The sequence below is a fragment of the Brassica napus genome, unplaced genomic scaffold (assembly GCF_020379485.1).
Source record: "Brassica napus cultivar Da-Ae unplaced genomic scaffold, Da-Ae ScsIHWf_834;HRSCAF=1189, whole genome shotgun sequence".
Lineage (NCBI taxonomy): Eukaryota > Viridiplantae > Streptophyta > Magnoliopsida > Brassicales > Brassicaceae > Brassica > Brassica napus.
The window spans coordinates 4,748-60,229 of record NW_026016878.1 but is presented as its reverse complement, the minus strand read 5'-3'; the positions used below and the strand labels follow the sequence as shown (position 1 = coordinate 60,229).

Sequence of the window (55,482 nt, the reverse complement as noted above, 5' to 3'; positions counted from 1 at the left end):
TCTTCTCTGCTTATCTAATTTTATTTTTGGATCCTCTCTGATGTTCTGCTTGAATTGGGGTTTTCGTCTCTGCGGTGCATAGTTCATGGTGCAGAAATATCTATTATTTTGTGGAATAGCATCTGCAATACATAGATGTTTCATCGTATGTCTGTATCAGTATATCTCGTTGATATATGTCATGTCAAGTAGAATAGTATAAGGTTTACATTATTCCAGTTTACATGGAATCATGCTTTTACATCATATGTCTTTCCATTCGTTAGTCATTTTATTTGATTTGACTCATAATTTATTTCTATATTTAATATTACAGTGTGAACCGTCCTCACTCTTCGCCTCTCTTATTTTTCATTTTTCAGGTTTGGTTTGGAAAAATTAGACCTTCCAAGTAGGTTGTTTGAGACAGGCTTTGCTGTCAAGTGGATTTAGTTTTCTGAAGATTTGGGTTACCTATGATGGATTGAGTTTTATATTTTCCTAACTTAGGTTTAGTGTTTAATGTCAAGTGTTTAATTACCAGCCCTATTAGCTTTGTATTTCATGTTGCTCAAGAGGAATGTAAATACATGTCTCCAGTATTATGGCAGGTAGATTTAATTTCACAAAGATCTGGGTTCCCTATGTGTTGGGGTTTATATTTCTCTAACTTGGGTTTAGTGTTTACTATCAAGTTTTCTATTACCATCCCCATTAGCTTTGTATTTCATGTGGCTCATGAGGAATGTAAATACATGTCTCCAGTATTATGGCATGTGGATTTAATTTTCTGAAGATTTGGGTTGCCTATGGATTGGGTTTATATTTTCTTAACTTGGGTTTAGTGTTTACTGCTAAGTGTTCTATTACCATCCCTATTAGCTTTGTATTTCATGTTGCTCAATCTTGGCTCTAGTATGCACATAGTATCATTTTAAATAGTACATTGTATATAGTCTAGAAGTGTTCTCATAATCGTAATGGACGGTGCAAATATGTATGTAACTCTATAACACACATTTATAATCATTAACCTATATCATTAAAATGTGTGTATGGTTTACAAATCAGAAGTTAAGGTTTAGTATTCCCAGTTAGGGTTTAGTATTCCCTAAACAACTTTTGTAATATGAAGTAGAATATGTCGGCTATTCTGTATAGAATGGCTTTATTCGTTTTTATACTATACAGATGGAATGGAAAATACTGTTTTTCAGTTTAGTTTATGTTGGATTCAGGTTCAGGTTGGGTAAGAAGTACACACTTCGATGTCATCATAGAAGTTCAAAAATATTACCTTAAAATTATTTACTGTCAAAAATGTAAACTGTAAAAACATTTTCTCTTTCGTTCTTATTATTTTTTTTTGTATTTCAGTATGTGGTTCTCACACAACGCAAGACGTCACGTACTATCACTCGTAACTGGTTACCTGTTAAGGTAAGGGTCAAAACCGGATAGTTTGTGTATGAAATGTCTGACACTAAATAACGTCAAAATCAAGGTTACTTATTTAATTTAGTCTTGATTTATGGCTAGTACGCAAATTAACCCATGAAAAATCCTAGCATATTTATCATAATGTTATCTTTTCATGATAAAAACTATTAATATCCGATAATAATAATAATAATATCACAAAATATTTATAAGGAAAGACCGTAGCTTATTTCCTTCTTGATAATGTAATTTCTCATCACTTTCCTAAGCCCTAATCCTAAGCTAACTGAAAAAAAAGGAAAAACCATCCCCTATACATTAAAAGAGAAGTCACTTTAGTGATTTCTGATGACGTGTCGTTCATAGGTGAAGTTTCAAACAAATTATTATAATTTGATTGGTCGATTGTTTTTAATTTTTATTTATTTAAATTAGATCTAAAAATTTAAGGTAAGTCTAAAAACATTTAACATCACTTGCCATATAATCTAAAGAATATTACAAATAACAATTTATGGCAACTAAATCTCGAAATTATAGAAAGATTAATAATGTTATATTTTATTACTTTTAATATTTATAAACTATAAAATATAATGAACAAATTTTTATATAAGATAATTATAATAGTTTTATATTCTACTTGATGAATTGTTTTCGAATATAATTATATAATAACTATTTTAAATATTACAAAATCCAAACATGTTTATTAATATGATTTTTAAATTATTTATCGTTATTTACAGAATAAATTTATCAGAATTTTAAAATTATTTATATAATGTTATAAATTATTTATAAAAATATAAATCCTACTATATATTGATTGAGAAGTCACATAAGTGATTTTTTATTACGTGTTGATCATAAATGAACTCTTCAAATTGTTATAATTTGATTGACTGATGATTTTTAATTTTATTTATTATAATTATATCTAAAAGGAAAGGATAATTCAATTACCACTTTCCAAATAATCTACATAATATTAGAAATAATTATTTATGGTAACTAATTGTTGAAACTATGAAAGAGTAATAATGCGATCAATTTTTTTATTTATTTATAAATTACATAAAATAATACACAAAAGTGTTTATTTGAATTGATATAATGATTTTATATTCGTATAAAAAGAATTATATTTGTATATAAAGTATCATAATAACTACTAATGTCTAGTAATTCAATGCATGCTTTATAAATCATTTATAAAATTATAAATACATTTATAAAATTATAAATACATTTATAAAATTATAAATACATTTATAAAATTATAAATACATCTATAAAATTATAAATACATTTATAAAATTATAAATACATTTATAAAAATCAGACATTTTAAATTATTATAAGAGGTTCTAAGTCATTGATAGAAGCTTATACATTAATTTATAAAATGTATTTTAAAAATGTATCCTCCTATTACAATATTTTGAATTTTTTTCATTTTAATGGTAAAATTCCTCAACTATGTTTACTTAGTGTTGAAACCCCTAAACTAAATATTTACTGGTAGTAATAGGAATTATGACCTATCAGAGTTTAATTCATTAAATAAAATTAGTTTAGGGGGTTTTTCGTTAAATACTTAGTTTGGGCATTTTTGCCTAAAACAAACTTAGTTGGGGGGTTTTAACGTTAAAATTCCTTATTTTTTTCTTATTATCTATTATTTAAATCCTTATAGTGGGATTTGTTTTATCAAAAACCAGTTTCAATCAACTGACGAGATATATTCTTTCCTAATATCATGCATTTATTATTTAAATATATATATATATATAACAAGATTTGAGTTATCAAAATTATGTATATATTATAACCAGAATATTTTTAAAAATTTATTAGAAGATATTTTATCTCATGGCTGAATTAAAATTTATTAGAGGATATTATATCTCATTGTTTCTCTTGAAAACTAGGTCATTTAGAAACTTAAACTAATTTTCTATATAAATATCGCACCACCCACATTAGTTTCACGCATCTATCTCTTAAGTTTTCATATGTTTTTGATCGTTATAATTTAAATTCTACTTTTGTGATCTTGCGCAGGTGTATGATAATCAATAAGTAACTCATAGACTGGAACACCATTACTGGTAATTTTATTGGGGATTATTCTTCTCCGTTTATTTTTGTTCTCTTCCTCTCCATGTTGTATCTCTATCTATATTTTTGCATCAGTAGTCATTCAACTAACAAAAAGAGACGACCCTGTTTATCCAGGAACTGATCATCCCTTTCGAAAAAGGTAATTTTTTATTTTATAAAGTTAAATCACTTATCAAGAATATAATATAAGATATGTATGCTAATCAAGTGCAATTTATTTATTGTGCGTGATCTTCTTCGGTACGTCTGAGAGCCAAAGGTAATCTTAAAGCTTTTTAAAAACTTTGAAACTCATTGATGTTGTCCTATCAATTATATAATTTGTTATCTTTCAATATTTTTGTTAGAATTACCTCTTTTCTGACTCAAAGCTTAGAGAAGGAAACCGTAAATCATCTATGCTGTTACAATGAAACCAATGATAATAAATCTCAGGTAATTTAAATCTCTCTTTTATATTTCATGGCTGATTTTTTTATTGGGGTTATACGTGAAATATTGATTTTTTCTCAATTATATTTTTCTGATGTTTTAAGATTAGTGTTAAATGTGATCGTTTTCTAAACGTTCTAATGTATCCTTTGTTCATATGAACATAGTATATATATCAATATGTAACATCAAATCTTTTATATTAACTATATACATGTAACATAAGTACCCGCACATGCGTGCGGGCGATCCACCTAGTATCTCTATAACACACAAGTTCCTTCATTCCTTGCGCAACAAAAAAAAAAAAAACAAGTGTATTTTTTTTAAAATTGAAGTCATAAATAGGATACTTTTCAAATTATCCCTTTATTTTTCCATAAAGTGCAAGAAATCTTTTGTATTAATGAGAATTCATTCTCTAAAGTCATAATTATTTTTTTGTAACATAAAAAATAATCCATGCACTTTAAATCACAAAAACTTACATAAAGAAGAAAGATATTTGTTGACTTGTTCAACAATAAATTTGAAAATGATTTTTGGTAAAAAGAATTATTAATCTTTTAGACTCCAAGCCCATTTTCAAATCCCAAAACTCTAGTCTGGTCCATATATCTCCTTTTTCACTTTATATTCCAATGGGATATTTTATAAATGTTTCATTTTAAATTTTACATCCAATCCACTTTGGATCTTCATTTCTTATTCACAACCACTCTAATTTTGACATGTGATTACACTATTTCATAGTGATAGTGCTTTACGAACGTCCCGCATGGAAACATACCGGCAAATGGTCTAAAACCATTTCGTCAAAAACGAGTTCTAACAATCCTCCACATGAATAGAACTCAATCTAGACACATGACAACTCGATAGACTTGACATACTTGATTTCCTAGACAAAACTCAGAAGAATTTTTGAGAGTACAAGAAAAAAATCCACTGTATGAAAAGTTTGTAGCATTTTTCCAGCTTTGAACCAATCATTGTTAATAGTTATTAGACTTACTTGAAAAGGTGGTAAACATAATGTCTTGAACCCCTCAGACTTTTGACGTAAATCGAGATAATAGCTAAAACACATCTCATTTTCTCATACAACTAGGTTTTTTATTGGGTTTATTTTGGCCGTGAACATGCTTGATTAATTATGAGTGTACTTAGAGAATATAGCATTTTATTCATTCTCCAAAACGGTTTCATTTCACACTCACAAGATAATTTGCCATTAGCTTTTATTTTAAGAAGTATCATGTAATACTCCATAGTGCTACCTGATGAGCGGCCAATCATAACCTCGAATAGCTTCATATACACCTGCATCGTCGCAGGTCTACAACTTCTGACTAATCCTCCAAGCTGCAACAACTTTAGGCTTGCTCTCCTTCCCACTTGTAGGTATCGTTTTCTAGAGGAAACGTGCACTATCACTGTAGTATTTTCATTCCTGATTTAGCTAAGAAAGACACATTAAAAAAAAAAACAGTCATGTTACAAACCGAAAACCGAAAACCAAAAAACAAAACCAAAACCAAAACCAAACTGAATTCCAAATTGAACACCTTCCTCAAAACGATAAAAAGGCTTGTAAAAAGGCCTTTTTTTTTGTTGAATAATAATTTTACATTCTGAAAAGAAAAAGAAAAAAAAATAATAATATAATTTTTCAATATATTTATTTAGAGTCAGAAGGAAGCAAACGTGAAGTATACCGCAAAAACCCTAAAGAGCAGTCAAAGCCAGCGGCACCTTCTTCCTTTAGGAGATCAATGATACATATGTCGGACCTTCCTGAGGATTTGATAGAGGAGATACTCTCTCGCGTCCCAGCGGCATCTCTGAAACGGTTTCGAACTACTTGCAAACGATGGAACGCTTTATTGAAAGACCAGGGATTCACGGAGAAACACTTTCGTAAAGCTCCAAAGCAGTCTCAGGTTCTCTTCGGGTTTTTAGGTAGATTGAAGATTTGTTCGTTGAGAGTCAATGGATGCCCATCTATAGAGGTCATAGATGAGATCAGACTAACCGACCCTGTTTATATTTATAAACAATTCGTAATTTCTGAAGTCTTCCACTGCGACGGCTTATTATTATGCACTAACCAAAAAAAGACTGGACTAGTGGTTTGTAACCCTTGTACACGTCAAGCCAGGTGGATCAAACCCGGTAATCGTCACAAGATGACCGACACCTATACTCTTGGATCCTACCAAGACATCAAATCCAACAATATTAGCTACAAAATATTGAGATGCGATGAATATGAGGACAAGGCAAGATTCGAAATCTATGAGTTTGGATGTAATTCATGGAGGATTCTAGACGTCACTAATGACTACAACTTAACTAGGTTTTCGGACGCCGTGTCATGGAGGGGAAAGACGTATTGGGTTACTTGGGATAAAAAAGAGAGAACCATGGTGTTAGTCAGTTTTGATTATACACAAGAGAGATTTGGAGTACGTATGCGTCTTCCCTATTATAGATCTGGTATTTCGACTATTTCTCTATCAGTTGTTGGAGAAGAGAAACTTTCGGTGCTATTACTACCCTCAGATACGTTGAGTAGAGAGATATGGGTAACAAATAAGATTGATGAGTGGAACAAGGTCTTCACAATGGATAAATGGAAACGTGATTGGTTGGTAAATATCGTAAGTTTTTTGTTCGACGATGAGAAGAAAGTCTTCTTGTGTTGTGAGAGTTTATATATTCCAGACCTGTGCGTTGTTGGGGAGGAGGATGAGAAATTGAAAGAATCAGGGAGGGTATACGTTGTTGGGGAGGATAAGGAAGTAAAACAAGTGAATGGAGAAGCCATAGATGTTTTTTATGATTATGTTCCAAGTTTAGTTCAAATTCTGAAGTTGAGTCAAAAGAGAAAGAGGGGTGACTAAATAAGCTACATGCAGACATTTTCATTGTTTTTTATGCGTTTTTTAATTTGACTTGACCATGTCCTTTGATCAGTCGTTTTTAAAAATTTTATGTCATTCAGATGCCTTTAACAGTAAATATGAGAATATGTGATGTATAAATTATTAGACAAACCATTCAACAGAACAAATCTGTATTAGTAATTTATTACACCAACTTCTTCTTGAGAAGTCATTAACTCAAAACAACATAAACAGTCGATCTCCTTAGACTTAAAACTTCAACAACTCTTGAGTTAACTTTGGAGAAAGGTCCTTCAATGACATTATATTGGTAGCCGTTACTAGTCAGTAACTTCTCAAGGATAACACAAATCCCTAATTTCTCTACTCCGAGATATTTACATTCTTGTTATCCAGTAAATAATGTTTCTCTGTTCTCCTGTTGAATCTCCGTTTGATTTTATAATTTAAGAAAAAATATGTAATTATTAGTAACTCCTCGGATTTGGTGAATTGTCGTCGTTAGTTACGGTTTCGTCCATATATTTTTATTCAGAAATAATGGTAGAATCTAAGCATTTGATTCGATCTTGGTCTGATATTAGCGCCCAAGTTACTCCTCCTACTTGTGCAATTGACTCTCAAGAGTATGTTCTTCTTCTTATATAATCTTCTTTCTTCCAGTGTGTATTTATGAACAACTGTATATATATATGTGATAAATTAACAAGGTTGTGTTCGATTATTGATGTTTCATGTCTGGTCAAAGATGCAGAAGAATAAGTGGTCCTACCAGAAGATCAAATAAAGGAGGATGGACCCCAGAGCAGGTAGCTCAATTTTTTCATGTGGAATATTCTTTGTGTGATTGGTGAAAATCTTTCTTTCCATCATCTTATTTGTTATTTTTGTCAAGGACAAACTCTTGATGAATGGTGTGTGGAGGTACAAAGGAAAGAATTGGAAAAAGATAGGTAATTGATATTTTGATTTTGGTTTTGTCATCTCAAAAACTCTTGTACACCTATGACCTATCCAATATATATATATATAGGGGTTTTTGCAAAATTGACCTACAACTTAAAGTCAAACACAAAACTAACCTCCCTTTTTTTTGAAAATTCGTTTTGCCCTATTCACCCCACAAGTTCATATAATTTACGAAAATGCCATCAATTTTTTTTTTTTCGAAAATGACATTTTTACTCTCTCACCCTCATCATCTTCAAGTAATTACAATATTGCCATTGTCATCAATACCACAACCACCATGAACAACCAATTTGAAGCTCTTAATCCTTCCAAAATCGATTTACCCTTCTTCTTTTTCCATTCTTGTGAACTAAACACAACATATCTCTCACTTTCTCTCCACAATGAGCTAAAAAAAACCCAAGATTTTGATTCTAAATTTTTTATGGTTCATAGAGTCATAGAAGCTAACGATTCTGGGTGGGTGACTTTTGTTTGTGATTCTGTGTGCTTGGAGAAGCCTTATGTATGCTAAGGAACTTATCTCACCAATTTAAGGTATGACATCGAGTTTTTTTCCAGATCTGTTCGTCAGACGACTTACTTGGAAGTCGTCTGGCTGTAGACGACTTACCTGGAAGTCGTCTGGCTGTAGACGACTTACCTGGAAGTCGTCTGGTCAACGCAGAGGTTATTTTTGCAATTGACTTTGAAATCTGTAACCTGAGACGACTGAAAGTTAAGTCGTCTACTATTGTTTGGTTTCAAAAAAATTTCCAAAGAACCTAGACGACTTACATTTCAGTCGTCATAGGTTAGTTTTGCATTTGACTGGATAATTTCAGAAGTTTGACACAACCCAGACGACTTACATTTCAGTCGTCTGGCGAAAATTAAAATAATAATATTTTTTAAAAAGTAGACGACTTACAGTTAAGTCGTCATAGGTTAGTTTTGCAATTGAAAAAAAAATTTCAAGATTTAATTATACACAGACGACTTATAATTCAGTCGTCCACCAGACGACTTAATTGTAAGTCGTCCAGGATTTTTTTCCGAGATTCTGGTCAAACCTGGTAAATCTTGGACGACTTACATTTCAGTCGTCTCGTGGACGACTGAATTATAAGTCGTCTGTATATAATTAAATCTTGAAGTTTATTTTTTCAATTACAAAACTAACCTATGACGACTATTATTATTTTAATTTTCACTAGACGACTGAAATGTAAGTCGTCCAAAAAGTCAAACTTCTGAAATAATCCAGTCAAATGCAAAACTAACCTCTGACGACTGAAATGTAAGTCGTCTAGCTTTTTTGGAGTTTTTTTAACCAAACAATAGTAGACGACTTAACTTTCAGTCGTCCGAAATAACAGATTTCAAAGTCAATTGCAAAAATAACCTCTGCGTTGACCAGACGACGTATAGTTTAGTCGTCTAGACAACTTATATTGAAGTCGTCCGCGTCTTCTCCGGTAGTTTTTAAGTCTTCTATGTTAGTTTTTGAATAACTTGTATTTTTAAGAGTGATAAGTAACTTCAAGATATGTAAAACTCATATTTACAAAACATGTTCTCTCCCTTAGTTTTACTAAATTTGACTAAGTTTTTCAACGCAAACTTATAAAAAATATGATATGCTTTGACTAGTTACTATTGTTTGTTTTCATCTCTTAAGTATTATTGTTATAGACAATAATGATGACTATTGTTATGAGTTGGAAGAAGGGTTAAATGCTTCTTAAAATGTTGTATCAATATGAAGCTACCAACATTCTTGTTTATTAAGATGAGAAAAAGTCCATTGGAGTTTATTATTGCATATGAGAGATCCAAAGATAAGAAAAAGACTACTGAAGTCTATTATTTCATTGATTTGTAAATGTGTAAACACATTGTTAGCACATTTAATACATCTTGGAAAACATTATTACTGATTTTACAAAAAATTCACAACTAAAAGAGTAGACATACAATTCACAAAACATACCACAAACAAAACTATTATAGATCATTCCTCTACAAAGACAAGCTTGGATTCCACTTGAGTAGACAAGACCAGACGACTTTTAAGAAGTCCAAACGACTTCTAAAAAGTCCAGACGACTTCCAGGAAGTTCAGACGAATTTGTCAGAAGACTTTTAGGAAGTTCAGACGACTTCCAGACGACTTTACAGGAAGTCCAGACGACTTTTAGGAAGTTCAGACGACTTCCAAACGACTTCCAGACGACTTCCAGACGACTAACAGGTAAGTTGTCCCAGAAGACATCCAGATCTGAAAAACCTGCATATTAAATCCAGATCTGAAAAACCTGCATATTCAAAAACGTTCAAATGGCTTAAAAACAGAAAAAATGAGTGGAAGATTAGATAAATCTACCTTTACAGAACACACAAAAATACATATCTAAAAATAATAGATCTACCTTTAAATTAGTGGAAGATGAGTACCATCTAATTAAAAACCTCCAAAAAGATAGATTAGTAAGAAAGACATGAGACAAAATTGAAAAATTCATATAAAGTTTGGTGTTTTCAAGTCAAAGAGATTAGAGTGGGTTTGGAGAGTTTTAGTTTGGGAAAAAAGTAAGAACTTTATACAACAAGAAGTTACCAAATGAAGAAAAATCAAACATAAGAACTTACCAAAACGCTCAGAAAAATCCAGACGACTTCCTGGAAGTCCAGACGACTTTGTCAGAAGACTTCCAAGAAGTCCAGACGACTTCCAGACGACTAACAGGTAAGTCGTCCCAGAAGTCTTCCAGATCTGAAAAACCTGCATATCAAATCCAGATCTGAAAAACCTGCATATCCAAAAACGTTCAAATGACTTAAAAATAGAGAAAATGAGTGGAAGATTAGATAAATCTACATTTATAGAACACACAAAAATACATATCTAAAATTAATAGATCTACCTTTAAATTAGTGGAAGATGAGTACCATTTGATTAAAAACCTGCAAAAGAGATAGATTAGTAAGAAATACATGAGACAAAACTGAAAAATTCATATAAAGTTTGGTGTTTTCAAGTCAAAGAGATTAGAGAGAGGTTGGAGAGTTTTAGAATGATGAACATTACATTTTTGTTGCAGCCATTTGAGAGGAGGAGAGAGAATGTGTAAATTTTTCTTTATATAGGGAGACAAAAAATCCAATTAGGTTAAATATTTTTGACTCAGACGACTTCCTGGACGACTTACATTTCAGTCGTCTGGTGAAGAAATTAAAATAGACGACTTACATGTAAGTCGTCCAGAAGAGTTTAATATTTTAAGTGGGAAATTAAATATTTTTAGCGGGAAACTAAAATAGAAGACTTTTCAGACGACTTACAAGTAAGTCGTCTGGTTTAAATTATTTAAGCGGAAAAATAATTTTTAAAAAAAAATTTAGGCGGGAATATTTGGACGACTTACATGTAAGTCGTCTGTTTTAATTTCTTCACCAGACGACTGAAATGTAAGTCGTCCGAGTAAAATGATCCGGTTAGGTTAAAACGTACATTGGTAAAATTAAAGGTTCGGTACGATGTGGACGACTGAAATATACGTCGTCCGGATAAATTATTCAACAGACGACTGAAATATAAGTCGTCCACACGCTAAACATAACCCCTAAACTTAATTATCTAATTAAACACTTCATAAAACCAAATCAAACTTGAAAAGTGTTTACTATACACAGAAATAAACACATATAGGTGAAAACTAATTTTTGAAAAAAACATTTTAGTTTTTCAAAATCTAACCCTAACAATACATACAATACTACAACATATGTTTGCCAAACTCCTAAACCAAAATATTTCATGATTCACTACTTCCACTCATCTATCTTCAAAACAAATCAATTTTATCATATCTTAATTTATATCACTTAAAACTGTTTATAATTACTTGATTTTTATTTTTCACCCATCAAAATATTTTTTTACAAGATTTATAAATTATTTTTAAAATAAACTGGTACCAGACGACTTACACTTCAGTCGTCCAGACGACTTCCAACATCTCAGACGACTCAGACGATTTACTAGGGCTATATTCGTAAAAATGGCTTCTGTTTTTTTGTTTGGTCACAAGGGGCTGAGCTGTAATTTCACTAGGCTTTTAGGTTAGTTTTGCATTTGATTCAAGTTTGGGTATAGGTTTGGGATTAAAATTAAGTTGTGGGTTAGTTTTGGCAAAAACCCCATATATATATATGTTTGTATCTCTCTTGTCTTTTGGTTAATTAGCTGAGTGTGTTCCCGGGAGAAAAGACAAGAGGAAGACTGATGTCCAGTGTCAACACCGTTGGCTTAAAGTTCTTAATCCTAACCTCAACAAAGGACCTTGGAGAAAAGAGGTAATCAACTTTTCTTGATATCCTTTCATCCTACTAATTCCTTATTTTTTTTGCTGACGATCATATAAATTTCTCTTGTTATTTTTAGGAAGATGATCTCTTGAGTGAATTGGTTAATGTCTTTATTTAGAATGAGAAGCCTAAATGGTCCAAAATATCCAAGCAACTCCTTGGTCGCATTGGCAAGAAATGTCGTAAAAGGTATGTTTTTTTTCTTTTCACATTCAACTCCACGTTTACCCCCATAAAATTAAAGCTTACTATATATTTGCATGTTATATAGGTGGCATATATAATCATCTAAATCCGACTATCGAAAAGACTCCGTGGACTAGAGAAGAGGAACTGATTCTGGTTCAGGCACAAAGAGATCAAGGCAATAAGTGGGCCGAGATTGCTAAGCTCTTGCCTGGAAGGTTTGTCCTTAGAACTCAGATATATGATCAGCTTTGTCTGATTTTGATAGACAGTTGTGGATCTTGGCAATTTATTCGCTTTTTCTTGTAAAATATTGGTCATGAAAACTCACAGGACGGAGAACAATATCAAGAACCACTGGAATTGCTCACTTAAGAGGAGATCGGAACACCTTGATACTAGTAGCCCCTTGTCTGGTTATGGACCTTGTGGTTATGAATCTAGCTTTTTCAATCAAAGCAACATGATGGAAATCAAGAAAGCTGCCAAGATTCCTCAAAGGGATTCACTGGAATTAACTCTAGAGCCCATGAATTGGAGGAACACGTCTTCATCCATAAACTCTCTTAAAGGGGATGAAGAATCAAAAATCTCGTCATCACTAGAATCTGATTGGTTAAGACGCAATAGCAAGGTTGAAATAACAATAACACCTTCTGTAAACAAGAAGAAACTTACGAGATCTAGAAAAGAGAATGTTTGAAGCTTTTCATTTCTTATTTCATTTTTGCTTGAAGTTGTTTACATTGTAAAGACTCTTATTTATACTAAAGTATGAAACCCTAGTGTTTCCCTTAGCTGTCACATTGGTCTTCACTTCTTCATTGGATCCCTAACAGCTGGAAACGATTGTGCAACGCTACTGACTTCTTCATTCCGTACGTTGCAGGACCACTTGGTTTGTCTTTTTCCTTGCTTAGTGTTTTGGTGAATGTAGCCGTTGGCTGAGAGTGTATCTGAGTGGGCTTCGGTATTGTTTCTTGTGAGCCCATCTTGGTAAAGCTTGTCTCAGCCTTTAGAATGTTGAAGCCCACTTCTTCTTCTGTAACTGTTTCTTCTTGTCGCTCTGTTTCAGAAACAGAACATGGTGTTTCTGAAACTGTTTTCTCTTTCAGTCTCCAGACCATTTGCTTCTTTTCCTTACTGTCTACATGCCCCCTCAAACTTTGTGTGGGAGAAACGACCACACCAAGTTTGAATCTGAGTTCTTGATAGTTCTTTATCGGTAATGACTTTGTAAATATATCAGCCAGTTGATGAATTCCAGGTATGTGATGAACTATCAGCTTGCCTAGTGCCACTTTCTCACGGACAAAGTGAAAATCAACTTCGAAGTGCTTGGACTTTTTGTGCATTGCTGGCGTGGCTGAGAGATATACTGCTGACAAGTTATCACAAAACAATTCAGGAGATGAAAATTGCGGAATACCTATTTCTCCCATAATATTAGTGAGCCAGACTATTTCGGCTGCTGTGTCTGATAATGTTCTGTACTCTGCCTCTGTAGAGCTTCTTGACACAGACTGTTGCTTCTGAGCCGACCAAGATATCAAATTTGAGCCTAGGAAAGTACAGAATCCTCCAGTTGATCGCCTTGTATCAGGACATCCTCCCCAATCACTGTCACTGTAAGCCTTGACGTTGGAGTCTGATGAGGAGTCAAAGGAGATTCCGAGATTAGTGGTGCCTCTGAGGTATCTGAGTACTCGCTTGAGTAACAAGAAATCATTTTCAGTTGGAGCATGCATCTTTTGACAGATGTAGTTGACAGCAAACTGAAGGTCAGGCCTTGTTAATGTCAAGTATTGTAGTTTTCCGGCAAGACTTCTGAAGTAAGTAGGTTGTGGAAACAGCGGAGTAAGATCAGGCTCTCTGTGAAGTTGAACAGGGAGAGGAGTTGAGACCGGAGTGCATTCAGACATCCCAGATATGTGAAGCAAATCTTCTGCATATTTTTCTTGATTCAAGAACAGACCTTGAGAGTGAAACTGAGCTTGTAGTCCTAGAAAGTAGTGGAACTGTCCCAAGTCTTTCATCTTGAATTCCTTGTTCAGAGTCGCCAGAAGTTTCTTGATGAGTTCATTGTTGCTTCCAGTGAGAGCTATGTCATCCACGTATAGAAGGAGGAGCATTATGTCTTCATTTCTCCTGTAGATGAACAGAGATGGATCTCTTATACTGCAGACAAAACCAAACTCCAGCAAGAAATCACTGAACCTGTTGAACCAAGCTCTCGGAGCTTGTTTCAAACCATATATGGCCTTGTTTAGTTTGCACACATAGCCAGGTTTTTCCACATTTATGAATCCAGGAGGTTGATGCATATACACTGTTTCATTGAGATCACCGTAGAGGAAAGCGTGCTTGACATCCAGTTGTTTGATGTCCCATTTGTTCACAGTGGCCAGATGAAGAATGGCTCTGATTGTTGGTGACTTGACAACAGGGCTGTAGGTGTCTAGGTAGTCAATTCCCTCCTCTTAATCATACCCTTTTACTACTAGACGTGATCTGAGACACTTCACTGTGCCATCAGCATTTAGTTTAACTCTGAATATCCATCTGCATCCAAGAATGTGCATATCAGGTTGATACGGGACTAAAGTAAACGTGTCGGTCTCATCAAAGGAAACCATTTCCTCCGTCATTGCTTCAGTCCATCCTTGATGCTTGAGAGCTTCTGTGACGGTTCTTGGTGCAGTTGGAGTGGAGGTTACTGTGAAGAGAACGTAGCGGGGGTTTGGTTTTGTGATCCCAACTTTTGATCTAGTTATCATAGGATGTTGAGAGTGAGCAACTGTTGTTTCAGATGTGGAGGTTGACACAGGTGCTGTCTGAGACACTGATGCAGTCGCTTCTTGATTGGTTTCTTGAGTTCTAGGTTGAACTGTCGGATCAACACGCTGATTGTTAATGTTAGCTTGGTGTTGTATAGTAGTTCCAGACTCCAGAATAGTAGAAGGCAAGGTTGAGTTCTCTCCAGACCATTATCCAAACTGGTAGGCGGTAGAGTACCAAATTGTACTGTTGTGTTGTCTCCAGACCTTGCGTCTTGGTTCAGAGGTTGAGATGGCGTTGCCGAGTTGTGGATTTGTTGTTGTACTGCAGGCTCTGAGACTTTAGTTTCACCATTGGGAGCAGAGACTGATGCAGAGCTCATTCTTGGATGGTTCGGGATAGGAGTGACTCGTAGGTATGATTCTGTCATGGTCTGTGGAGGCGTTTCTGTTCTCTGAAAGCCATCTGAATCAGGAGTCTCTGGAGCAGCCTTGGGAGGTAAGTAACTTTGTTGCCAAGCATTCATCAGAGGTGTAGGGTTTTGTTGTTGAAGATGCGAGTAGATGGATGCAAATGGGAATATTTGTTCATCAAACAGAACATGTCTGTTGATGTAGACCTTCCCAGTTGGGGGATGTAAGCATCTGTAGCCCTTGTATTTCTCGTTGTAACCCACAAAGACACATTGCAAGGATTTGGGATCTAGCTTGTTAGAGGAATAAGGTCTAAGAGAGGGGTAGCAAGCGCTGCCAAACGTTCGAAGAGCAGAGTATTCAGGTCTTTTATTGAACAGAACTTCATAAGGGCTTTTATTATTAGTGAGTGTGGAAGAAGGTAGCAGGTTTCCGAGAAAACAAGAGGTGAAGAAAGCTTCTACCCAGTATCTTTGAGGAACCTTTCCTTCAAACAACATAGACATACCGAGCTCGGTGATATGTCTGTGCTTTCTTTCGGCAATGCCGTTCTGTTGGGGAGTATGAGGGCAAGAGATCATTTGCTTGATGCCTTGCGAGGAAAGATGTGATACAAAGCTGTTGCTGATGAACTCTCCACCTCCATCACACTGAAACATAAGGATCTTGTTGTCTAGCTGTTTTTCCACCAAGGTTTGCCACATCAAGAATATTTGAAGAAAATCTGACTTCTTTCTCATAGGATAGAACCAACAGTATCTAGAGAAATTGTCTATGAAGACCACATAATATTTGAAACCTTGGACAGATGTGACAGGAGATGGACCCCAAAGATCACAATGAATTCTCTCTAGAGGTCTACAAGACACAATCACTGAGCTAGAAAAAGGTAATTTAGAACTTTTGCCAAGTTGACATGAGTCACAGATCTTGGACATACTTTTATTGACACTAATAGCTTGAAGTCGAGATAGAGTTTGAAGAATCTCTGCACTAGGATGACCCAATCTTCTATGCCAAACTTCAGCGCTTGCTGCCATTTGTCTCGCTGAGTAGAAGGCCGTGAAGGTTGCATTATCCAGTACATATAGGTCCTTATGTCTGCTTCCTTGAGTCAGGACTTGCTTGGTGAGTTTGTCCTTAACATACACACCATCACAATCAAAGGTGAACTCACATGGAAAATCAGCAGTAAGCTTAGACACCGAGAGTAAAGATTTTGCAATGCTAGGACAGACAAGGACTTCCTTAAGAGTGATAATACCTGATGAAGTTTGTAGTGGAACAGATCCAACATGAGTTATTGGGAGAAAGTTTCCATCAGCTACCATCACTGAGTCATTACCATTATAAGGTTGAGTAGTCTGAAGGTTCTGATGAGAGTTGGTGACATGAGCAGATGCTGCAGTATCAGGGTACCATTCGGTTCCATTGTAGGAATGTTGGTTCCCAACAGGAGGATCATTAGAGACTTGCATTGCTGCCATTGCAGAAGGAAGATCGGTGCTCTGATATGATATGTCAAATCTTTTGTAGCACTTCATGGCATTGTGTCCGAAGCGGCCACAAATTTGACAGGTTGGACGAGTGGAGGATTCAGTTTGCTGATTGTTGCTTGAAGCTGAGACTTGCTGATAAAATCCTCTACCCCTTGTTGAATATCCTCTGCCTCTGTTGGATCCAAACCTTCCATTATTGCCCCCTCGACCTCTGTACTGAGTAAAGTGTGGAAGCTGAGGATTGTAGTTGTTGTTCTGAGGAGTGTAGTTGGTTTTTCTGAGAGTAGACTTGTTCAGGTGTTGAGACATGAAACGCGAGGTGAGGAGACACTGAGGTCTGAGACCCTTCATAAGACTTGAGTCTGTCTTCAAAACCAGTAAGCCGTGGAACTATGTCTTCAAAGGGTAGGGGCCAGAGGTGAATCCATACCACCTTCAACACTGGTTTTTATAGGTTCATATTCCTGACCGAGTCCTTGTAATGCAGCAAAGATTTTCATCTTCTCAGTAACTGGACTTCCCACAGAATGAAGTTGATCACACAGACCTTTGATTTCCTTGAGATAGTCACTCATGGATTTGTTAGCTTTAGAGACGGTTTGAAGACGGCGTTGAAGTTCGAAAAGTCGTGAGGAAGAGACTCTGTTGAAGTGGTTACCGAGTGAGACCCATACTTCCAGAGCCGTTTGAGCACCAAGAACCACACTGAGAATGTCTTCCGAGAGAGAGCCTACTAGCCAGGCTTGAACTATCTGATCAGATCTAACCCATTGTTGATAATCAGGATTTGGAACATCACGGTAGCCTCCTGCTATGTTGGGAACTTGAATGGAAGGAACAGGCTGAGGAGAAGCACCATTGACGAATCCTAGAAGATCTACTCCAGAGAGAAAAGACTCAAACTGCCTCTTCCAGTGGATATAATTGCGTTCTGTGAGTTTGATGGTAACACAGTTTGAGATGTTGAGCTTTGGATGTGAATATAGTTCCAGAGTGTTGTCCATGGCTCAGGATGTGCTCACTGAGCTCTGATACCATGTAAACAAGAAGAAACTTACGAGATCTAGAAAAGAGAATGTTTGAAGCTTTTCATTTCTTATTTCATTTTTGCTTGAAGTTGTTTACATTGTAAAGACTCTTATTTATACTAAAGTATGAAACCCTAGTGTTTCCCTTAGCTGTCACATTGGTCTTCACTTCTTCATTGGATCCCTAACAGCTGGAAACGATTGTGCAACGCTACTGACTTCTTCATTCCGTACGTTGCAGGACCACTTGGTTTGTCTTTTTCCTTGCTTAGTGTTTTGGTGAATGTAGCCGTTGGCTGAGAGTGTATCTGAGTGGGCTTCGGTATTGTTTCTTGTGAGCCCATCTTGGTAAAGCTTGTCTCAGCCTTTAGAATGTTGAAGCCCACTTCTTCTTCTGTAACTGTTTCTTCTTGTCGCTCTGTTTCAGAAACAGAACATGGTGTTTCTGAAACTGTTTTCTCTTTCAGTCTCCAGACCATTTGCTTCTTTTCCTTACTGTCTACACCTTCTTCAGATGACCATCACCACAAGAATGTATGGTTAACTCCGCAATTAACAACTCCGTCTTGTGTAAAAGTTCCATTGAGTCCGGAAACCCCACAGAGCAGCAGCGCTGGACAAGAAGTGAGGGAGATCATAGGGAGATGGAAAATGGCTGCGAGTACTTTCGAGAACACACCTTCCATTATCTCCAGAAGAAGATCACCAGCCTCACGGCGCAAACAAGAAAACGACTCACCATTTGATAGATGTCCTCGGACTCTCCTGTCAAGTGAGGAAGAACTTTCAGTTTCAAATTCTTCTTCTTCCAGCTCCTTTACTCATGACACGCAGCAACAATTGTTCAGGTTCAAAACCCTTGGAGAGGCGCTTGGAGTTTGATTTTATTTGACAAGTGAACATACCTTTTTTCAAAGGTTTCATACTTGGAATCATCAAGTTTAAAAACTCAGCAGTTTGTTTAATTCTCTTCATGTATTTTTTTATATTTTTGTTGGAGCAATTTTTCTTCATGGTACATATTTGATGTCTAGTCTAGTTTTCTTATCCACCATACTTTAGGATCCGACGTTTAGTTTTCTTTAAATCCGTTTCATATTTTGTGAAAACGTGTTTTTTCACACTAGTACAAGAAAAATAATACAATGAAAAATCCTTGCAAATTTATCATAATGTTATCTTTTCATGATAAAAACTATTAATATCCGATAATAATAATAATAATAATATCACAATATATTTATAAGGAAAGACCGTAGCTTATTTCCTTCTTGATAACGTAATTTCTCATCACTTTCCGAAACCCTAATCCTAAGCTAACTGAAAAAAAAAGGTAAAACCATATCTCTATATAAATACAAACAAGTTCTTCATTCCTTGAGCAACCAAAAAAAAAACAAATTTCGAAGCAATACATGTCTCGTGAAAGCCTTCTCTCTGCTGAAAAACCAACGCCTCGTGAAAGGCTTGGTGTCCCTTCTGCTTCAGCGTTAGGGCAAAAGGGTATGACAACTCGTAAACTCGAAATCACGGCCGTATCGGCGGAGGGTCTCCTCATCGGTGGAAAACCGGTAAAGAAAAACGCATTCGTCGCCTTTGACATCGCCGGGAATTATAGCAACCGGGCAATGAGAACGGAGGTCTGTGGGGATTATCCGGTGTGGAAAGAGAAGCTAGAGACGGAGTTTTCGTTACCGCCGGAGAAGAAGGAGGGTTTCATGTACGTTAGGGTTTATTGCGAGATCTCCGGCGGGAAGGATAAACACGTGGGAACGGCACGTGTGCCGATAAAGGATTTTACGGGAGAATATGCGCCGGAGGGTTTCTTGCAGTGTCTGAGTTACAGATTGTGGGACGATTACGGCAAAAGGAACGGTATTGTCAATTTCTCGGCGAGGATCGTGCCGGTTAGTAAGCCCGGTCTGCGTCCCTTTTGGTTAAGGTAGTTTTTTAGGTTTGAGATTGGTTTGTTATGGTTTCACCTGGTTTATTTTCCCGGCACTTATACATATTCGATCGGTCTACTGTAACAAATTTGATCACCATGGTCTAAAAGAACCAAAAAAAACAAACAAACTAATTTAAACTAATGAAATCGATACTGTATATTGTATATTTGGATTTTCGGTTATTTTTAATTTGGGTAATTATATCATTTAGCTGATATACCATAAATAAGGATAAAGTGATTATTAGTTATAAAAGAAAATAAACCGAAAGTAGATATGTTAAAGTGTGGCATAACCCGCATAAGAGCAGCATTATTGCAGTATGTAAAACGGTTTCTTAGGCAAAAAAGTGTGTGTGGGCTCCACCAATATTTTAAAAACGGTGACAGAAGACGTGAGTTGAGGATCGATTCAGATGGGTTTTGTGCACTGTTTGCGGGTCCCACCGACACGTGGCGGCCCGCAATTGATGCGATTTTAATTTTTTTTTTTTAAATCAGATAAAGCAAAAAAAAAAAAAGTTTTAGAAACCCAAAAAGGGGTTCAGTGGATAATCATGCTCTAAGATGTCCAAATAGATCAATACGGGTAAATCTGGACATATATATATATATATACAAATTGTAACTAATCAGCATAAAAATGAGTCTTTAGCGGTTTAATTATTTGGATTCATGTTTTTCTGCTTTACATTTCTAAAATTAAGAGTTCTGATAGAATATAAAAACAAATAGATCCGACCCGATAAGAATCGATTTATTTCCGACCTAAAAATATTAATATCCAAAACTATGATTTTATTTGTTCTATTTTATATATTTTAGTTTATAATTTAGTTGTACTGTATTCTTATTAGCAATCTTCATTACTATTTTTGTAAAAAATTAGAGTTTTAAAATGAATAATTTCAATTATTAGTATTTTATTTTTGGTTATTTTACAAAATTTAGATAACTATGACGAATTTCAGCAAAATTTTGTTGGATTTTGAGTATTTCAGATATTTTCTGATATTAAATACTCGGAGTCGTCGATCCGAACTCGACAGTACGGACTCGAAAATTACATGCATTTTAATTGTAGACAAGGACTGATCCGGATGCGAGAGGAACCGATCCTGATGCGAGAGGAACCGATCCATACCGGAACTAAAATTTTCTAAATACCTAGTTAGGTTTAAATATTTATGACTCAAAATATCCGAATCCGAAGACCCAAACCCAACCTGAAAATCTGAACATTTGGGACCGAAGACCCGATTCAATATTTTTTTAATTTTATACATGTCATATAAACAAAAAAAATTCCATTATTAAATATTTTTAAGTACCTAAAAATAACCAAATCATAATTATATATTTAAATATATTAATTATTTTAGATCTATTATCTAAAAATATCCGAATACTTCAAATTTTCAAAATACAAGAAAAGTATTCAAAAATATCAAAGAGTAATTATACAAAATATATCCAAAAAATACTCAGGACACAGAAAGGCACCCCAAAATATCTTGGTTTTTCACCCAAATATCCATAACGAACCAATTTTGTGGTAATTTTAGATATTTCACATACAATATTCAAAATTTACAAGTATATTATTTTTATGTTTGAGCAAAGCTTCTTCTTGCTTACAAGTATATTATTACTTGAAACGTGAATATACCCTAACCAAATCCCTAATTTTAAACCGTCACTAATTCCCGGTTCGATTTTTTCTTTAAAAACATTGTTGACCAAATATCGCAGTATAATATACATTCAATACCCCCTTTATCGAGGGGAAATAATCATTCAAGCATTAGAATGTATCAGCTGCAAAAACTCCCTTGTATGTATGTGGTACGTCTATCAGTGATAGACTATCACTCACAGCTTGGAGTCCAAGATGGGGTTACCAGTCACAGTTTCTTTGAGCAAAGCTTCTTGCTTCAACGATACCACCAGCTGCACAGTCCCATTTACCATACATTCTTTACGCTTTACAAAAAAATGAGAGATCCATTTTGTATTCAAAATAACTCTTTCATCGAAGATTTGATTGATGATTAAGGGCCTGACTGGTTCAACCGCAGCGGTTGCGGTTGCGGTTGCGGGAGTTTGCGGATGCGGGTGGTTGCGGTTTCTAGCGGTTTTAAGAGATTTGTACGATTGGTTATACGGTTAAAAATTTGGTGCGTTTGCGGGATACTTATGACTGGTTAACTACCAAATGCAGCAGCGGTTAAATAATAAATTAACAATATTTACATTTTATACAATTATAAAAATATCAAAAATAATAATATTATAATAAATATAAAATTTATATTTAGAAAGTTATAGTTTAAATTTTTTAAAAATATAGAAAATATTTTTATTTTAAAGTTTTATAATATTAATTAAAATGTAATTGATATATTTTAGCATTTTTATAATTTCAATTTAATTTTTTTATTGAATTTTTTTTATTTTTGTATTTATATTGTTTTGGAAAAAAATACTTTTTTTTCCTCCCGCAAACGCCCGCAACCGCAAACGCTAGCTGGAACCAGCTTTTGAATTTATGAGGTTCAAAGCGATTTGGAACGATTTGGAGCGGTTTTGAGCGGTTTGAGCGATTGTTGCAAAACGCCAGCAACCGCTACCAACCGCAAAAGCTGTGTTTGCGGGTGGTAGCGGGAAAACCAGTCATACCCTAAAAGGAGCATATGAGAGAACTCCACAAAGCTTCTTCGGCTGGTCTCTGAGTATGTGTACTTAAGACTAAGAAGGATACAACAACGTACCTCTCCCTTTCTGTTGAACATTTCTCCAGTTGCTAAACCACGACTTTGAGACGCTGTTAGATTCACCATCTGCATAAGAGCAAAGTTGTTATGTATATTATTTTCCTCCGGAGATTTTGTTTCTTTGGCAATTAGACTCAAATGTTGCGGTTTAGTTAATTTGAATATGCAACTCTAAACACAAACCAAATCGATTCATAAGTAGCAGAGATATAAAACCAAACGAATACCAGCTAAACAAACAACTTGTTCTAATCTAGTGGTTGATGTCCCCGCGGGTTTGATACACTGCAATGTCATCCTCATATTGAGTATACATACGGTTTATGTCTTTTAATAACAACTCAAATATGTGCTAAGTGTACTTTAGGCAATTTGAGTTTCAGAAAATAAGCATTTGGATTTCTATCAGTAAGAGCTATTCCTTCTTCAGAAAATCTTCAGAAAAAAAGAAGATGAAATTATCTTACCACAAAGAGGAGCCAGTCATCAGCTCTTAGAGGTCGGTGGAACCACATCCTGCAAAAGGTAATTAACTAGAGTAATAAACTTACTCTCAACTATTGTTTTCTTAGACTGTAAAAATACAGAATTTAGTTATATAATGAATAATGCAAACACAAACACACTTGGCTCGAACCAAAGAAAAGGACTTACGAATGGTCAAGGCTAACAGGAACTGCACTCATGCGCTTTTTAAGGTGAGGGTCTGAACTGATAAAGGCGTACATCAAATCTGAAGCAAATGCAACCACACATCTGTGTATGCACAATATAGTCACTTTCCTTAGTTATAATCAACAGATTTTCTGAAACACTGCAGTAGATCTATTCCCCCCACAAGTTGCCATTGTCAGTGGCCAAAGATAAATAACTGGTGATACTAACATACCCTCATCGTTGAACTGCTTAGACTGTGTTAAAATAGAGCACTACATTTAAAAGCTTCTAGATCATAAGAGAAGTACCAATTGACAGAGTTGCTCACCGGTGCAAAGCCTGGTCGTCAGAAAGTTCTCCCCTTGCCTTAAACCAATATTTCAATCTGCAAGATGACAAGTTGCCAGTTTTTGCATTAACATTTAGTAATGGTTTTAAGAGTGACACAATATATTAATTGGGTTTATCATGATTTAGACATTTATGTTGACCTTGAAGGAGACTTTCTCTCTTCTGTAGAGTAATTTGGCTCACAAAATCGAATATCTATAGGCAGTGGGGCAGTATATTGGGTTGCAACTTTATTTCGGTAATACCTGTAATGAGAAATAAAAACACAATTGAAAAGTGATTCATTCTAGTCTAAGGTCTTGGAAGAATGGCTCTGGCAACAAAACCTAGGTATCAGATGGTCAGTCATACGCCGTTGAAGCATTTCATCCCTTGATACAAGCTGCAGTAGATAGAAATGGCAATAATCACCATTCGTTATAAGCCTCAAAGCAAGGAGAAAATGTTTTTTTTTACCGTTTCAGGAGGTAGCATATGAGGCATGTTCGACTCCTGGTGATCAAAACCTTGTTGCTCTCTCTGTAATAACCACAGAAGCTACAAAGGTCTTTTCTTTGTTGTTATAAAGCGTGAAAAGCATAGAGATTGATAATGGACACCTGAAATGATGCGAACAAGGTGAATATGGTTTTTCCTTTCTGTCTTGCATCTACTCTTCGGGTGGCAAAATTGTTGCCATCGCGTAAGCGGCTAACTTCATATATGATGGGAACTGCAAGAGAACTTTCAGAGGAAAACAGCAATGTGCTTGCTAGCAAAAGCATATTGAGATTAAAGTCCTTACTATTAGTATCTCCAGAAAGAAGGAAATAGGCGTGTAAACTATGGACTAACTTCATAAATTCAACAGTTTTTGAGGCTGCGGCAAGTCCCTGCCAATGTGTAGGTTGTTTGTGTACACAATGAATACTAGTCATGTCTATAGATAGCCGCACATAAACAAAGCATAGGTGATGTAGTCTAATTAAATTACCTGTGCAACAAATTGCCCTCCGAAAACCTTTCCAAGGGCTGGGGCATTGGGTAGAGTGAACCCCCTGAATACATTCCACTACAAGAAAGAAATATGTAATATAAAAATATATGTAGAAAAGTGAGAGAGAATGGTAAAAGGTGAAAGCGCAGTTGGGGGTACATCTAATGGATCCATATACAAAATGCGTTCCAGGAGAGAGCGTTGGTTATCTGAATCACACATTGGCTTTGTCTCAAGCAAATGACAATGATCAGAAGTCAAGAGTAGGCAGGTAAGCTGAGGCATAAAAAAAACAGTACTCAATGATGCATACCAAAGCAGCAGTTTTGTATAAAAAAGAAATTAAAAAAAGAAAACCTCTGAGACAGCAACAACATCTACTGCATAAACATTCCCAAAAATGCCTGTGTAGGAAAATGAAACAATGAGCACTAACTAAAGAGACAGGTCTGTAATGAAAGAATCATCCTCCTCTCACCACGGCCGAAGTAATCAAATGGTTTCAAGAAAAGCTCTGAACAGTTCTCTTCTCCGACAGGTCCTAGAACCTGAGCCTGGAAACAAAACATAACACGTTGCAATTGTCTTTATCTTCGTATTAGTCACACAAAGTAACAATCCAAACCTGTCCTTCCACGACAAAATAGACTCCCTCCATCTCCTCCTCATCTCTACCAACTACATAATCCCCTCTCTCTGCATATAGCAGAGAACCATTAATAAAATTGGTGATTGAAATCAGAGAATCTTAGAGATCACACTACACTGACCGTAACGCTTGGAGACAAGGACTTGGGCGATTTTCTTCAGAGAAGAGGAAGTTAACCGATGCAACAAGGGTACCTTCTCAAGGTACTCCACTACTGTAAATCCAAACCAAACCAAACCACACCAAACTTCACTTTCCTCTCTTATCGACGAGTAATGAGATCTGTGAGATACTAACCTGATGATGATTCAGTTTTCATGGAGACGTTGAATAATAACTAAAAAGTCAATTCAATCGTCGGACCTATGGATATGGATTTAGTAAGGATGTAATTATCGTCTACCCTTGGGTGCATTGTACATTGGTGTGGATAAACGTGTTAATCATGTCGTGGTCGCAAAGTTACAAAATGGACTACTTTCATGGGCGCTAAGTCTCAAAGCCCATCTACAAAATATTCCGAATTTAATTATGGGATGAGGAGGAAGATAAAAGTGTATGTTTTGGTGTTCATCAAAAATAAAAAGTGTATCTTTTGGTTTGATACTAGTTTGATAACTGTACACGATTGTATTCGTTAATTAAGAATTAAAAATATTATTACTTTTTTGAAATTTTTAGCAAAAAAAAAAAAATATTTTGTATGAAAAATTTGCAAAGAATGTCATCATCTGAAATACTAGTGGTTTTGTATGTGATTCACACGAGTGTTGTTTATTAAATTGTTGGTTTGTGTATATTTCTGCACTGCTATTAGGCTATGGTGAACGGTTTTTGATTCAATTTTGGTTTGTTATTTCATTTCCGGTTCTCTGTTGCAGAGATATAAGAATCGTTTGGTTATTAATGAAACTAGGGCATTGCCTCCGCGCTTGCGCGGAGTTGTGGAAAAAGTTCTTGTTTCATATCAATATTTGCTAGGGTTATTGTAGTTGTGAATTTTGCCTTTTGAATTTTTTTTTCAAGTTTTTTTATTGTTATAGGGTTAGAGTTGTGATGATGAACTGTGTATGCATTGTTCTCCACTTGTGAAGGACTAAACTGTGTTAGTAATGTGATTGATATAGTTCGTGTTGTTGTTTGTTGTGTCACTGAGACTTATTGTTTGTTTGTTTTTATAATTTGTTTTATGTACCGTTGAGAGTACATAAATTATATTAAAGTTGTTGATAGTACCTTATGTTTCTGGATATTTTTTTCTCCAGTTTAATTGTGTAAGTTGTGTGTATTAAGTAATAATTCTTATTATCATGTTTGTTATATGTTTTTATTTTATTTTTAAACTTGTTGCTCTTACCGGACCTTTACAACAAATACATGAAGATTTATAGAAATAACTATAAAATGAGTAACAGTTCTAAGTATTTGAGCTTTAATGAGTTTTAAATGAATTTATCTATTTCTCATAAGAAGACAATAGCATTGGCCAGTTGACATTGGGCATGTAAGCTATTTTTATAAGACAAGAGGAGTGAGCAGGTGGAGATGTTGTTGCCGCCTTTGTGTCTGTCGGGATTGTCTCTTGTATCTCATGTTGTGGATGTGTTTGTTTATCTTTTATTTGATGGGTAATATGTAAACAAAAATCATTGTTAGTTGTATTTATCAAAGTTCATAACTTACTATGCTTTTTTTTAAGGTTATTTCACTGATCTTGGTTGTCGTCTTCGTCTTCTTCGTTGCGAAAGTAAGTTTGTAAATTGTTAAATAGTTGACCGTGTAGTTTGTATTTGTTTAGCTGACTCGATGTATGTGTTGTTGCGAAAGTAAGTTTGTAAATTGTTAAATAGCTGGCCGTGTAGTTTGTATTTGCTTAGCTGACTCGATGTATGTGTCGTTGAGTTTTAGTTGAGGTGATTGGTTTGATATATTTGTTTTGAAGTTTATTTCTAAGATTAGACAAAAAAAGAGAGGTGATCATTAATGATTCGTCTTTTTTGGAATTCTAGTATTTGGTGTTTTGATTGTTTGAGTTGTTGTGATTTCTTTTAAGCTGTAAAATAAAAGTTTGTGTAAAATTAGTTTGATAAGTAAGGGAGAGAAATAGACGACCACAGAGAAAATATTTTTGATTATTGATGTTAGCAAGATATATGTAATAACTAGGGTAAATCCGCCCTACGGGCGGGACAGTATACTGAAAATAATACGTAAACATATTATATTCGAATGAACATTGGAAAATATATATGTTCTTTTAATTATAAATGTAATTTCACTATTTTCTTTTGTTAGGTATATCACAAATTTATCTTGATTATGATTGTATTTAGAATAAAATTCGTTAGAACCACAGTTGGTTAGATTCTATACACTAATAAATATGGATTTTTTTCATTTTTTAGATTCTATACACTAATAAATATGGATATTTTTCATTTTTGTATGTTTATTTTTGAATTATTATTGGTATTTTGAAAAAGAACAGTTTCTCTAAAATTAACTGATTCAGATGATACTGAGACTGACAAATCATGGATTTAGATGATGCAGAGACTGACAAATCATGGATTTAATTCAATGCTTTAGATCTGGATAAAAGAACAAACGTATTAGAAGTTAGAAGTAAGCACCTCTGCCAGCTTTCCTTGGGATAGTAACATTAACCGAATCAACCGTGTGTGTGCTCTTGTTCTGTAGAAAATTGTTCATAACATAAAGTAAATGTTTGCCTTAATAATCTTTTTGAGGGAAGATCATACATGCTGCAACATCTTTGGATTAGATCGTGAACCGGTCGTAAGCAGAAAATAATAAGAATATATGCATTACTAACATTAAATGTTTACTCCAATCAGTGAATTTTTAGTCTTCACTTTTTTTTTTGAGATGGAAGACTCATGAGAACAGAACAACATCAGAACTTAGGTGATTTCGTAAGGAGCAAGATCTCTTTCTGTAAAAATAAAAATTTCATAAGGAGCAACATCCACATATTTTGTTTTGTTCTGTAACTATAAAAATCAAACTTCACCAGCTTTATAGCAAAATTGAGTTGCATTTCCCTCATGCCAAAAGAATATATGATTCACATTACTTAAAACTGTAAAAAGAGTACAGATCCCACCTTTGGAAAAATGCAACAGAAACTTGTCTACCTAGATGAAGAACCAGAAACTTCTTGTTATTCAAATCCTAAAAAAAAAATCTTTTCTCTCGAAGGGCAGTGTCCCAGCTGAGTAAATACTCTTCCTGCCATCACAGAGAGGGATCTTCTTTGCCATGTGTGATCCACAAAGTTGTCGTCGTCACATTATTTTTTTCACCTTTTTTGAAATAACTATTTAACTGATTGAAACCTGCTAGAAAACATATTAAACAATATCAACCCAGAAAGTCTAATTAGCAAAGCAACAACAACACTATTAGACAAACATGTCAGATATGCAAATACAGAAAACATTTTTATCCAAGTCTCTATAAAGATTTATAGAGCACAAAACAAAACAAAACAAAACAAAACAAAACAAAACAAAACAAAACACATGGATGAAAATTTCTTCTACAGAGGCTGCTACATCCCTTTGAATAAATGGATTACCAGAAAACAATCCATCCACGCAAATAATCAAACCAGATTAGTCGATTAAGATATCTATTAAGTACATACGAAGATATTTTAAAGCCCTCGACAAAAAGAAGAAGCAAAGAGTCTATTCCTCGAACCCAATACATTACAGACACATCTCATTTCAAATTTCCTAATTCCTATTACACTTTCGGAAACGTCACTTCAAGTTACACGATATGAAGATAAAAGTCCTAGAAAAAAATATGATATGACAGAGAGACTTGGCAACGTTTCATAAAGAAGAGATTGTTTGGATTCAAAGTGTAATACATTCTTTCCACTGAATAGATCTTTGTGTATGTTTGGGATTGAGTCTGGTGAGTGATTGTGAGAGAATCTATACCTAAACTCTATCAGACAACCCTAACAATTCAAGCAAGGAGCCTAACACTGGAATAGGAAAAATACCCAGGCCACATCATATATTCAGTACTAACCTGATACATTTCACTAAGGTTTCTCATTTTACTGTCTCTAACTAATAATGTAATTTTCAATATTACTCTACTGCATGTCGGAAAAGCAAAGCTAAAAATTTAGGTGGCTGAACAGAAAGTCAATAGCTATAGCCAGTGAGCTACTTACTTGTTCTGCTGACCAGAGTTTTGGAGAATCCAGTTTTCCCTCAAGCAAATAACCATGAAATCCAAGAACTGGGCTTGGAGAAAGATTTATCAGTGAACTTAGTTCTACTAAAGCTCAAGTTCAAACTTCATCTCCTGCTCCCGCCAAAACAAGACTTACTCAAGAAGAAAAGGGAAAAGCTAAGCTGTATGAAGAAGACATACCTTGTGCTGTTCTCCAGTCGAAGTGTGACAGCTCAGACTCAAGTCATCAACGGTCACAAAGAGTTAGTCTTTCCCAAAAGAAGCTTGACGACAAAACACTACTCAAGACTGGTATGGATAGAGCGTTTTGTCTAAAGCTATCCAATGCATTCTCAGCCCTCGATTGTGTAGCTGATACTGGATGAAGCCATCTGTCTCAAGCTTAGGGCTTTCACTTGCTTTCTCTTTTCTGTATAAATATGCAACCTTTGTAAGAGAACAGCCTCCATGCTGAAATGAATAAAGATTGAAACTTTATCTTCTTTGTTCTGTGTGTGATATTGAGGTTTCTTATATGGTATCAGAGCCATGGAAACTCAACATCTAGAGGTCTATCATCCTCCAGCTCTTCGCATCACCAATAGTGTCACCATCACCTTGACTGAGAAGAACTACATCCTGTGGAAATCTCAGTTTGAAGCTTTTCTCAACGGTCAAGGTCTTCTCGGTTATGTTACCGGTCAGTCACCACAACCCGCTGCTACTCTCACCGTCACAGGCATCGATGGCGTTGCTACTCTGACCCCGAATCCTGACTCTACCAAATGGTTTCAAACGGATCAAGTGGTAAAGTCTTGGCTTTTAGGGTCTTTCTCCGAAGATATTCTTAGTCTTGTTGTTGACTGTCAAACATCTCATGAAGTCTGGATCTCTTTGGCTCGTTACTACAACCGATCTACATCCTCACGTTTGTTCGAACTCCAAAGGAAGCTCCAGACGATTCAAAAGCTCACCAAACCCATGGCGGAGTATCTTCAGGAGATAAAGTCAGTCTGTTCTCAGCTTTCTTCCATTGGTAGTGCTGTTCCTGAACGTATGAAAGTCTTCGCTGCTCTTCATGGTCTTGGTCGCGACTACGAACCAATCAAAACTACCATCGAGAGTTCAATGGATGCTTCTCCTACTCCAACGTTTGAAGATGTCATCCCTCGTCTGACCAGTTTTGACGACAGATTACAAAGCTACAACATCTCTTCTGACGTCTCTCCACATCTCGCTTTCTACTCTCAGTGTGGTCGTGGTCAGTACTCTCGCTCCAGAGGAAGGGGTCAAGGCAGAGGCTCTTACTCTACTCGTGGGAGAGGCTTTCATCAGCACGTCAGCTCTTCTTCAGGTTCCTCTGTTTCTTCAGACGGTGAGAATAGGCCAACATGTCAGATCTGTGGCAAACCAGGGCATAATGCTCTTCGTTGCTGGCATCGTTTCGACAACAGCTATCAGCTAGACGATCTTCCTGCTGCGCTCACAGCTCTCCGTATCACTGACGTTACTAATCATGGCCATGAGTGGTTTCCGGATTCTGGAGCATCATCTCACGTCACCAACTCTCCTAACCATCTGCAGCAGTCTCAGGTCTACACTGGATCTGACTCTGTTATGGTTGGTAATGGAGAGTACCTCCCTATCACGCACAATGGTTCCACCAGCTTGGCCTCCACGTCAGGTATGATTCCTGTCTCTGATGTCTTAGTATGTCCTCAGATTGCAAAGTCTCTACTTTCTGTTTCTAAGATTACATTAGACTATCCTTGCTCTGTGGATTTTGATTGTGACAATGTGCGCATCTATGATAAGGCAACAAAGCGGGTTCTTCTTCAGGGGCCTCACACTAGTGGTCTCTACTCTCTGCGTTCGTCATCTCCTCAGGTCTTTTTCTCCAACAGACAGATCAGTGCGAGTGATGAAGTGTGGCACCAGAGACATGGCCATCCTAATCCGCTTGTTCTGCAACAGCTCTCAGTTAATAAGGCAATCTTCATCAGTAAAAGCTCCAAGACTATCTGTGAAGCATGTCATCTTGGAAAGAGCTCTAGATTACCTTTTTTTTATTCTAGTTTTGTAGCTACTAGACCTTTGGAAAGGGTTCACTGTGATTTATGGGGCCCTTCTCCTGTTTCTTCTATCCAAGGCTTTCGTTTCTATGTAGTATTCATTGATCACTACATTAGATTCTCTTGGTTCTATCCTTTAAGAAACAAATCAGACTTTTATGAAATCTTCTTAAAGTTTCAAGCTCTCGCTCAAAACATTTGTCAAGAGAAAATATGTACCTTTCAGTGTGATGGTGGTGGTGAATTCATTAGTCACAAGTTTCTGCATCATCTAGAACTTCACGGTATTCAGCAACATATCTCTTGTCCTCACACTCCCCAACAGAACGGCTTGGCTGAACGTAAGCCTCGTCAGCTCACAGAGCTTGGTCTTGCTCTTATGTTTCATGGAAAGATTCCACAAAAATATTGGGTTGAAGCGTTCTTTACTGCAAATTTTCTCAGTAATCTGTTGCCTCACACTGCTCTCGCTGACTCCAAAAGTCCTTTTGAGCTTCTTCATAATAGGAAACCAGACTACAGATCACTTAGAGTCTTTGGTTGTGCTTGTTTTCCTATGCTGCGTGACTACACTGCTTCCAAGCTGGATCCAAGATCTCTCAAATGCGTTTTCTTGGGTTATAATGAGAAGTTTAAGGGTTATCGTTGCTTACTACCCACTACTGGCAGAGTTTACATTTCTCGTCACGTTATCTTTGATGAGACTTCGTTTCCTTTTGCCAATAGCTACTCTCATCTCCACCCTGCTACCAAGTCTGTTCTCTTGAAAGCTTGGCAAGACAGCTTTGTTCAACGTCAAACAAAGTCCCCTGAGGTTCAAAAACCTGTCAGGTCTAATTTGGAACCAATCAGTTTAATAAATGTTTCATCCTCTGTGGCTTCTTCTGATAACTCTACCAGCTCAAGTATCTTCTCTCCTGAGGACTTTCCTCCTCTGCCTTTGCGGTCTTCACAGCAAGTCCCTCTTTCAGCTCCAGCACAGCCTGTTAGTACTACGTCTTGTGAAGAGCATCGTACTGGGTGTACGTCAGGCTCTGATCCTGTTTCTATAGGCAACAGCGTTGCTTCTTCACATGATTGGTCAGTACTACCTCAGGCTCAGTCTGCTCCTCCCTCTCATCCCATGATCACTCGATCTAAAGCTGGTATAATGAAGCCCAATCCACGATATGCTCTTCTTACTCAGAAAGCTGTGTTTCCAACTCCTAAGACTGTCTCAGAAGCTCTTCAACATCCGGGGTGGAACAATGCAATGACAGAAAAATTTGATAATTGTCAAGCAACTAAGACTTGGTCTCTTGTACCTCGTACTCCTAGCATGAATGTCCTCGGTTGCCTTTGGGTTTATAGAAACAAACTCAACGCGGACGGCACATTCAAAAAGCACAGAGCGAGAGTTGTTGCCAGAGGCAATGAGCAAGCTGAAGGCGTCGACTATCTTGAGACTTATAGTCCTGTAGTACGCTCAGCGACAGTTCGGACAGTGCTTCATATTGCTACGATCATGAGATGGAACATCAAACAAATGGATGTCAAAAACGCCTTTCTCCACGGTGATCTTGCTGAGACTGTCTACATGCGTCAGCCAGCGGGTTTTGTTGACAAGAGCAAGCCTGATCATGTTTGTCTGCTCCACAAATCCTTATACGGTCTCAAGCAATCACCTAGAGCGTGGTTTGACAAGTTCAGCTCGTATCTTCTTCAGTTTGGATTCATCTGCAGTATAAAGGATCCTTCTCTGTTCATCTACTCAAAAGGCAAGGATGTGATTATGCTCCTTCTTTATGTCGATGATATGCTTATCACAGGCAATAGCTCTTCGGTTCTTGCGAGACTTTTAGCTGATCTCGACTCTCAGTTCCGAATGACTGATCTCGGCCCTATGCACTACTTTCTTGGCATTCAGGTCAATCACAACAAAGATGGATTGTTCTTAAGCCAACAGAGCTATGCTGAAGACATTCTAGCTGTTGCCTCTATGGCTGATTGCAAGCCAGTAGCCACTCCTTTGCCGCTACAACTGAATCTCACCATTGAGAATGATATGAAGTTCACTAATCCGAAGTTCTTTCGCACTCTCGCAGGAAAGTTACAGTATCTGACTCTTACTAGACCCGACATCCAGTTTGCTGTCAACTATGTTTGCCAGAAGATGCATTCACCTATGGTTTCAGACTTCAATTTGCTGAAACGGATTCTCCGGTACGTTAAGGGTACTACCTCCATGGGCATAAGCATCATCAAAGACACTGATTTCATGCTTCGCGCCTATAGTGACAGCGACTGGGGAGGTTGCTAAACTACTAAAAGATCTACCAGAGGATACTGCACATTTCTTGGAAGCAATCTAATCTCCTGGTCCTCTCAGAAGCAACCTACTGTCTCAAGAAGCTCCACTGAGGCTGAGTATCGTTCTCTCTCTGAAACAGCTTGTGAGATTACTTGGTTGTGTATTCTTCTTCGAGAACTTGGTGTTCCACTTCCTGATACACCAGAGCTCTATGGAGACAACCTCTCATCTGTTCATCTCACTGCTAATCCTGCCTATCACAAACGATCAAAGCATTTTGCGCTTGATTATCATTTCGTCAGAGAGCGAGTAGCATTGAAAGCCTTGGTGGTCAAGCACATTCCGGCTCATCAGCAAATTGCAGACATATTTACCAAGTCTCTCTTCCTACTGCTGCTTTTCAATCTCTTCGGTTCAAACGGGTGTTGATGTTCCACCTACACCAAGTTTGAGGGGGGATATCAGTGAACTTAGTTCTACTAAAGCTCAAGTTCAAACTTCATCTCCTGCTCCCGCCAAAACAAGACTTACTCAAGAAGAAAAGGGAAAAGCTAAGCTGTATGAAGAAGACATACCTTGTGCTGTTCTCCAGTCGAAGTGTGACAGCTCAGACTCAAGTCATCAACGGTCACAAAGAGTTAGTCTTTCCCAAAAGAAGCTTGACGACAAAACACTACTGAAGACTGGTACGGATAGAGCGTTTTGTCTAAAGCTATCCAATGCATTCTCAGCCCTCGATTGTGTAGCTGATACTGGATGAAGCCATCTGTCTCAAGCTTAGGGCTTTCACTTGCTTTCTCTTTTCTGTATAAATATGCAACCTTTGTAAGAGAACAGCCTCCATGCTGAAATGAATAAAGATTGAAACTTTATCTTCTTTGTTCTGTGTGTGATATTGAGGTTTCTTATAAGATTAAGCCTCAAATTAGCCACCTTGGGAGAAAGTTCATAACTAAATCCTACAGATTTGTACCAGCTTGTAGTATCAAATACGGCAGCCTCTATGATGAAGTTAGAAAGAAGAGATCCTTTGAGGACTCCAGCATATTGTCTTTCTTAACTTCAACCTGAAAATTCGTAAACAATGAAATTTACGCATAACAAAAGACATAGTTTTTTTACTTGCGGGAAGAAAAATGCAGATCTCAAAGATGCTAAATTACAAACTAAAAACTACAAAACGACCATTTACACTCAGCGAAATTATTTTCATTCTTCACAATAGATTGATAGGATAATTTTTAGAGTAGGGATGTTAACCTTTTTATACTCAAGTTTCACCGCCTTCCCCAAGAGCAAAGTAAGCATTGAAAAGAGAAAAAAAGAGATGAGTAGCACAGAGATTAAGAGACCAAGATCTCCAGAAGGGGAATACTAACCTATTTATAGCAGAGATTTTGCCGGAAACGACGCATTGAATGGCTCGTACTGGGCGTCTGTATTACTGCCATTAAAGTCGAGTTCCGTTACAGGAGATAGAGAACAATGGATCGTCATCCTGGCCACCGAAGTCAAAATCAGATGAACAAAGGAGACAATTAGGTTTAGCGGAAGCAATTTTGGGTCTAATTCGCAGGGCCATAACGATTGTCTTGAAGTCCATTTTGGCCAAAAAATAAAAAAGCCCGTACAGAAACTTAATGAAATGCCGAGTTTTGCTCTTCGGTGACACGTGTTGCTTCCAAAGAGCATGAATTGATGACGTGTATCTGATGTGGACCTCCTGGGAGTGATTCAAAGTGTACTTTATATAATTAGATATAAAGGGAATTTTGTGTTGATTGTTTCTTGCGGATCAATGAGGAGACTAATAATGACTCGAGTTGTTTCTTTGCTAAGGTCAGTTGGACATAACGGATTTTCTCAACTACAGCTGCGAGTTTAAATATAAGTTATGATAAAGAAACATATTATAATCCCAGATGCAATATGATAATATACATATGATTCTAGGTTTGTGTTCGCAATCACTTGGCAATTGTCAAACAGTCTAATTATGCTGGGAGATTGATCTCAGGAGCACCCGTGATGACTTCATTATAATAGTTGGTGAGATGAAACGAATGAGGAATGGATGATCAATTATCGTGTACATGCTTGAGCACCTAGCAACCTCAAAACGATCGACTTTCATAATGGAACCGGCTTTCAAAGATGACATGTAATGATTAGCACGTCCGGCGGGAATAAACCCATGAATCACAAAATCTGCAAATAATCTCTTATATATTAATTGAGAAACATTACAACATTGTTTTGTAGCCACGTGTCACCATGAGAATGAAATTCAGAATTCTTAGAGAAATAGGTTGGTCCATCTTACCTTATATTATACTTTTTATTAAACTAACTATAAAATTGATAAATAGTGCATAAAAGAATATTCTCGCATTTTCTTTAAATAAAAGCTACAGAATTGTCTAATATGATTAACATATATATGAAAATTAATAAATATGAATAATAAATATTTGATAATAATTTTTTATTTTAGCTCTTTTTTGTTTAATTTTTTATTATTAAAGGATATTAAACAACCACATTAACTATATAATAAAAAAATTAATTTTTTTGGTATATGTTATATTTTGAGTTTTTAAAACGACTATAAATTATTAAAAACGTTATGTCGCACACTAACATTTTGTGATTAATGGTTTAACTTTTTTTGGTAATAACAAGATACAAACGATCATAAATAGTATGAATACGAAGTCTCATTTACTAGACATTCATACTATATATTAATATAGTTAAAAAATAAATTATATAACATAGAAAAATACTTAAATATGATAATTTTTAAATTTGTACTGAAAAATTATTGAGACCTAATAGGTAATTGGGAAATTGAATTCACAAAATCACACAGTAGAATTTGGGTCTGGTTATATGAGTAGTATAATTCTCAATAGAATATTGAGATTAAATATATTATATATGTATGTCAATGTCATTGAAATTTAGTTATGTACCATATAAAATAAATAAAATGATTATTTTTATTTATTTACCAAAAAAGTATCGTAAATAAAAAAAATGTATTGTCTTGATTTATGTTTTTACTCTAATTTAATTATATACTATGCAAATGAATACAAATAAATAATAATAGAAAAGTACATTTTTATATATAATATAACATTCATTCCACGCAATTGCGCGGCTCTTAAGCTAGTATTATTTAACAAAGAATCAGGAAATCAATTAAAAACAATTCCATTAAATAAGTGTGATAACTCGAAGATTAACTTACATTTTCATCAAGGAAGAGAACCGTGATTCCTATAAACTTCACTTCTTTCTTGAATTCAGGGAATCCCATAAGCAAGAAATTAGAGGTATCTGACTACTACGACCAACACGGAGAGGAGACTCGAAAGTTGAATGACGGATGCTGGAACGCTTTGAGGAACTGGAGGGCAGAGAGACATTTTCTAAAGATCGTTAAGCTAAGAGGCATAATGAGTTTTTGGAGATGCGATTGAGTTAATCAAAGATGAGAATTATATATTAGGATTTACGAAAGGATACAAATCAGAACATTCAAGATCAAGCGATTTAAGATGGGGAGAGGGGAGATAAGCGTTCATTCTGAATTAATATATGTAATTTGAATGAAAATGATTGAGAAATTTAAAATTGAAAAAAATGATGAAAATGGAACTTGAAATTATGAAGTTGTGAAATGAAGAAATGTTGATTGAACTCTCATGAAGTTTAAGGTGAAATTGAAATGATGAAATAACACATGTTGACTAATGGGAATAGAAATTGTTGTGATTGAGGAAAAAAAAATTTGAACTGAATAAAAATTTTGTTTGAAATGATTTGAAAATGATTTAATTTAAATAAGTGAATGTAGAAAATTTTTTGATGTAATGATGAAAACTAGAATAAATGAAACTGGATGTCATAGAACTGATGCACTTGAAAACTAGTGATAAATAACGTAATTGAAAATGATTTTGGAAAAAATGTGATGTTGTTTTGTTTCTTTAAATGAATTTATAATTTTGATGAAAAAAAAAAAAAAAAATTAAGAAAAAGAAATTTGATTGTAAAAATATAAATTATAACTATTGATTGTTGTGTTGTTGATAATGATATGCTGTATTGATTTTTAATGAAAGAAAAATTGGAATTATATATAAAAATGAAAATTGACATTAAAGAAATGAAATGTGATAATCGGTTAAACAATCAAAAATGAAAAAAAAGGATCTGTTTTGATGTCCTTGATTTTAAATGGAATTTTGATTGAAAGAATTGAATTCATGGTTGAATAGAAAAACAAAAAATTATATTTTACCAGAAAATTTTGCTGTTGTTGAAATGAGACTAGAAAAGTTATGATGGAGTGAATGAAAGAAAATTTGCTGGGATAACTGATTTATTTTTGTTGGATTATTGATTGTATGAAAAACAAGAAATTGGAAAAACGATAAAGAAGAAAATTAATGATATGAGAAAGAAAATGTTTTGTTTGTGAAATGAATGAAATTGATGTGAAAATTGAATTGAATTGAAATGAAATTTGATTAGAAAAAAAGAGAAAAATGGATTCAAGAAAATGAATGATTTGTTTGACAGTGTTGAATGAAATATTACGATTGGTATTGATGGTGAAAAACTTAGATTACGAACAGACACACATCGCAACTCTGTAACTCAGACTTATCTAAGACAATAATGAAAAGAACCCTAACTCATGTTAAACACAGTTTACAATATGGAAAAACTATAATTGTTGTTTTTTTCATATAACTTGATGAACCTCATTTAAAAATGAAACTCATAATACACTTGTAGGTCCGGTCCATAGAGAAAACCGAAGAAGCAAAGGTTTCCGACCTTCATAAATATATATTAGTTTCGGCCATCAATGTACAATGTATTCTTTAGTTTAGTGGTATAAATGTTAGTGTTTTTTAAATGATGATGTTTGTTGTTATATTCGATGGTTGGTTGTCGTGGTCACATGTGTGTTAATGGGAGGGAGGGGGCGTAAACAATTCATCTAGCTGTGTATTTCATAGTTGATTTTTTGTTTGTGTTATATTTGGTGTTTTTAATTAATTTTGGTAGAAGTGTATTTTCCTTTACGTATTTGTGGATTAAACAGTCCATCTAACGGTATATTTAGTAGTTAGGTTTTCGTTTGTGTTATATTGTTGTTTGTAGTTAAATTTGGTAGAAGTGTATTTTCCTTTACGTATTTGTTGACTATAGTGTCTAAAATTTTGTTGCGTTGGCCGCTGGTTGTGTTTAGTGTTGCAATATTTTCAAGAGAATTCGTTAGCCATGGTTGGCAATTTGGCCATGATATTGATATAAAGCTTGGATTGGGGTAGTCTCATGCGTTGATGGAATTGATTTTTAAAATTACTAGTGGTTGGTCCGCCCTACGGGCGGATAGTTTACATTAAAACTTTTTTAATAAAATATTTTTTTATGATCGAAGAAATATTTTATTTTATTAATCAAAAATACTTATATTTTTTGGAAGTTTACTTTAAATTGTATTAATAAATATATTATGTTTTTATTCTAAAATCAAATTGTAAATTTATTAAATTTTCTGATTTTGAGTTGAAAAGACCACTAACATATTTTTGTTAGTGAACTTAAAATAATGAAATTAAACACAAAGTTTTTTATTTAGTGCTTTTGGATCTTTGAAATAATTTTATATCAATAAAATCTAAAACTAAAGCTGTAAAATTTATAACTTGATTTTTAAAGGAAGAAATCCAAATCTACGATCCCTACCAATCAATCCCTTAGACTTTCATATGTATCCAGTACTCCTTTGTTTCGGTTAATTAGAATCTTTTGTTTTCCTATTTTAATCTTGGGAAACCATTTATATAAGTTATTTTGATACATATTTTATATATTTAAAATCCTAACTAATGTAGTATGTGTATAATTGATCATTTTGTTTGAGCAAAATTTTCATATAAATATGTTTTGAAGGGTTTTGCAATTTTTCGTAACCATATTAACAACAACGGTTACCAATATGAGATGATACTTACTTATTGTAAATATTTATTTTTCTAGTTGTTCAATTTTATTTAACCAAGCATTTTGTTTAAAAAAAAAGAATATGCCATATAACAGAAAATGAAAGGAAAATGGCAATATTAATTATTAAATACGGGCATGAATTTGTTTCATTTATACGTAAAAATATTTATTGTATGAAAGTGTTCATATTTACCATGCACTTGCATGAAGTGTTATATCTTCTTAATTTTTTTGAATAAAATGTTAAATATTTTTTTAATTTCTACGTAATAGTATTTTCATTTGTACGTAAAAGTATTTATGTTATGAAAGTTGCATGAAGTCTTTATATTTTCTTAAATTTTTAGCATGAAATTGTTATATGCTTTAATTTGTGTGAAGTGTGAAATTATTTACATAAGAATTTAGACTCTTCGTAAAATTAATATTAAAATGTAGTTCTAATATATGATGTTTAAAAAGACTCTAAAAAATCTGATTCCAAAATCCATTGGTTTTTCGAGATAACATGGTAAGAGGAAAAGATCAATGCTTCGCGCTGGAGAGTAAATTTTTTTTAATTTAATGTTTGATATTTTTTAATATTTTAAAGTGCTTTGGTTTTCATTTATGGTGTAATATATTTGTGAATTTTTCATTTTGATTATTATTATTATCTATTTTTGTTATGTTTTTATTGTTGACACAGTTTTTTTCTCATATGCATATGAACATTTTCCTATGCGGTTATAGAAACGGGGCTAATGTGTTTATAATCCTATTTTTGTAAATAAAAATGTAGGAAAGTTAATAAATCTTTAAAAGTTATGATGATGTATCTGATTTTAAAAGTTTCATATGGGTTGGCGACTGGTGACAATCTAAGAAAATATTAAAAAATCTATTTTCCTATTATAAATTTACATTATTAGTATTTTAGTGTATTTTTGTTATTGATGTTTATTTTCTAAGTTTGAGTAGATATTATTATATTTCTTTGCTTTCCCGTTTGGAAGTTTTTTTACATGGTTGTTATTGTAACATATTTAAAAAGTGCAGATAACAATACAATAAATTTTAATATGGCGTGTAACATCTTCTCTAGTTATATATCAACACATATATTAATTTATATTTTCTAAGAATAAACTGAACCAAAGTGTAAGTCATTTTATCAGCCATACATATTTTTTTTGGTTGGCTAGATTGATTATGTATTTTTAATTATATGTCATCTATATATGTTTAAAAACCCTTAATAAATACATATTATGTTGTATCGAATAAAACTATTCAATGTAATCTATAATATATCAAAATTCTAAGACAATTATAATCATTTCTCTTTTTATTGTCACACTTACATTTAAAAGAAATAATAATAAACACACCTTCAAAGTAAGCTAACCTGCGAGAAATATAAAGTGATTGTTGTGAGATCCTGTCTGCAGGAAGGATAAAAGAGAGAATGTGAAAGCATCAGAATAAAGTAAACGTAAACAAATCAAACTTAATGCACAAGGATAATTCTATTACCTTATATATTATATCCAAGATAAGTAGATCCAATTGTGCATCACCAGATTTTGATATAACTGTGTAATTCAACGGAAATAGAGTCTGAGTTATCTTGTGTTTGATAGCATCAGTAACACACACACACTCTAAACACTTTGTTGCACTTACTATACTCAATGCTTGAAAAAGAAGGAGATTACTTGGTTACGTGGCCACTTGCTGATGGAAACTTTAATGTCTTTACAGCTAGAGGGAGAGAAGCATGTCCACGACTGTGTTTAGCAATACCTACAAAGGACATATATATCATAAATACACGAACCTCTACTATAACTAACAAAGGAAATATCAATTCTCTTGATCAATGAAAGCTGCAATGAAGATCAGGTAGTGTGATTAGTGAGTTTAGGTTATTGAATGTCGTAGCTACGGAATCATCATTATTTTCCAGTGAAGGGAAAGGGGATCGTTACGTCTTTGGTTGCAGAGCTCGGATGATTGAGGTGCAAAGAGAAGAAAGGGTTTTTGTTTAAATGGGCCCAAATAATTAGATCACTTAAGTCTAAATTATAAGGCATTAAGCCTGTGATGGTGGGAAACGATAAAAGTTCCGATCCCAATATTAAGATGACTTGGCAGAATGAATGGCTGAGAATATTTTGCCTAGGTGGCACCCTTCAGAACATCCAAAATTAGTCCCTATTATATAGTGGGATGTGTTTTTACATTTTATGATGTGCTTGTGTTATATAGTGGGTTGTTTCTTTTGGTTGGCAATATGATTTTATGATGGACTTTGTAGGCACTGAATGGGATGTGAATTATAATAATTAGTGATATTTGGTTTGAACGACACAAGTCGTAATTGGTTTAATATTTTTGGCAGCTCCCTAATTGTGTGTGGTTTGTGAAACTTTTTTTTTTTGAGAATGTCCGAAAGAGCCAACCCGAGATTTCCTTATCCTTGACAAAAATTTGTGATTTTTTCTTATTGTCCCCATCGATTATGTTTCCACATAGATTGCTGAGTGTTTTGGCTGTAGGAAGGGTGCGCCATGGCTGCTGCTGTTTTGACATGCATAGGGTGACTGTATAGCTGGTGTATTTTTGGTTGTTTGTAAAAAAAAATTTGTCATCTAAAGATTATATTAAAACAGTTAACATACAAACGATTGGTACATAGCTAAGTCGGTAAAGGTACACCACCTTTTCAAAGCCAACAGCCGGCAAGATAAACACTACCCCGAAGCCAAACATATATGAATTCTACTAAGCAACTAACATAACATAAGACAAGGAAGGAACTAGATTACAGAGACTTTCTGGACCAGACTAACTAATAAAAAAAGCAAAGCAAGACGGCGAGGGAAGCCATAAGCAGGAAGATACTGAAGGTCGAAATTATTATAGATGAAAGAGAATTCCAAGACAGGTTCCGTCAAGGAACCAAGAGCATCCACCACTCAAGAACAAGCTTCAACTAATTGAAGCCACGAGAAAATGAATTTCCACCCGAGCAGCCGACGTAAAAACGGTTGAAAATCAAACTACTCAAAGACCAAACGCGATTGAGTTAAAGCTCTATAGTCTTTACCAAGAAATCCGAAGAAACCCATCAGTTAGACACCAATGAACAACACAACCTTGCCGAAGCTTCACACATAATGTTACGACTTGAAACCCAAAGGTCGAGCATCAAACGTCCTTACCGAAAATAGATCTGATAAAAGAGATGATGCCAAAAAGGCCAGATTGTAAGACCCGACCCAGGCGCTAGTCTGAACCGGAATCAAACAGCTCGAGCAGATAGGCGATCCAGTTCTGGTCGGTTATATTTTAGGTCCTTATCCTGTTTAAAAGTAATATTCAAGTGAGGTTCTCAACCAAAGATTCTTTAACTACTCAATCAATACACGGAAGAAAAGAAAGCCATATGGCCGCATTTTATTAATCATAATGGATTTGATACATTGTAGTTTAAATATAATAATGTTGATCATATACAATACTAAACCCAAATGACTAGGATGTCTTGCGTTAACCCGAACCATCTTTAGAACCTGCCACATTAAATGAGGCATAGGCAACTATACAATTTCTTAGTGAGGCGAATGATTCCGTCTACAAGGTTAGTCCCAAAAACCTAATCCTAACATGATAATGATCCTTAAGACTTTTACTCAACAATGACTTCCTGACCTAATCGACCCATGCGATACTCGGCCTCATGATCTGTTCGCTAGTATTTCCTTGTAGATACTTGAAGGAGAATATTGGGATGAAATTCATGACTGTGACCATGCTCACTAGTGCCGCCTCGGATGGTGTGTTAGCAGTGCAAATGCACAGGGATCCACATCATTGGTTTAATTTTTTTTACTAATTTAAGGTCCTCTATTTTGAAATTCTTAAAAATTAAGGATCCAATTTTTAAATTAGCTCACCATTGTTAGAAAAAAAAATATGCATAGGGCCCATTATTTTTTAAAGCCGGGGCTTGGTGCTCACACCTATTAGTGTATTTTACGTTTGGGAACATCTTAAGCAGCTTCAGGCCAATACAATATCTAGATTTATAAGCAGCTCTCAGTCCAGTTATGACATTAGCCAAGATTCTAATATCTAGAAAAGCTCGAACATAATGCTTGTTTAAACACTTCTTTTGTTTCCTCTGAGGCATATAGCTCTCCCAATGATGACCCTCAGCTAAATGAAGAAGAAAAGAAGGTCATACTCGGATGTAGCAAACTACATGAACTTGTTACAATTATCCCATGCAAGTTGACACTCTCTAGATTAAACCCCCTGTACGGGCTCTCATAATATCCCACTTCTGCCATATTAGGAATATTCATACAATTGACATGGACAGGCCCAGCCCAGTGTAAACTACTACCTAAAGCAAAAAATATTTTAGCGCCCATCCAGATTCATACTCAAGATCCAACATGCAATAGAGCATTCTACAACTACTGGGATACATAAATATATTATACATTGTGGCGCCCATTAATATTTATCCTAGTTTGGCACCTAAAGCAGTTGCTTCCCCAGCTTTAGGTGAGGGCCCAACACTGGACATGGATGTCCACATATTACCATCGGGGCTCCAACGCGTGTTACCATGGTTTACCATGGCTATATTCGTTCATATTGGAGGTTGGATTGGTGATACTCCTATGAGCAGAGGTCTTTCTATTACTGCCGTTCGGAAAGAAAGAAGCAAGAAATACACAATTGTATTTTCTGACCATTAAATGTATTTTCATAATATCTCAAGTGCCGATTAAGGCTAAACTTACTATATGATGCTTTCAATTAACAAACAAATAAGCCTTTAGGAAACCTATATGTTCTCGGGGTCAATTATGTGTCTCAAGGCTACTCAAAAGTATACTTGTTAGTTCTTTCTGCTGATAAACTCTTCAATGTGGCAGATCATGCAATCAATGGGCTCTCTGGGTCCTACTTTATTCTTCTTGTCTCAGCTGAACCGTGTCAAAACTCCAGCAGTGGCGGTTCTCTGCATGACGTGCCGTCAGGTAAGGCATCATATGATTAAATGGATTCAGAGTGGCCATAGAGTTATGCATTTTACAGCTTGGGAGTGTTTCAAAACTGATGCCATTTTAAGACTTGCAAACCTGCAACTATAATTGGACATATCTTAAATGCAAATGTCTGATAGTTGTCTCACTTAGAACCAGTCAAAAGTGGTGTCTAGCTCTGACATAAAGACTCATGCTGTCCCCAGCAGGGCTCTGAAGCATTCTCCTAGTCGGGTCTCTACTCTAATAATCAAGACATTGCCCCCACACGCTACGCTGTGAGATAAACAGTAGTTCCTCCATTCCATTACTTTTGTTACCAAACATCTAAGGTTGAAAATGATTTGTTTGCAATAACTATGTTCAACGTGGATCCTTCCAGGGTGTACTCTTAGGACTTTTAAACACAGCAGGAGTCCTCGCTGGTGTCTTTGGCACTGCGGCTACTGGCTACATCCTCCAACGAGGTATCTATAGTATTCATAATCTGGATATACTTAGATTATGTACATATTACTTAAAGTGGAGCAGATATCGGGTTCAGCAAAATTCAAGTATTTATTTAGATCTTAATTATGTGTTGGAATAAAGATAATATTAAAATTTCTCCGTTATTTTAACGTCAATCCATACTATAGGTTCTTGAGGCGATGTGCTCAAAGTAGGGGTGGGCACTTTACCCGATATCCGAAGTGGCACCCGAACCCGATCCGAAAAACCCGAACCGAAATCTAAACCGAAGTAGCAAAATACCCGAACGGGTATTGAATAAGGAGAGATTGGATACCCGAACCCGAACGGGTAATACCCGAACCCGAATGGATATCCGAAGATAACCGAACATATGTATAATTAACCTTATATTTCTAGTTTATATCTCTCATTTTATATAAAATATTTATATTGATACTACACATACTTTAAGTTCATATGATATACATACAATTACGGAAAAAAATGATTTGCTATTCACTTAAAATGCATGTCAAATTTTTTATTTCAAAAATTAACAAAAAGATACATCCAAAATTTTTAAAAAATAACTAAATTAGTGTCTTTTTAGTTTTAAAATGTTATGTCCAAATCTATTAACCATTCAATCTATTAGAAATAAAAATTAGTTAACTGAAAGTTATATTTTTAAATACAAGAAACTTGAGAAATGAAAATTTTAATTTTTTTTCAAAATCTAAATATCCGAACCCGATCCGAAATAACCGAATCCGAACTAAAAATACCCGAACCCGACCCGAAGTACAAAAATACCCGAACGGGTTCTACACCTCTATACCGAAATACCCGAAAATCCGAAATATCCGACCCGAACCCGAACGGGTACCCGAACGCCCACCCCTAGCTCAAAGTAGCAGTTTATTTATTTGGAGCTCAAGTCTGGAACTTGTTCGCAACGGGAGAGGAAATTACTGCAGTGGACTGGTTACGTGTGAAGAAAGCATTATATATTTTTCTCTTCTTTAAATTTGTTGTGATTAGCCATGAGCAGAGCCGGTCCTAGGGATATTTGGGCTACAAGCCAAATAATTTTTTTTGGCCTGTTAAATATTAAAAATAAAAAAATTGTAAAAAATGTAGACACAAGGTCTTCAACCAATGACTTTGTCAAGCGAACTATTGCACCATCACCAAATTGGCTGAAGAAACTTTTGACAAAATGCGGCCGGTATTTTACTTAATATCTCACGGTCGGAAGCACGTGCTTTGTACGCTTCCGTTAAGGGCCGGCTCGGGCCATGGGCATTCAGTTCTTGGCTCGGTACCGGTTCGATTCCTAGGTTTAGGATCCATTAGGGTTATTTAGAAAGTTTAGTCATTTTGGTTTTTGGTTCGGTTGGGTAACAAAGTTGGGAACCGGCTTATACTTGAAATAATAGCGAATCCCATTATGTTCCAGTTCGATTCCGGTTTTTGTTTAATTTGGATAAAAAGATATAAAAAAATCAGGTTTCAAATTAAATATCATATATGTTTTTGGGTTTTCAAATAAAAATTTAGATTCGATTTGTAAATATTGTTTTTAAATTATTTGATTATTTTAAAGTTAAATATAGTTAATATTTATAAACATATAAATTATATTAAAGATATTCAGGTACCGGTTCGGTTTCGATTTTAAATTCTACATATATAGGATCTACTAGTATAATTACTAAATCCAAATCTGAACTGAACTTCGTTTTTGGGTTCAGTTTGGTTCTTCTGTTTTGGATAAATGTGCCCAGCTAGCCCTGTGATAGTCATGAGATCATAATAATGCTAAATGATTTGCTATTCTTGGTGAGAAGAACAACAGTTATAATGTAAAAAGCTTTTACAAAAGAAAACAAAAGTAACCACACCATTACCTTTGTTTTGATTATAACAAGTAACAAGTTTCATATCACACAACCAAACCAATTTCTTTGACTTTTTACCACCTCACAATCACAAAACCCCGACGAAAATGTATGTATTTAATAAATAGTATAAAGAATATCAATGATAAACCCGATAAGCTGTGACGCTACTAGGCCTACACCGCAACAGCCACAGCTGCATTAACGGAAATGCCTTCGCCAATTACGCCGTTGTATTTTTTGAGGACAATGATGTCTTTACTCTCCTTGGTTATGAGACTCTTCATGATGCCTTCCAAATCTCTCTTGTGCACGTTTACCATAAGTCCGTTCTTCATGAACAAAGTCAACGACATCTTCTGCTCCACCTTGTGTCCCGCCGCTACCGTCAGTCTGTGCCTGAGTAAAACCGCCGCAGCTATCGTTTTCATCTGGAGATACGCTAGATCCTTCCCCAGACATATCCTTGGTCCGGCGTTAAACGCCACGAATCTATACTGATCGTGGTTCACGAACTTCCCATCGTCCGGCGAGATCCACCTCTCCGGCTTGAATTCCAGGCAATCCTCTCCCCACGTCGTCTTCATCCTCCCCGCCGCGTATATCGAATACGTCACCGACGATCCCGCCGGTACGAAGGTTCCGTCCGGCAGAATATCGTCGTTCACGACGTGCTTCGAGTCCTCCGGCACCGATGGGTAAAGCCTGAGCGTCTCCGAGAGCGCCGCCTTGAGGTAAACCAATCGATCCACCTCATCGAATCCTAAGGGCTCCTCCGTCCACGACGAGACGTCGGTTCCACGTGTCTCGATCAGAACGGAGCATATCTCGCGCACGATCTTATCCTCCACCGTTGGATGTGTCGTGACGAGCCAGAAAAACCAGCTCAGTGCTACTGATGACGTGTCACGACCAGCTAGTATGAAATTAAGCGCCACGTGCCGCAGGAAACCCTCGCTGTAAGACTGACCTTTCTGATCTTTCTTCTTCATAAAACGGGAGAGGAGATCGTCGTGTCCCTGGACCCCACTCTCTTGCTGACTCAGCAGTTCTTGCTTACGTGTATTAATGACTGCATCTAAATACCCATCAATCTCTCCCAAGCTCCGGTTCAAGCTGACTTCTAAGCCGAGCCCCAGCCATTTCTTGAGCTTCCACAGGAATTCCGGCAGAATAAACCGCTGCAGAGAAGCTTCGGTGGCTCGGTCAAAAGCCGAAGCGAATCCATTCTCGGGAAGTCCTGGCGCACAGGTTCGAGTGTCCTTTCCAAACGCTAAACCGCAAATGTTGTCGAATGTGAGGCGTAGAACCAAGTCTTGGAGGTCGACCGGCTCGCATTTGATCTGAGCCGTTTCAAGAATCGGACAGAACCTGAGCTTGATTCCCCGGTTTACCCACCTACCCATGGCTTGCCTCAGCGTCCTGCAAATTATTTAGCCAGCAGTTCATATTAATATACCAAACCAAAACACCAATAAAACCGGATAATTGAATTAAAAAAAATAGTGTGCATAAATTAATTACTTCGACATTTTAAAAAAAAAAACATGCATGAATTAAGCAAATAGTGAACCGGTGCCATCAAGAATCTACCTGGTGGTAAATTCAAGAGCGGCGGTTTTGCGCTGGAAGAGCCAGGTGTCGCCGTCAGCGTTGAAGATGCCTTGGCCGAGGAAGTCATGGAAAACGGCTTGCCACGCGGGACCTTTAGGATAGTTATCGAAGCGGGTCTTGAGCATGTGTTCAATGTTCTTGGGGTCGCAAGTGACCGTCACGAGACCTTGCTTCTTGGCCAAGAAAGGCACTGCACAGATACATGTCTGATACGTACCGCCACACGCACGGAGGTTCTCAGTGATCCAGTCATGCATACGGTCACGCTGCTCGATCAGACCCGGAAGACTGCCCAGTATCGGCCAGACACGTGGACCCTTTAGCCACCGTGAGATCCGCTTGAACCATAGCCAGTAAGCTGCAGCGATCGCTACAAGCAGCATCGTATTGGATACATCCATATCTGAGGCCAAAGGGTCAACTTGATTTTCCTCTCTCTTGAAATAGTAATTGGAGGTTGTGATTGATTAATATGGAAATGAAATGGTTGTTTCTTTTTCGAGGAAAGTTAAGGAATTTGAATGGTGTTTCCGAAACTAGAGTTTGAGATTAAATCAAAGTTTAATACAAAAGGATATGGCTTTCTTGGGAAAATATATATAGAGAGAAGACGGCATTAAGAAGAAAAAACAAGTGGAGGAAAATAAAAACTGTTACTGCTAGCCATCAGAAGCAGCAACCCTCATTAATGGAGACTGTTGAGAGAGTGTATACTATATAATTGAATGGGATTTGAAAATTTGGCTAAGTTTCTATCTGTGGAAACAATTCGTTTGGAGATAAATTAAAGAATGTTCAGATTCTGAAGTCAAAGGATTTAATAAAATTATGAGAGTATATGGGAGAGGGCAAGGGGAAGAAGATAGTAGTACCATTTAGTGATAAAACCATTAAATGACTCAGTTATTTATCTCATTTATATTACCATATATTATATGTGTAATAATTTATAACTATAGTATAATATTATAGATTGTGTGCTAGATTAAATGAGTTTAGTTGAGAACCGAAGGCACAGAAAAGGATGGAAAGAATAAGAAGAATCTTTTTTTCACATTTAATAAGGGTAAGAACTAAGAAGAGATCAACAAAAGTATAGTTAGGTAATGACATTAGGGTTTGCATGATATAACTAATGTATATGGTTTACGTCATGTACCAATAGCACATTTTAGGTCTGACTTTATAAGTGATCGTAAACCAACGATCACGTTTTGTTGAAAGCTAATGATTTGGTACCCCTTAATTAATTTATTTCGTTAAGGCTATAAACTTGTAATAGAAAAAAGAAGACGTGATTTTCAATTTTCTCGCTTGGTTTATCAGCTTTCTTTTATTTTCGGGGATTTGGTAAGCAGCTCGTGACTCTTTTATCTAATTTGCTTCTTTTTCTTTGATTCAATGGTGAGGAAATTGTTAGAGTAAATTGATTAACCCCACAAGAAATATATACATTTTCTTGTGTATTTGGTTGAGACCTTTTTGGCCTACCCGACTACATTTATCAATTCACTAGGTTTTCTTTTTTACTTTTTTTTCATTTGTTGGATTTTGTTCCACTCAAGTCTCCTCGCCCGAGCCATAAACGGCGTGGTAAGTGTTACCACCCAGAGCTAAATCAAAGAAACACAACGATTACATAACTTAATATAAAACACGGTACAAAAAGAGCACTAAGAACTTTTGAAGAATATAACGGTGTGGTCGTTAGACATCAACAGCCTTAAAATAGAAATCCTTCGAGGTTTTTGAAGCGGCCGAAGCGGGAAATGACAGTCCAGGTGCTCGGGAAAGAGCTAACCATAGCAGTCTAAGACCGAGATGAAAGGATGAATTAAGACGATATTTTTTAAATACGTAATTGTCTTGTAGAAATTCACAAATTAAAAAAATGTTGTAATATACTCTTTTCCATAACTTCTCATACCAGACCAACCCACGGTTCATGCTAAATCATGAAGAAAACTAGAAAGCACTGTGTGATGAGCATGCGTCTCTTGCTCGGTCCCCTTTGGCTACTATACACAACATAAGCATCCTAGCTTTGTTAGAGTGGTCTCAGTTGGAGATGGGATTTCACAAGTTTATGGATTGAACGAGATTCAAGCTGGGGAAATGGTTCTTTTTGCCAACAACCTTAGTCAATTCCCTTTTTGGGCGGTACCGATCTACTAATTCTTTGATTCCAGTTAGACTATGTGCAATGGAGATGTTGAATCCATGATTCAATAGTTGAATGATCACAATGGAAGTGTTGAATATGGATGTTAAGATGATGTGGATTCATTTGTGTTGAAAGTATTCAACATGTTGGAAAAAGATTATGGTGGGACACCCACCACATATTGTATTTCTTAGTTCTTGTTGAGTCTTTTTGCATATTTTTTCTCCTTTATTATTTGTGACTATTTATTTTATAGATACAAAAACTTTATATTTGTAAACTTGTTTCATGTAATTTGGATACTGAAAAAAAAAACTGTATTTAATGAATATTTTTTATTAGATTATTAGGTGGAAAAAGAGAAAATGACGTGGAATATTGAATAGCAAAAAATAGGGTGTTGAAACACAAAACCATTGTTCATAATCTTATTAAGAAATATATTGAACTAAGAAATATATTCTAGAAGCTAAAAATGGTATTACATGAAATATATTCATAATCTTCAGCTATTATTCGTTCTTACATGGATCTGGAGACATGGATTCATCATTCTTTTTCTTTTTTTGCTTAAAGATTCTTCATTCATTTCTTAAGATTGTTTTTTGTTCTCAGACTTCTAAACTCTGGTACTCTACACTGCAATAACTACTTTTTTTTTTTGTTGCTAAATGCAATAACTACATTTGATTATTTTTCTCCATATATTGCAGCACATTGACTTTGTAAACTGCGAACAAATGATCAAGTGTGTGTGTGTGTGTAAGTATAACAGAACGGAACAACTTGAGAGATGTCAGACAACGAGTAGATGGCCTGCCAACTTCAATATGCAAAATGCATTTATCACTCAGCGTTGACTCTCTCTATTTTTCTTTCTCAGTGAGATAACTATGCCAATAATTATTTTATGGAGTACATTATATACAGATGCCAATAACTCAAATGAAGAAATGAGTGATGCATTTAATTTTCGGTGCTAATTGCCTCCCAACATGATTTTTCGAAAGCATTTACTATTGCAGTTGACTTATTTTCTTATGACAAGGTTACAAACCCGGAATGGAAAATAGCTGAAGAAATAATATATTACAAAAAAGTCTAAGTCAACGAACGAAAAAGTTTTTTTTTTTTTTTTTTAACTAACGAATGAAAAAGTTACTCTACTAGAATAATACTCCGTAGGTAGATCGATATAAATTTCTCAAATCGTTGAATTAGTTTTATAATATTTTTTGTTTACGATAGTTGTTGTTTCAAAATATAATTTTCATATTTAGATGTAAATATTACTTTTATTAAGTGCAACTAATTATATTAGATATGTTTATTTTATAGCTGGTTGAATTATTTTAAATTTATAGAAAAAATGATTGCTATCTACCTGAAATATTAACCACTACATGGTTAGCCACAGTGGAAGATCTAGAAATGCTTTCAGTCGAGGACACAATACAAAAAACAAAACAAAAAAAATTATGAAATGAGGGCACTTATTTAGTTTATTCATTGATCTAAGAACAATTAAACAAGTTAGCATATGTGCGTAAACAAAAAAATAAAAAAGAGTAGGGAGCATGTGCCCCACTATCAGTAAGGGTATATCTCCCTGGCTAGTCATGTAGATTAAATTAATGTATATATCTAAGTACACAAAGTGGTAACATTTTTTAATTTAGTGATGTTATGTAATAAACATCAAAAATTCAATATCATCAATCCAAAAAGTGACTTGGACGTTTGAGATGTTAACTCCGTTTAGTTCTCTTATTCATCAATTAAAATCTGACCCATCATATTATAATTTAAATAATTTTTTCTTTTATCGTGATGAGTCAAATTTTTGTTAAATTTTGGTCGGATGAGTCAGATTTTAATTGATCAACTGGAGAGCTAAACTTAGTTAATGTCTCTGAATATATATCAGTTTTTGGATTAATAAAATTAAGTTCATGATGTAGACTACATAATATCATTAAATTGAAGGATGTTGTCATGCATAACATATACTTTGTATAATTAAATAAAATAATCCGGTTTGTATGGCTAACAATATGGTGGTCACTGGTCAGTATTTCATGTAGTCAATAATTATTTATCCTAATTTTTACCTTTAATTATATTTCCTAAATATATTATATTTATGTTCTTAGCCATAACATTTTATTTTGTGACATGGATATAAAATTATTTCGAGGCAAATAATATTTTTTTCATTCAGATGTCAACTATTAAAATACAAACGTACGCAATTTTGGTTAAAACTGAGGTCATATCATGTTGTTTCGGAAGTAGAGGCACTAGTCTCTTATCCTTACGTTCGGAAGTAGAGACGCTTATCTGGACAATAGAATGTATGAGGAATTTACGACAGTTTAGGGTCACATTTGCAACAGATTGTTCTCAATTGGTGAAAATGGTTTTGGAACCAAAAAAATAGACATTGTTTGCAAGTTATTTAGAATATATCAAGATTCTGAGAAGAAGCTTCCACTCCTCTGAGCTCATTCATATACTAAGAACGATGAATTCAAAGGTGGACAGTCTTGCACGCAGTGCTAAGAAATAAACGTCTTTTGTCGTTCATATAAATGCAAAGTTACTAGTATTATATATAGAGTTTTAGTGAGTCTATTTATGTTGATGACAAAAAAATCATGTTGTTTCATCTATATAATTCATGATTTTGTACTTTTATAAAAAGTGTACTCTTCACATTTCAATGTATATGTTGACTGACTAATTTTATAAGAACTAAGAAATTTTTTAAATTTTAAATTTTATTTTAATTTTGTTCAATAATATTTATTATTTAAAGAAATTTATTTGATGTCCCATTTAAATCTATTACTAGTGCGACTGTAATGGAAAAATAGACACATAACGCCAATATAACTTTTGTGAGGACATAACTCAATTGTTTGATAAAATACCATTGTAAAGATTTTGTGTATATAAATTTTTTCGATAAATTGTTTAAGCTACCACATTCTTAAAATCATTTTTCATGTTCATATTTATCTTTAATTTTAAAGAGATAAATATACACTTATATCTCTAGCAGTACAAGGGAACATGTATTTTCTGACTACAAAATCAGTAGCTAATCAGTTGTAAACTTACGTTTTGCGGCTGATTTGCAACTGATGCACGCAGTCACAAATCATAATGTCGCAGAAATTATCATTCGTAAATCAGTCGCAATTTTGTGAATATTTACTCTATAACAAAAATTTTCATCTCAGCCATTAGTTTCATTTTAATCTAAGGGTCAAAATTTTTTTGGTTATAGAGTAAGTAGTCGCAAATCAGTCGCTAACTAGCGACTGATTTGAAACCACTAGTGCTGACCACAGTGGATAGTCGCAATACAGTCGGTAATTTTAGCGACTGTTTTGCAACTGATTCATTTAGTCGTAAAACAATCGCTACATAATAGCAATTCAATCTTAATATTTTGCGACTGCATAATATGGAAGATGCAGTTGGTAATTTGATATTTTCTTATAGTGAAGGATTAATTAATCTAGATTTAAGGTTCAAATTTAGGGGTGCGGTTTTGGAGGGTAGTGTTTAAAACTTTTAAAAATAAATAAATAAATATTTAAAATAAAATTTTAAAAATAATTTAAAAATCATTTTCGAATTTCAATATAATTTTTGAAAAAACATTTTGAAGAAAAAATAATTATAAAAAATTATAAAAAGTTCAAATTAAAAAACTTATATCTGAAACTATTAATGTTTTTCTTTTCTATTATTTATTTTAATAAATATTTGTATTTTATCTATAAATCAAGGTAGAAAAGTCTTTTCTTTCTTTAATGAAACCTCATACTTTAGGTATTTATGAAAAGTGTCAATCTAATGAGAGTAAACATGAATAATGGTAAAAAAAATGGCATAAAAGCAGAATTCCCCCAATTGTTTTTGATACATAACTTGATTATTTAATGAACCGATGAATTTAAATAAACTTTAAATGTTTAACTATTAACAAAAATTTGATTTGATTAGTATTGCTATATTTTGGTATTTGTTAATGAACACTTGCAATTAATTTTGATTATATATATACAAAATATGATATATAAGTTGATGTAAAAAATATTTGTAGTTATATTCCATTTATTTTATTAATTATATATATATTTTAATTTTGATATATGATTTATCAGTTACTAATATATTTCAAATTTTTTGCTAAAAACAAATTTGTATAGA

General features: G+C 35.0%; 6 protein-coding genes and 1 long non-coding RNA gene across 12 annotated transcripts; 4 read left to right on the top strand and 3 right to left on the bottom strand.

Moving 5' to 3' along the window:
• Window positions 1-4,313: 4,313 nt before the first annotated feature.
• Window positions 4,314-7,896, top strand: LOC125606301 (probable F-box protein At5g47300). The gene has a single exon (XM_048775349.1). It carries the CDS (start codon window positions 5,754-5,756, stop codon window positions 6,882-6,884), a length of 1,131 nt encoding a protein of 376 aa, XP_048631306.1. The 5' UTR covers window positions 4,314-5,753; the 3' UTR covers window positions 6,885-7,896.
• A 4,230-nt stretch (window positions 7,897-12,126) lies between these two features.
• LOC125606297 (transcription factor MYB3R-2-like) lies at window positions 12,127-13,098 on the top strand. Its single transcript, XM_048775346.1, has 4 exons — window positions 12,127-12,197; window positions 12,328-12,398; window positions 12,481-12,613; window positions 12,729-13,098. The coding sequence occupies exons 1-4, from the start codon at window positions 12,127-12,129 to the stop codon at window positions 13,096-13,098; spliced, it is 645 nt and encodes a 214-aa protein (XP_048631303.1).
• A 6,430-nt stretch (window positions 13,099-19,528) lies between these two features.
• On the top strand, window positions 19,529-20,059 carry LOC125606296 (BON1-associated protein 2-like). Its single transcript, XM_048775345.1, has one exon. The coding sequence runs from the start codon at window positions 19,529-19,531 to the stop codon at window positions 20,057-20,059; it is 531 nt and encodes a 176-aa protein (XP_048631302.1).
• Window positions 20,060-21,636: 1,577 nt separating this feature from the next.
• LOC106435770 (acyl-CoA hydrolase 2-like) lies at window positions 21,637-25,835 on the bottom strand. Of its 6 annotated transcripts, none has more exons than XM_048775339.1 (17): window positions 25,766-25,831; window positions 25,590-25,682; window positions 25,445-25,515; window positions 25,298-25,373; window positions 25,177-25,223; window positions 24,979-25,095; window positions 24,817-24,894; window positions 24,628-24,715; window positions 24,443-24,555; window positions 24,300-24,362; window positions 24,170-24,225; window positions 23,984-24,088; window positions 23,821-23,877; window positions 23,490-23,591; window positions 23,303-23,351; window positions 22,833-22,901; window positions 21,637-22,044 (listed from the first exon to the last, which is right to left on the bottom strand). In XM_048775339.1, the coding sequence occupies exons 1-17, from the start codon at window positions 25,785-25,787 to the stop codon at window positions 21,934-21,936; spliced, it is 1,317 nt and encodes a 438-aa protein (XP_048631296.1). In that variant the 5' UTR covers window positions 25,788-25,831; the 3' UTR covers window positions 21,637-21,933. The 6 variants fall into 6 exon arrangements, 5 of the variants coding, with proteins under 5 accessions (XP_048631296.1, XP_013732154.2, XP_048631294.1 ...); XM_013876700.3 differs by having other exon boundaries at window positions 21,637-22,011; window positions 25,766-25,828; XM_048775337.1 differs by having other exon boundaries at window positions 24,443-24,715; window positions 25,766-25,832.
• A 9,136-nt stretch (window positions 25,836-34,971) lies between these two features.
• Window positions 34,972-35,604, bottom strand: LOC125606291. The gene is made up of 3 exons (XR_007337707.1): window positions 35,428-35,604; window positions 35,309-35,332; window positions 34,972-35,115 (listed from the first exon to the last, which is right to left on the bottom strand). It is a non-coding gene; the product is annotated as an uncharacterized LOC125606291 (long non-coding RNA).
• A 9,108-nt stretch (window positions 35,605-44,712) lies between these two features.
• Window positions 44,713-45,772, top strand: LOC125606290 (ascorbate transporter, chloroplastic-like). Its single transcript, XM_048775334.1, has 5 exons — window positions 44,713-44,817; window positions 45,016-45,120; window positions 45,280-45,360; window positions 45,509-45,593; window positions 45,765-45,772. Exons 1-5 carry the CDS (start codon window positions 44,713-44,715, stop codon window positions 45,770-45,772), a joined length of 384 nt encoding a protein of 127 aa, XP_048631291.1.
• A 1,668-nt stretch (window positions 45,773-47,440) lies between these two features.
• Window positions 47,441-49,815, bottom strand: LOC106435771 (cytochrome P450 86A2-like). Its single transcript, XM_013876702.3, has 2 exons — window positions 49,074-49,815; window positions 47,441-48,902 (listed from the first exon to the last, which is right to left on the bottom strand). The coding sequence occupies exons 1-2, from the start codon at window positions 49,493-49,495 to the stop codon at window positions 47,657-47,659; spliced, it is 1,668 nt and encodes a 555-aa protein (XP_013732156.2). The 5' UTR covers window positions 49,496-49,815; the 3' UTR covers window positions 47,441-47,656.
• Between the last annotated feature and the right edge of the window lie 5,667 nt (window positions 49,816-55,482).

Bases quoted from the DNA above. Each gene is read 5' to 3' on its own strand.
- LOC125606301 (XM_048775349.1), top strand. From the start codon at position 5,754: ATGATACATATGTCGGACCTTCCTGAGGATTTGATAGAGGAGATACTC.
- LOC125606297 (XM_048775346.1), top strand. From the start codon at position 12,127: ATGTCCAGTGTCAACACCGTTGGCTTAAAGTTCTTAATCCTAACCTCA. The intron at 12,198-12,327 runs GTAATCAACTTT...GTCTTTATTTAG, and splicing joins AAGGACCTTGGAGAAAAGAG to AATGAGAAGCCTAAATGGTC. The intron at 12,399-12,480 runs GTATGTTTTTTT...CATGTTATATAG, and splicing joins GGCAAGAAATGTCGTAAAAG to GTGGCATATATAATCATCTA.
- LOC125606296 (XM_048775345.1), top strand. From the start codon at position 19,529: ATGTCTCGTGAAAGCCTTCTCTCTGCTGAAAAACCAACGCCTCGTGAA.
- LOC106435770 (XM_048775337.1), bottom strand. From the start codon at position 25,787: ATGAAAACTGAATCATCATCAG. The intron at 25,683-25,765 runs GTTAGTATCTCA...TTGGATTTACAG, and splicing joins GAAAACTGAATCATCATCAG to TAGTGGAGTACCTTGAGAAG. The intron at 24,716-24,816 runs GTAATTTAATTA...ACACATTGGCAG, and splicing joins GAGGGCAATTTGTTGCACAG to GGACTTGCCGCAGCCTCAAA.
- LOC125606290 (XM_048775334.1), top strand. From the start codon at position 44,713: ATGGCTATATTCGTTCATATTGGAGGTTGGATTGGTGATACTCCTATG. The intron at 45,121-45,279 runs GTAAGGCATCAT...TGTCTCACTTAG, and splicing joins TCTGCATGACGTGCCGTCAG to AACCAGTCAAAAGTGGTGTC. The intron at 45,361-45,508 runs GTCTCTACTCTA...GGATCCTTCCAG, and splicing joins TGAAGCATTCTCCTAGTCGG to GGTGTACTCTTAGGACTTTT.
- LOC106435771 (XM_013876702.3), bottom strand. From the start codon at position 49,495: ATGGATGTATCCAATACGATGCTGCTTGTAGCGATCGCTGCAGCTTAC. The intron at 48,903-49,073 runs GTAGATTCTTGA...AATAATTTGCAG, and splicing joins GCTCTTGAATTTACCACCAG to GACGCTGAGGCAAGCCATGG.